This window comes from Malania oleifera, chromosome 3 (genome assembly GCF_029873635.1).
Source record: "Malania oleifera isolate guangnan ecotype guangnan chromosome 3, ASM2987363v1, whole genome shotgun sequence".
In the NCBI taxonomy this organism is placed as follows: Eukaryota; Viridiplantae; Streptophyta; class Magnoliopsida; order Santalales; family Ximeniaceae; genus Malania; species Malania oleifera.
Window position 1 is genome coordinate 87,028,760 of NC_080419.1, and position 72,089 is coordinate 87,100,848.

At 33.8% G+C, this 72,089-nt stretch overlaps 3 protein-coding genes across 4 annotated transcripts; all 3 read left to right on the forward strand.

Annotated features, from left to right (window-relative positions):
- Window positions 1–4,845: 4,845 nt before the first annotated feature.
- Window positions 4,846–18,992, forward strand: LOC131151928 (calcium uptake protein, mitochondrial). Its single transcript, XM_058103431.1, has 7 exons — window positions 4,846–5,464; window positions 12,303–12,370; window positions 14,310–14,533; window positions 14,705–14,788; window positions 14,936–15,149; window positions 17,198–17,494; window positions 18,277–18,992. The coding sequence occupies exons 1-7, from the start codon at window positions 5,110–5,112 to the stop codon at window positions 18,493–18,495; spliced, it is 1,461 nt and encodes a 486-aa protein (XP_057959414.1). The 5' UTR covers window positions 4,846–5,109; the 3' UTR covers window positions 18,496–18,992.
- Window positions 18,993–28,228: 9,236 nt separating this feature from the next.
- Window positions 28,229–44,231, forward strand: LOC131152422 (protein PHOX1-like). Of its 2 annotated transcripts, XR_009135940.1 has the most exons (3): window positions 28,229–30,783; window positions 30,867–31,115; window positions 43,852–44,231. XR_009135940.1 is itself a non-coding variant. In XM_058104298.1 (2 exons), exons 1-2 carry the CDS (start codon window positions 28,812–28,814, stop codon window positions 31,013–31,015), a joined length of 2,121 nt encoding a protein of 706 aa, XP_057960281.1. In that variant the 5' UTR covers window positions 28,229–28,811; the 3' UTR covers window positions 31,016–31,257. The 2 variants fall into 2 exon arrangements, 1 of the variants encoding a protein (XP_057960281.1); XM_058104298.1 differs by lacking the exon at window positions 43,852–44,231 and having other exon boundaries at window positions 30,867–31,257.
- An 8,548-nt stretch (window positions 44,232–52,779) lies between these two features.
- On the forward strand, window positions 52,780–57,975 carry LOC131152423 (uncharacterized). The gene is made up of 3 exons (XM_058104299.1): window positions 52,780–53,177; window positions 57,239–57,297; window positions 57,399–57,975. Exons 1-3 carry the CDS (start codon window positions 53,058–53,060, stop codon window positions 57,766–57,768), a joined length of 549 nt encoding a protein of 182 aa, XP_057960282.1. The 5' UTR covers window positions 52,780–53,057; the 3' UTR covers window positions 57,769–57,975.
- Window positions 57,976–72,089: the final 14,114 nt, after the last annotated feature.

Here is a 72,089-nt window from a genome sequence, read left to right on the forward strand (position 1 = left end):
ATCATTACTTTCCATTCAATATTTCATGTACGAGTACCTGTACTAAACATGATCTGCAAAGATAGGAAAACATTAGGAACAATATATAGATTAATATCATTAAAACACTTTAAACAATGATGGTGTAACCACCAAGGCTAATAAAGATATTATAGAAGAATTCCTTTTAGAGTATTAGAGATTAGAAATATTTTAAAATTCACTTTTTGGTGATATAATAATTGTGAAGAATTCCTTTTAGAGTATTAAAGATTAGAGATATTTTAAAATTCACTTTTGGGTGATATAACAATTGTGTTATTGTACATAAAAAGTAAAAAAAAATTAAATTTTTTAAGAAAAAGTTTTAAAATTTATAAATATTTTTGTTTTTAACTTTACTTTTTCATATAGCTATTTTATTTTTATTTTAATTAAAAATTATGTACAATATGAATGATTTAATTCATGAAAGTTAAGTATGCATATTAAAGTAAATAGAAACAAAAACTAGTTAAAATTGATAATAGAAGTAAAATATTAGTAACGTAAACTGCCGAGCTATCATAATTTGTTTCTTCACAATAAAAAAATGAAAACAAAAATAGTATCAAACAAAACCTTAGTTCTTTTACAGTGGAATCGTGACACTTATGCTTGTGTTGAGTCACATTATTTATATGGTACCATTTTGTTGGATAGGAGCACTTGTTTTATTTTTTTCGAATTTGTATAAAAAGTTGAAAAAAAAATATTTTTATTATTATTTAGATTTTTTGCATAAATCTTGGGCAATTAGAAAAAAAAGTAATATTGTTGTAGTTACTTGAAAATTTAGAAATGAAAAATAAAAATAGCTTTTTTTCCTAACTACAAAGACCCTAATGTTACGTTTGATCATAAAATGCATGCTTATGAGTGTTTGTTTTTCTTTTGCCTTTCAAATTAGAGTGCATCTCTAAAATGGATTGAGGTCCGCGGTGCAGTTATATGATTTCTTAGTAGAATGTGAAGAGGGTGCACTAGTTGACTTGAGAGGTAATTGTCTGATGAAAGTGGTTCTCTCCTGTAAAAACATAAAAAAAAAAAATACTGGAAAACTCTAGTTAGTTGACTTGGGGAGTAGATGTAAACCAAGTTATAAAATCACTATAAATCTAGTGTCACTCTTTGATTTCTTTGTGATATACTTTACTATGTGGAGTTGAAGTGTGAGTGTGTGTGAATGATCTTACATGATTTAGTTGCTGAGCTTAATTATAATAGTTACTATTTGGATAATATTTGTGTGTTTTCTATCAATTGAATCAAATTTATCCAAACAAATATTTAAAAGCACCCAATTCAACCCCATCTCTTGGGTGTTACTGAGACCAACAATCTCTAAGTCGAACTTTACTCAGATTTAAAGGACAAGCTCTCCTAGATTGGGTAGCACAATGAGCTTCGCTTAACAGTTGCTTAGACTGCACCAAACCCCCGATCAAATAGCCAACTCAAATGAACTGAAGTAAGCTCAGCGATCCGTGAACGGCTCAGATGAGTCAATATGTCACTAACGACTCAACAAATGACTATGCGGCTGGGAGGAGCCAAGAACGTTGCGGACGAGACAAAGGTGGCTCGGACAAATTAAATACGGCTCAGATGAAGTAGAAAAGACTTGGACAAGCCGATAAGCTAGTTGGAAGAATCCAAAGCAGCTCGATCAAATACACAACTAGATAAAAAATAAAAAAAACTATGTCTCGACGACATTTAAAGTCTTCAAACTTTGGAAACGAGTTTCAAAAATTCAAAACCAGAAGTGGGGGGGGGGGGGGGGAGGTGGGGAACTAATATAACCCAAAATATCCTTATTTAAAAGGAGCAACAGTTTTGATTCCACCATTAAACCACATTCCATAACTAATAGGTAAATTAAATTACACACATTGATAAGAGGGACGATTGCAAAATAATATTCAAAACCCTCACATAAATGCCCATAAAGCTTATGTAACTCCCATAAGCACAATAATGCGCTCATTAATACCAGATCAATGAAGGGTCAACCTCCACCACTATAAAAAGGGACTTGAAGAAGAGGTAAGACATCTCATTCATATCCATTATTTCTACTATTGCAATTCATAATGTAGTGATCCTAAAAACCAAAAAAAACCAAAAAAACAAACAAATTATAAATTAATTAAATAATTAGATAAATAATAATTATTATTAATTATATAATATTATATTATATTATATATATATATATATACACACACACAACATCCTCAAGGATCTCAATCCTTCTGGATTCTTTGAAAATCCAAAGAGCCCCCCCTTTCTCGCCACTGTCTCTCACCTCTTGCTCTCTCTCTCCTTAATTTTCTCGGCAAAACCTGCACCGATTGAAAAATGGAAAATATCTCTGGGTTCCAATTTCGGTCACCAACATTTTAATCGGGGAGATTTCGTAGTTTGGGCGTCGGGCACCACTCCTGGGATAAGGTAAAGGGAATAGATTATGTCAGCTTTTTTCTAGATTTTGAACCGATTAAACTTGAGTATATGATACGTATATGTCGTATATGATTTTTCTGAATGATTCGGGTGCAAGAAATGGTAGTTTTTGAATATTAAATGTATTTGGGAAAAACTAGGCGAGTAGGTTAAGCATCTTCACCTTTAGAAAATTTCATGTTTTAAATTAAGTAAAATTTCAGAAACGATCAGACCGGATTTTTAGAAAAATATACTTTTCCCAACCATATTATTTAATTATGATTTAGTGAAAAACATGTGGCATGAGATAAATTAACAATAGGTTTTTAAATGGATCTGTGAACTGTTACGGTATTATACTATGAGTATGTGTTGCTATATTGGTTTATGGATATATATATATATCAGGATTACTATGAAATTATGAAACAAAAGGTTCGATATGTGTATGTGAATATGATAGTTTAATTCCATTAATTCTGGAATGACAAGTTTGATATGATTATGTGAATATCACAATTTAATGTTGTTTTATGGTAAATTAGACTTTGCATCGAATTGGGAAATATGAAGTAAGTAAATATAAATCTGTGTAGAAGGCATGTGTGGTGTATAAATCGGAGTAGAAAGCCTGTGTGGCATATAAATCAGAGTAGAAGGTCTGTGTGGCATATAAATCATAGTAGAAAGCATGTGTGACATATAAATCAAAGTAGAAGGCCTATGTGACATATAAATTGGAGTAGAAGGCCTATGTAGCATATAAATCGGGGTAGAAGGCCTGTGTGACATCTGTACTGATGCTGATGGGAAGATATGCTCAGTATAGAAAATTTGTGTGTATATGGAAGTGCTATAAAAGTGAGAATTAACTTATTTGCGATAGGTTGTAAAATCTACGTTAGTAGATTTATTATGAATTGTTTTATATTATCTGAACTGCATTATATTGTTTATACCAATGAAATATTTATTTAGGGACAATATAAGAAATGTATATAAATGATTGTACAATAAAACTCATTTGTCACACACTGATAATAATGTATTTCGTCTCATTGAAAGGTGTCTCACCCCATCGAAATATAAACTTTTATAGGGCCTTCAGGTAGTCGAGCCTAGGAGCTCTAGGGTGGGACTTAGACGATCTCGTCGAGGGTGAGTATGGGTAGGATACTATTTTGTTTATATTAGATGTTTTTGGACATTTTGGGGTGGATGCATGTTTATTTTGGGACTTGTTGATGCCAAGGTTGGGTTAGCTCTCTGGTAGTTATGGTTGTAGAAAAATACTTTGGTTCCGTTGTTTATTAATTACATTATGGATAGTAATATTTTGGATCCCACTAGGTCCTTGATAATTTTACAAATGAGTTTTAAAGGCATGTGTTTGTGAATGATGTGGATATGATATGTGATTTTATGTATTTTATGTATGTGTTTTTGGGGTGTTACACATAACTTCTCAATAGTCCCTTACTTAGGCATTAGAGTGATCTCCTAGATTATATCCTAGGTCCTCCAAGTCATCCTCCCTTTCTCTTTTTCAAGTGGTTGTGATCAAGGAGCGTTTTTGAAAATCGTTCGATTTTCATGCAGCAACAAAAAGCTACTGTTTTGATAATCTGGAGAGAAATTGCATTCTTTTATCAAGTGAATGCATGAGAGAGAGAGTTAGAGAGAGAGAGAGAGAGAGAGAGAGAGAGAGAGGCTATTTTTGGACCAACATGCATAACCTAGGATGGAAGGTAATAACACACAAATAATCATGTGTTGCCTTCTGGAATCCCAACTTACTCGACTAATAATATCATCAACCAAAAGAATGTGGTTGTTGTAATCATGAAAATGAACCTGACACAAATGAACCAATGTGTGATTTATAGTAGGATCGCAAGCTCTTCCATGAAAATTGGTGGCAATGATTAGGCATGCCAAACTCTATTCAAGAATTTTGAGAATTTTTAAACATATAAAAATATAGATTGAATATCTACAAAAGGGATGAAATTACAACTGTTCAGATTGTTATTTCTACATGGTTTCCCACTTGATGAAGAAAATGGTCATGAGGATTGAGCAAATTTTGGTTTTTGGAAAAAAAAGAAGAAGAAGAAGGAAACTATATGCCAATTTATTATTTTATCCTTAGTAATTTATTTAAAATATCATATTTGTAGGCTGTAAAATGAAAAAATAAAGGATTTTTTTTGTAAAAAAAATTAGAAAACCAGACCACATGAAATAATTCCCTTTCTATTCATAGAGATACACTTATAATACTTAGTTTTTAATTTTTAATGATAATTGAATATACACATTTTATGTGAAGAGTGCTCTTTTTAATCTTATATTTCTTCTACATTTGTCCACTGTGATAATTGATCTTAATCAACAGATCTTTATCTTTGATAATGAAATGTAAACACATTAAATAGTTTTCACCTAGAAAAAAGGATAAGCAACGATAGTGCTTTGCTTTTTGTTCCAAAAGCATGTTACGAACTATCAGTCAACCAAATGGAAAATTGTCAATTGATTGTTGTCAATAAAGCTGCAATGTCAAGGAATAGGTGCCTTTAAATCTCGGCAATTCTGTTTTGTTGCAAGGCTCCGCCGCATCACCATACGGCGCTGACTATGATTTCCGCGAGACGCCTGCGACAATCCCCGCCTTCCATCTACATCATCTCCGCCGTCTCCCGGCTCCACACTCGCGCAATCTCCACCGCGCCGGATGGACCACCCTCTAATTCCGGCAACAATCATCATAATTCGGGATCTTTTCTGAGATGGGTCTCGGGGATTGTTGTTGGTTCTGGCTTAGGGTTCGTGTACTGGTCTTCCACTTCCTCTTCTTCAATTTTCGGTTCTTCCAGACAGCCGCTCTTCTCTTTTGGCGATTGGCGGACGGCTACTGCAGATCCTTCGGTGGACCATCAGCCGTCAAATTCTGCCTTAGTCTCACCAAATACGCCCAAGTTTCTTTTTGGAGGTGCTTCATTTGTACATTCTGCTAATTTGTTCGTCCATGATTAGTCACTTTGCTTTTATTATTATTATTATTATTATTATTACTTGATGGTTTGGTACTTTTATTACTACCACCACTTGATGTATATAATAGGGTCTGTGGAACTAATATGTATACACATTTGTGTTTTGCATTCTATTTAAAGTGCAGCCAAGCCCAAGTAGCTCTGATAGATGTTTGGTCGTCGTCGTCAAATGCTAAAAAAGGGGGAAATGATTTAGGGCCGAGGCTGTTCGTAGGGGCAAATGGCTTCTTTTTTTTTCACTAATTTTATTTGATGGCTGCTGATCCAATACGCTTACCCCAAGTGGGAATTTTTCATTAGAGATATTTCATGGTCTTGAATGCCTACTTATAGGCGCGTCATGATGATTTTTGTGTTATATGTTTTATTGTCTAATACATGCTTGTGTATATTGGAGAGGGGTTAGATTCCCGTTCACTGATTTAAGTGTTGAAACACTTGTTGAATTTCAATTGAATGAAGTGTGTAATGATTAGATTCTCGTTCATTGATTTGATTGTTGGGACAGTTGTTGAATTAGAAATGAACGAGGCATGTAACATGACCAGATAAAGCAGAGTGAAGCATGTCAAGCTAAAACAAAGTGAAATGCAAAGTGGGTGGAGTAGGGAATTTGTGCCATTAGAGTCTAAAATAGTAATACCCTTGTTTATATGGCTTAGATCTGCAGTATGTAAAAAATCACTTGATTTCTTCTTGTGGACCAAAGTATATTAAGTAAGATTTCTATAAAAATAAAAATAGTAAGTGTTGTAAAGGATGGAGGAGAGAGAGAAGGAAAGAAGAAGGAAAGAAGAAGAAAAGAAGAGAAAAAAGAGTCGGCAATTTTCCTAGATTGTATAGCTCGCGGTTTGCCCTTTTGTATATTAATAATAAAAAAATGACTCAAGGACAAAATACCCGCACTCCTAAAACCTAATTACTAAAATAATTTATTCTTTTAGAGGTGTATAAATATCACCTAACCCTAACTTCCTACAAACATTAGACAAGGTAGGCTTAAATAATTTTTTTGTGAAAACATTGTCTAACTGATTCGTAGGTTTCACCAAAGGGATTCCATATGACCTTCAATATAACATTCCTCACAAAATGACAATCAACTTCAATATATCTTATTCTTTTATGAAATGCTGGATTGCAAGCAATATAAATTCGAAGTTGATTATCGTAAAACATGGTTTCATTACGAAGAATCCCTTCAATGTACATCCAACATCCCTAGACGACTTCACGTTAGGATAAAGAGTATGTTTAGCTCCCAACTAACTCGTCTCAATTACCAAGTCCAAGTTATATTTTTGCTAAAATAAATTCAACCCTTTCTTACACTATATAGTCACAATACCGAGAAAGTAACGCTGAATGTACAAGTCATTAATTTGAAAATTTTCTTGTCCCACTTTGGTCGTTGATAGTGATGATGATATCATTAGCATAAACTACTAGAAATACTACATGTCCCCCTTTTGTAGACAAAGAACAAATGATCAGAGTAGCAATGGATAAAGCCAAATGCAAAGATCACCACACTATATTTGTTAAAACAAGCTCGAGAAGACTGCTTAAGACCATAAATGGCCTCATGCAACTTATATGCTTTATCATCCTCCTCCTAGGCAACATGCCCAAAAAGTTGCTCCACGTATATCTAGAAGGCATTCTTCAAATCCTATTGGTATAAGAGCCTATTAGAATTAACTGCCAAGATCAATGCATGAACAAAATTTAGTTGAGCAATAGAGAGAGTGTCTCAAAATAATCAATACTATGTTGGGATTTACCCTGTAACAACTAATTGAACCATGAGTCATTTGATAAAGAAGGTGTTTGATGATATAAACCAAAGTTACCTAACCAACTTCTCAGCAAGAGGAAGATCCACCAAGTCCCATGTTCCGCAAGTGGTGGCATCCATTTCTACCCTCCCATTGCATGCTTCCACGTTCCACCTCAGAATAGCAAGTGTTTCAACATGTGAGGAAGGGATAGAAATAGTGGGAATAGACAAGGAGGAAGAATTCATAGGACTAGGAAGGTGAATAATTAAAAATAACGAGCAATAGGATAAGCGACTAAGGACTGTCATGTTTGTGTTTGAGTATTTTTCTGGTTAGCGAAGGACAAATCCAAGTCATATTGTCATGAAACGGTGATGGAGGTAGTTGCGTGGTGGTAGAGGAGCAGAAAATTTCTCGAGAGGGATAAGGGAAGGAACATGAGGATCAACATAAGAGGGGTACCATGAATCATTGATAGGCGTAAAATAGATCCATACAAGGAGGACTTGAAACTAGAGAAATAAGGTGTCCCCTCAAAAGATGACATAGAGGAATATTTCCTGCAAATGTGAGGACTGTAACATCTATTTACTTTTTAATGTTCTTGAGTATTCAACAAAGACACTTTTAAAAGCTCGAGGAGAAAACTTGTCCTACTCAATCCATGGAGCATAAACAAAACATGTACACCCAAAGACACGAGGCACAATAAAGAACATGGATCTTTTTGGTTGCATAATGGAGAAGGGAATTTGTTCCCCTTAGAACGAGGGCATCATGTTGAGTACAAAACATGAGGTAAGAAGAGCATTAGTCCAAAACATTTTAGGAGCATGCATACGAAGGAATAGAGACCTTGCTATGTCAAGCAAATGTCTATTTTCCTCTTTGAGCTATTCAATTGAAGGGGTATGTATGCATGGTGTTTGGAACAATCCCTTTAACCAATCAAAAAGACTGAAGCTCATTTTGAACAAATTCAAGTGCATTATCAATCAAAAAATTTGAATATCAATGTCCAACTAAGTATCTATTTTTGCTAGAATTAAGGGAATACATTCAAAAATTCAAATCTGTCTTTTAATGAATAGATTCAACCATTTAGGTTATACACGGAAAACATTTGACACAAAATATTGATGACCAGTTAAATTCCTAACTCTACATGAATTCAAGAGAAAATAATGATTTACTACATGAATCAATTCTAGACAGAAAAGATGTTCTAACATGCTTTTTTGACGAATATTACGCTCGAAATGAGAAAAACACTTGAAACATAGGGGAAGCTTATTGTTTTGTTGGGATGGAAGACCCAAATGAGCGTGTCATTGATCAAGAGAAACACCATGAATAGAAATTGAGAAAGCAATATGACAAGAAATGGAGAAAGCGGTCATGGTTTTGAATGGTGGTTGCTACCATTACGTAACAATTTTTTGGGTTTCTAATACCATTACACACTACGAAATTGGTGGGAAGAAAAATCATGGCCATAGCAGCCTTATGGACCGCAACTGTCACATAAAGGCCGCTACGGCCATTACGTACCCGCTGCAAGACTATTACGCCAAAAAAATTATTTTATTTTATTTTTTTTCTTCTCACTTTTTGTTTTCCCCCCTCTTTCATAAATCATTCTCAATATACTATGTGGTGATAGGGGGAAAAGATTATAATAAGGATGATAATGATACAAAATTCACTATTGTTTTTTAAAATACTCACAAGAGATGCATTAATTAACAATTTGAAAATACTAACTTGTTAGGAAAATATTTTATTTTGATAATATTAGCAATTTGATATTCATGTTCTATATTTTTCAACTTCAACCTTCTTTCTTTTCTAGTTATTGTATTTTTGTATTATTCATTTGCCTTATGTGTCTAATAGACTATGGAGTGTATGATGTATTTTTTTTATTAATTAAGTTAGTAGACATAAGAATTTAGCATAAGAACAATTAGATGTATAAATAAGCACACATACGTAATTTTTCTGTCAATGGTGGTTTGAAACAAATGTAAACTTCTTACCCTTACCAAACAACTTAGTTGAACTAAAAGATTCAAAATATCCTAAAACTCTTTCTAAGAAAAGGGTTAAAAGTTTAAACATGCAAATACACTAATATGTACAAGGTAGTGCATGCCCAATAAAAATTTAAGACTGTTACACCTACTTCCCGTTATGTAACATCTACTAGTCTTGCTTCCTGTTATACCCATTACCGTTATGTTATGCTATCTGCTACCGCAATTTAAAACCATGAAAGCAGTATGAAAAGTGTCCAAAACAACTCTTAAACCAACTGAAAAATCAGACTTGAGAACTAGTTAGGGAAGGATAAGAGAACAACAACAACAACAACAACAAAATCAAGCCTTAGTCCCACTAAGTGGGGTCGGCTATATGAATCCTTTTCCGCCAATTTATGCGATCATGGACCATTTCTTTTGATAGATTCAAAGATATTAAATCCTTACTCACTATCTCCTCTCAAGTTATTTTAGGTCTACCCCTACCCCTTCTACTGCCCCCTACAGTAACTAAGTCACTCTTCCTCACAGGTGCACTATAAGGCCTACGTTGCAAGTGTCCATACCATCTAAGTCGTCCCTCCCTTATCTTATCTTCTATAGGAGTTACACCTAACTTACCACGAATATGTTCATTCCTTAGTTTATCTTTCAATGTTATACCACTCATCCATCTAAGCATCCTCATCTCGGCAACTTTTACTTTTTGGATATTATGTTTCTTCGTCGCCCAACATTCTGATTCATATAGCATAGCTGGTCTTATAGCTGTTCTATAAAACTTCCCTTTCAATTTTAAGGGTATTCTACGATCACATAGAACACTTGAAGCACTTCTCCATTTTACCTAACCTGTTTTAACTCTATGCATTACATCATCTTCAATTTCTCCTTCAGCTTGCATAATAGATCCAAGGTATCGAAATCTACAAGTGCTATTTATTTCTTCATTATCAAGTTTAACTTTGTCTCCAATATTCCTCCTATCATTACTAAAATTACATTTCATATAATCTGTTTTATTTCTACTTATCTTAAAGCCTCTAGATTCCAAAGCTTCTCTCCATAGTTCTAACTCAGCCTCTACTCCATCCCTAGTTTCGTCAATTAATACAATATCATTTGCAAACAACATACACCATGGAACCTCCTTTTGAATACTCTTAGTCAATTGGTCCATCACTAAAGCAAAAAGATAAGTACTCAAAGTAGATCCTTGATGTACACCTATGGTAATTGGAAATTCTCTAGTTTCTCCATCTATAGTCTTTACACTAGTCATTATTCCATCGTACATATCCTTAATGACATCGGTATACCTACAACATACACCCTTTTTTTTTAAAACCCACCATAGAACTTCCCTAGGTATCCTATCATATGCTTTCTCAAGGTCAATAAATATCATATGCAAGTCCCTCTTCTTTTCCCTAAACTTTTCCATTAATCTTCTTAAAAGATAAATAGCTTCTGTGGTAGATCTCCTAGGCATAAAACCAAATTGATTTTCTGAGATCTTCGTTTCTAACCTTAATCTTTGTTCAACTACTCTTTCCCATAGTTTCATCGTATGACTCATAAGTTTAATTCCACTATAGTTATTACAATTTTGAATATCTCCTTTATTTTTGTATATAGGTATTAAAGTGCTTTTTCTCCATTCATCTGGCATTTTCTTAGTTTTTACAATTGTATTAAATAAATTAGTTAACCATATAATTCCGTTATCACCCAAGCATTTCCAAACTTCAATTGGGATGTTATCTGGTCCCATAGCTTTCCCATTTTTCATCTTTTTTAGTGCAAACTCAACTTCGTTAACTCTAATTTTGTGAATAAATCTTATATTTTTAGTCTTTTCCTCATTTGACAATTCTAAATTTAAGTCTTCTATTTGGTTTTCATTAAACAACTTACTAAAGTAGCTTCCCCATCTTTCTTTAATATCTTTGTCCTTAACCAAGACAATATCATCTTCACTTTTTATACATTTTACATCTCCTAAGTCCTTGTTCTTCCTTTCTCTAGTTTTAGCAAGTTTAAATATATCTCTTTCCACTTCTTTTGTACCTAATCTATCATACAAATTATTAAATGATCTATGTTTAACTTCACTAACGGCCCTTTTTGCATCTTTTCTTGCCTCCTTATATTTTTCAAAGTTATCTCTGTTTCTACATTTTTGCCACGTTTTATACCAAAGTCTTTTTGTCTTTATGATTTTTTGTACATCTTTATCCCACCACCAACTTTCTTTGCTATTTGAGAATTCAGGGGAAGGATAAGAGAAAAAAACAAAAAAAAAAAAAGTGTCTAATAACAACTCAAATAAATCAGATTTAGAGTTGATTAATGCTCTGATACTATGTTGTAAAGTTATGGATGGAGGAGAGAAAAAAAAAAAGAGAAAAAAGGCAGCTGTTTTCCCAGAGCATACGTACAGCTCCAAGTTTGCCCTCTCATATATTAACAATAATGAAAAAATTAAGGACAAAAATACCCTCATTTCCCACAACCTAGTTACTAAAAGAACATATTCTCTTCCAACATTAAGCAAGATTGTATTGCAAATATTATAGTAAGTAAGATTGTGATGTAAATGTTTTAGATATTATATAAAGTAATATTGTTTTGTAGATAATTATATTAAGATTTAGTTATCTATTTTTATTTAAAAATGACAAGTGATAAAATATTTAAACTGAAACTCAATGCAATTTGTTGTTCCACACCTGTGTTGTTGCCATTATGAAAATTTTGTAGAATTAACTCAGTGTTTTATATAGATATATCTGATTGATACCTGATGATTTTCTTCAAAGATTTCTCATCTTGTATAAATTATTTTATCTATTTGTTATTGTTCAGTTCATGTATTTAGCAGTATTTGGTATTAAATTATACCAACTATACTATAGCAACTGTCTTACTTTTTTTATTTGTTACTGCAGATGCATATAGGAGAAAGGTCTTCTTTAAATATGAGAGGCGCATTAGGATGCGAAGTCCACCTGAAAAGGTATCATAGCATGATCACACACTTATGATCCATTGATTTTATAATTTTGTGGAGATTTTGAGGCCTTAATTTACCTGATTGACAATGATGCTGTCCAATTAAACTAGTAATATTCTATGATTTTGGAAGTTATTTAAATAAACCAACAAGACTTCAAACTGTCACTTTATGTGGCTGTTACTTATTCTTGAAATTTGTTGGATCAAATGCTTAATGTTTCTTTTTGGTCTGAATGCTCATATGAACACTTGTACTTTTTATAATTATCAATTCTTTTTAGATTGTTTCAGTCTTTCTTATTACCATGCAGTACGGCTGTTGATGACCTTCCTTCTCGCATATGGTCTTAACCTTTAATTGTTTCGAGTCCAAATGGTCTACATTCATTGATATCAGGCTCAAAGTTGTAATATTGACCAAAAGCACTGCTGAGTGATTATGTTCAGTTAATCCATTCTGTTAAAATTTACAAGCATGGGTGGTGTTTGGTTTCTATGAATGAAATTTTATTACAGAGAGAAGAAAATTATTTGTAGTATGTACAACCTTGTTTTGGTACACCACTCCTCCCTGAGGGGCTAAGTTTCTAACCACCTTCTTTATGGAGCCAGGAGGTGAGGACCATAGGGCTATGAGCATGTCCTCGTGTTAGTATATAAAACTGTGAGTATCCTTAATTTTATGATTCCTCTCATCAGGACAATCTGTGATTGGCAATGGCTATTCTATTTTTACCAGCACACCAGTTTGCACAAAAACCAGCAACCTGGTTTGTCTCCCTAAAGAAGTTTTGACCCAATATTCATATTATAATTATCAGAAAACACTTACACCTTAGCGAACCTTGAACCAGATCAAATGTTCTGAAGCGTGGTATGTTTTTTGTTTCCAGAACCCCAAATCTGGCAATCCAAAGTTTCAATCCAATATTTTCCACATGACATATTTATTACTACTTACTAGTAAAAGCGGAGAATTATTACATTGTAATTTGATTTCAGTCATTAATTTATTTCACAAAAGAAAATCTCATCTAGTTTTAGGAACACCTTAACATCCTTGCCAAAGTACACAAGTGCAATTACACATTTTTCACTGACACACACACACACACACACAGAGAGAGAGACAGATATATATATATATATCTGTATAATTGTACCCCTAATATAATGTTTTTTAGAGCATGTTCCATGCTACAATTCCTTGCCCGTTCCATGAACAGGAAGATCCCATGTTATATGCAAAAGTCATATAAAACAAATCATCAAGCTCTCCACAATCTTTGCATCATGTTTAAATATCAAGGAATTCTAAATAAGTTCCATACGTTTTGTATGAGTAGCAATAGGATGCTCGTTATCCACTGCTTCAAAGCCACATCAATTCCAATCTGTATAGCTTCGAGATGGCAAGATCACAAGATCACGATATAGCTTGCGCCTTGTACACATCTGTTGATAGATAAAGCATGATCATTTCTTAACAACAAATAATCTGCCGGCCATGCTGTTGCTTTTGTTGTGTTACCTTTATCATTGTTCTTGTTATTGCCATCATCATTGTTATAATCAACTCCTTAGTATCTGGAAAATATGAATTCCAAAATCCGTTGCCATACGCTATGAAAAGTGTTTATGTTTGCAGATAGGGGGATATAATTTTTCTTGATGGATGATGATGACTCTTTTCAAGCTTTCTAAAGATATGTATGGCCTACTTCAGGGCTTGGTATTTGATTGTATTTTTCCATGGGTTTTATTTTCTGGTAATTTAGAATGATGTGACCCTAGGGCCTTGCTGTTGTCACATGAATTATTGGCCTCCTTAAATTTAAACTGTACATTGTGTAGTCCAGCAGAGTTTGATTCACTTTGGATTGACTATTCTATCAATATTCACCTTATTGACGTTATCTTACTCCATGTTTTCCTTGAAGGTTTTTGAATACTTTGCATCTACTCAAAACTCGGATGGAGAACTGTTTATGACACCTGCAGATCTGATGCGAGCAGTTGTTCCTGTTTTTCCTCCATCTGAATCCAACCTTGTAAGATATGGTTATCTGAGAGGGGAAAGGAGTCCTGGAGAGTTGCGATGTGCTCCTTCTGAATTCTTTATGCTTTTTGACATGAACAGTGATGGACTCATTTCTTTCAAGGAGTGAGTTTTATGTTGTTATATAAATTCTGAATTTTATTTATTTATTTTTTTAACCTTGTTTTCCAGGGATTCTCTGTTTTAAAATATTAAGCTTGTCTCAGCCAGGCAAATAACTTGTGCATGGTAATGTTTTGCCTCGTGCACAAATTAAATTCTTATTTTTTCTAACAGGTATATTTTTTTCATTACACTGCTCAGTATCCCAGAATCAAGCTTTTCAGTGGCATTTAAAATGTTTGACATTGACAATAGTGGGTAAGGTCTTACGCCTCATTCTCAGCAGTGTCCATGTACTTCGTTTCTATCTCAGTGTCCTGTCTTTTTCTTTCTTTTACGCCATCTCCTTATTTTTTTCTTTTTTTTTTTGCATGCTCATACTCAACTTTTTTTGTCATTTAAAAGAGAGATAGATAGGGATGAATTCAAGAAAGTGATGGCTCTGATGCGTGCTCATAATAGACAAGGGACTGTTCATAGTGACGGACGGCGAGTTGGGCTTAAAGTTACTGGTTCAGTAGAGAATGGAGGCCTGGTGGAGTATTTCTTTGGCAAAGATGGCAGGGAGTGCCTGCAACATGAAAAATTTGTCCAATTTTTGGGAGGTTTGCATGATGAGGTATGCCTCTTGTTTTTTGCATTCCACTCTGTAGAGATTTGCACAAGCAGATGCACAAAAGTAGGAAGAAGTGAAAGCCAAATCTTCAGAACTTTTGAAATGAAAATGTGGATTTTTGGCATCTGTTGTGTCTCTACTTTCCTAGCATTAATTGGTAGTGATGGTGTTGATGATTATGGTTGTAATAAGACCAATATAAGATCGTTCATTGGATTTGATTGACAGTAGGGACTTAAAACCACAGAAGGTTAGTGTGGTTTTAGAAAAAAAGAAAATTGGTATGGAAACAGGAGATGATGGACGTAACATGTATGACTTGTTAATGTATGATTTTTTATTTTTTATTTTTTAATAGAAGAACCTAAAACAGGATGACAGGAAAGAGTCATTTAACTAAAACTACATGAACAATAACAACAATAATAATAAACAATAAACAAAAGTATCAGGCCAAAAAAACTATCTAATCATGTTAGAAGCCTGTGAAACACATTCCCTTTAAAGGACAAGAGGAATAAGCCCTGAAGATGCGGGAAAACTAAGGGTCCGCTTAGTTATGAAAAACTTTTTTGTTTTTCATTTTTTCAGTTTTGCAATAATTATGAAAATTTTAGCTTATTTTTTTGTTTTTCAAGAGCCAAATTTAAAAGGTGGAAAATAAAGAGTTTGTAACTTCATATAAATATGCCACATAAATTTTCATTTTTTATTCTAGATTTCAAAATAATTACAAAAAGACAAAATGTTTTTCAATTTTCCAAAATTTATCTAATGTAATATTAAGGCTCATGAATTTTGGGGTATGAATTTGGATTTATGTGATTTAAAAGATAATCTAGACACATTTAAGTTTAAGATCCAAATTTCATGCTCTTATATGCAAAGAGTTAGGAATCTAGAAAATAAAAAAAGAAAAAATGTTTTCCAAGTTTTCTATATGAATTTGGAAAATTGGGAAACAAGGAGGCATTTTTGTAATTATTTGAAAAATTAGAAATGGAAAATAGAACTATGTTCACAAGCAAATAGTGCCAAAACTGTTTATTGTTCATTTGTTTCATACAAATGTTGTAAAAATGAAAAATTAGCTATTTTTTTGTAATTTTTTAGGAAACTAAAATGGAAAATGAAACTATTTTCCACCACTAAATGGACCCTAAATTTTTCTCAAAGCATCTGTGCAGAAAGAAACTGACCTTCAACACAATGCTCCAAAATAACCAAACTTATTCCACGAGTCCAAGCAGCAGAGCAATACCAAAAAAAAAAGAAAAAAGAAAAAGAAAAAGAAAAAACAAGTTGAGAATCCAATCTGTCACTCTCAAAACACATCATTCAACCATTAGCAGATAGAGCCATGTGAAAACTCTTAGTCTGAAATAGATTGTTGATGTTAACCCTGTTAAGAACTACTAATTGCTAACAAAACAGAAGCCTTGACCTTGGTTCGAACCTTTGCTCTCCAAATGTGGTTTATAATTTATATTTTAAATAGTCCACTGTAATGTTCACAATGAATCTTTAAAAAAAAAAATAATAATCCAGCTTTTTAATGCAATAGTCAATGTAATGCACCTTTGAAAAATAGAAAGATACAACACTCAACACTCAATGCTGCCATGCCATTCTGTAAACTGGGGACACATGACGTGTGCAGCCTTAGTTCCACATTTGGAGAGGCTGTGTCAAATAAAGATACAACACTCAACACTCAAGGCTCCCATTTCATTCTGGAAACTGGGGACACATGATGCATGTTGCCTTAGTTCCACATTTGGAGAAGCTGCATCAGTGACTTGAACATGTGACTGTAGGGTTTGAGTCTAACACCCTGACTGATGGGTCAATTTTCACCCAATGGTTCATTTTTGTTTTTTTTAAAAATTAAAATATAAGGATTTCTTTTATTTTTTGTAAAATTAATCCAATTGTAATTTGAAATGTATTGTGGTCCTTGTACCATTGACTTTTATTTGATATTTTGTAATTATTCAGTTCATGCCGTTCCATAGTATGGTGTTACTTACTTGAATATCTGTTACATGTAGATGTTGATGTTGGAGTTTGCTCATTATGACTACAAAAATCAAGGAACTTTATCAGCCAAGGATTTTGCTCTGTCAATGGTTGCTTCTGCCGATTTGATTCATCTAGACAAATTGCTTGATCGGGTTGATGAATTAGATAATCAACCACATCTTAGTGATATTCGCATTGACTTAAATGAATTTAAGAAGTTTTCAGAGCTACGTAAAAAATTGCATCCATTTTCTCTTGCCCTTTTCAGTTATGGGGAAGTGAACGGCCTGTTGACAAGGAAAGATTTTCAAAGAGCTGCATCACAGGTACAACATACATATGATCACTTATTATCCTAGTTGACAATTTATTTTTCTATTTGGCAAATCAAATTTAATATTTTATGTTGTTGGAAACATTTTGAAATTTTTGAAAATTTACTTATTTAAAAATTAGCTTTGTTTTAAATTTGATTATGATGGGGAGTTGGAAGTCTTTGCATGTGTAGTCTATTTAAAAATATCATAAAAGCTCATTTTAACTATTCACGCATCGATCTCCATCATGTTTAAACTCCTTTATTATTATTGCCGATGTTATTCTTGTTGCTGTTTTTTTTTTTTCGGTTATGAATAATTGATAATTCAATAGTCCGCAGCTGTTGTGAACCTTATGAAAGATTTGCAAATTACTCACAAATTTCAGTAATCATTATCAACTAAATCTATAGGTTGGTATTTTTGTTTTCAACTTTTACATGTATTGTCCACTTCTTGTGGAAAACTCTTGCACTAGAGAATTATATAATCATTACTAAATAATTGTTGGGGCATAATGATATTGTCTATCTTCTATACTTTTGTTTAGACGTTAATGGATTTTTATCTTTAAAAAATAAAAAATATATATTTATATTGTCCTTATTGTTCGAACATATATCATTCAATCACTCTTTAAGTTTTGTTACCAAAATCGTCACCAAAATTTGTCATTATTTTATTGGCCATTCAGCTTCTTATTGATATGTTCTCTTTAGTGTAGTTTGTTGTGTTCAATAGCCAGATATTCTTCATTTTTATCTCCTGATGGAGTGATCTATCCAAATCAGGTCTGTGGTATCTCTCTAACTGACAATGTGATTGAAGTCATTTTCCATGTTTTTGATGCAAATCGTGATGGACACTTAAGCTCAGATGAGTTTGTAAGAGTTATACAAAAAAGGGAAAGGGACGCAGCTCAACCCATGGAGGCAGGCATAATGAACTTGTTATCCTGCTGTTGGAATTGCACAAATAATAATTATTCCCTGGCACGGGTGCTATCCTGATCATGTTTTGGGCACACGGTGCCCAGTGAGTGTGCAAAGATGCAAATGACATCTGTGCAAAAATGCTACCGACATTTCCGAGAATGAGATCCTGCTGTCTTGCTGTAAAATAGACTTAACTTCTCTTTCATGAAGCAGAGTGGCGGTGAAGGCTATGCATAGGCAATTCAACTATTTATGGATGCAGCTACAATGAACCAACCAGAAAGCTTAAGACTCTGCATATACAGCGACATAAGATTATTTCATACCCTCATGTGCAGATAATCCTTTGCCCCCTTGGATCTTTAGATCAATATATGTTGCATCATTTGGAGTTGTCATTTAGCCTGAACAGTTTATACATGATTGGGGTTGGGGGAAGTTCATATTTGTAAAAATTTCCTTTTACTACGGATCAACTTGTCAATTATTAAACATAAGTTCTTATCTCAAAGCACCTCTATAATGTGAGATTATTCTGTGCTCCAGTTTAATACGGAGATGATTTGGCAAAATACCAATGGTGGGGTGTCTAAAAGAAACTACTAAAGCTTCAAACATACTCTTTTATTTCTAACAATTATGAAGTTATAATGTTTGAGCTTTGATTTTGAGTGTTGATGCCTTTGTGGTTTGTTTATTAGCATGTTTCAGATTTTTCAAAGGGTTTTCCCTTCTTTTGGAGGACACATTTTTATTTCCATCATTGTTCAGAACATCCATTTCGTTTTTTCAGCTGTATATTAGACATGCATATCTCTACATAAATCTTGTTCCTCCCAAGGCTCTTACATATGAATTGGGAAGACTCAATGATACAGAGTCGCCCATGCTTAGGTAGTGCAATTTTGAAATAAACAGTGGTTAAGAGGGCGCGAATGGTAAAAAAGTCCTATGAAATGTTGAGAGAAGTCTCATGAAATGGTGACTGATTACAAAAACACACACACACACACACAATACCAAATAAAAAGTGAGTACATATTGTACTTATCACTTAAAATAGATACTTTTATAAAATAAAAAAAATAGTGTTTGACTTGTATTACAATAAACACTTGTAAAAAGAATTTTCTAAAATCATTTTTTGAGAACTATTTAAATGAATTTTGAGAAGTAATCAAAGGGTATGTTCGGTATCATTGTTGTTTTCTATTTTTGTTTTCTATTTCTTCACAAGGACGAAACAAATTATAAAAATGTGTTTGCTTGTGTTGTCAATTTTCTATTTTTATTGTTAGTTTTTTTTACTGTTAGCTAAAATGAAAATGAAAATCAGATTTTATGGGTTTCAGTTGTTTTGACAACTGGTTATAAAAAATTTTAATATCAAGAAATAGTTTTTTTTTGGATTAAATTATTCATTTTATACACTTTAATTGAAACCAAAATTAAATGATCATATAAATTTAAATAAAATTAAAATAAAAATACATATAAGTTTCAAAAAAATAATAATAAAGGTAAGTACAAAATATTTTTACTATTTTTTTATTATCATGTTCAACAAAATTTTTATTCTAAAATAAATTTTGAAAGTAGAACAATTATGTAAAATAATTATAATAAATTTTACTTTTATTATAATAATTTTTTCAATGTGTATGAATTGTAATTTTATTATTTTAATCATATTTTTATAATACTATTTGATTTAAAGATGACAATAATAATTTTTTTTAATTAAGTTTTAAATTTGTATTAGTTTTATAAATGTTAACTAATAGGTTGCTGGATTCTTGTTTTTAGTTTCTGTTTCTTATTTTTTATTTTTTTTATTTTTTGGTTTTCTTTTCTCTAAAATAACTTTTGTGACCACTTATAAGTGACATTGTTCATAGGAAGGGTCAATTTTATAAATATAATAAAATTTAGTGGTTATTCTATAATTTTAAAAAAATACATTAGAAGATAACCATATACTATTTTATTATGTATTATAATATATTAGTTGTTAATAAAACATAATTCAATTCTGGAATGAAGAAGAACCGTCTATTAATTTAAATTAATATTAAAAATTAATAATTTTAATTTAATTAATAGTATTGTTTTAACATAAATTAATATGATAATTATATGTTATAAATATAAATTAGAATAAGATTATTGGTAATCAAAAAAATATTATTATAACCTCCCCTGAGATTTGACAAAAAGACAATGACCTTCTCTAAGATTTCAAAAATTTCAGCAATCTTTTCTGAGATTTTAAAAATTTTAGAGACCTCTTCTAAGGTTTGTTAAAAAAATGCAAACCTTGTTTAATTTTATTCAAAAAGATAAAATTTTTGGGGGTGACGTTTTTGTCTTTTTAGCAAACCTCAAGAATTGTCTGTGGCAATTTTGAAATCTCAAGGGAGGTTTGTAGTATTTTTGAAACCTTAGGAGGTGAATATCTTTTGCCCAAATATTTAAATTATTAATTAAAAAGTAACCATATATTATTTTATTATGCGTTATAACCTATTAATTATTAATGAAATATAATTAAATTCTAGAATGAATAAAAAATCATCTATAAATTTAAATTAATACTAAATAGACTAAAATTTTTAATTTAGCTATTGATATTATTTTTAGCATAAATTAATGTGATAATCATATGTTATAAATATACATTAGTAACAATATAATTGTTAATGATATTATATTAATTTAGTTAATAGAAAATATTTAACTTTTTAATTGAAATATTAATATAATTATAATTTAAATGTCTAATTACAAAGATATCAATATTTTTAATCAAAATATATTTAAAAATAAATGCACATATTATTTTACTATATATTATGACATATTAGCTTTTATAATTCAATTCTAGATTGAATAATAATAATTTATTAGTTTAAATTAAAATTTTGAATTTAATTAGTAATATTATTTTTATCATAATTTAATATGATAGTAGTATGTTATAAGTATACATTAAAAATAAGATTATTGTTAATTAAAAATTATAATATTATATAATAAAAATATTTAAAATATAATTAAAAATAATTAAAATATTAATAGGTTAAAATTATATTTTTTACCTATTTTAATTATAATTATAAATTAATATAATATTTCTTAACCTATGTAAACAGCTTCAAATTACGTCCCTTGGTCATGCAATTAGATGCGCTGAAAGTGTAATATCCAAATTGCTGGCACATCTCAATTGTCCAAGTCCAAGCCAACGAACACTAATGCACGTTCTCGTGATAGAGTCACGCCTGCTACTGCATGTTCTCGTGATGCTTCTTTTTACCGAAGTAACCTCTACTTCATCGAGTTTTTTACGAAAATATTAAGAAAAAAAAATTAAAAAACACAAATATGAAGAAAATTAAAAAAATTTACATATTATAATTGTCTTTTAAATATTGAATGATAATTTTATAATTTTATAAAAAATATTTTTTAAAAAAATAAACAGAGGTCAAATTGAAATTTGATTACAACTTGAATGCGTTCGTGAAACGGGTCGGTGCTGGTGATGATCAAGGTGGGTGTTTTGGAAGGACTGAGAATGAGATTACATTTGGTCTCAGTTGGATGCACTAGCATACAGGTAGCATACACCAGCATCTCAAACCGTACGAATTGTGCTACAAAAACTATAAATATGATTACTATCTTCACGGTGCCGGTACTTTCCAGATCATCACTTGTCCAATGCTTATCATCGCCGATCACTTCCCCTACAAATTCTCGACCGCCGCTTACGGATTTTGAATAAATAGGAAAATTTTATTTTATAAAATTATAAAATTTGACCTGTGTTTATTTATTTATTTTAAATAAATTTAAAACTACCAATAAAAAAATTAAAAGAAAACTTTTTTATACAAAATTTTAAATAAAAAAATAACTAATTTTATATTAAAAAATAATTAAATTAATTAATTATTCTAATTTAATTCATATTTTTGCATGCATGCCAAAAAAAAAAAATTACGCACATTTACTTTAAATCAAACCTATATAGATATATATATATATATATATATATATATATATCGTAAGGGAAATATTAAAATAAAAGAAAAGGTTGCATGCATGCAAAAATATGAATTAAATTCTAAAAAATAATTAATTTAATTATTATTATTATTTTAAATATAAAATTAGTTATTTTTTATTTTAAAATTTGTAAGAAATAAATTTGCAAAAATACTTTTGCATGCTTGCAAAAAAAAAAAAAAGCTTATGCACATTTACTTCAAATCAAGTCTATATATATATATATATATATAGCAGGGAAATATAATAAAAAAAAAAAGTTGCATGCATGCAAAAATATGAATTAAATTCTAATAATTAATTAATTAATTATCATTTTAAATATAAAATTAGTTATTTTTTTATTTAAAAATATTAATAAATAAATTTTCTTTTAATTTTTTATAAGTAGCTTTAAATTTATTTAATAAATAAATAAACATAGGTCAAATTTTATAATTATAAATATTAGAATTTATAAATTAAAATTTTCCTATTTATTCAAAATCCATAAGCGGCGATCAATGATTCTTACAAAAAGTGATTGGCGATAATTTGCATTAGATGAGTGATGATCTGGAAAGTACCGGTGTCGTGAAGATAGTAATCATATTTATATTTGGGGCGCTAGTGCATGCTGCTTGTACGCTAGTGCATCTGACCGGAATCAAATGTAATCTCATTCTCGATCCTCCAAAACTCTCTTCTCGCTCGTCATCAGTAGCAGCCCGTTTCACGAACACATGCAAACTGTAATCAAATTTTAATTTGATCTCCCTTTATTTTTTAAAAAATAATTTTATAAAATTATAAAATTATCATTCAATATTTGAAAGACAATTTATATATTGGCGGAGTTTGATTAAAAAATAATTAATTTTGTATAAAAAATAATAACATAAGTAATTATTATTTCAAATTTTAATTCATATTTTTAAAATATTTAAAATATATGTTAAATGTTTTTTTATTCAATTAGCATTAAGATAGTCATTTTTTGTCTTATATGTTGAATTAAATTAATTTACTTTTTTTAATTCATTTAAAAAATAAATAAAAAGTAGAAAATATTTTTTATATTAAATGACACTTAATTTACAAATTTCGATTTAAATTTTAAAATTTGGAAAATAATATATATTTTATAATTATTTAAATTTAAAATAATATATATATTATTATTTAATTATATTTGGGGGAGGGGGTCTTAAAGAGGGGAGGGGAGGCGTGGCGTGGGGGCAGGCAGGGTCAGCTTTTTGGGGGGAGGGGGGGGGGGGGGGGGGGTTTGCGCGTGAAACGTTTTTGATTTTGTTTTTTTTAATTTTAAAATTCAAATTGACTTTTAGAAAGTTGATTGGATATATTTATGTAAATTTTTCTCATTTTTTTCATATTTATAATTTTTTATTTTTTTTCTTAATATTTCCGTAAAAAACTCCTACTTCATCTCCCACTTGCATTTATGGTCCTCCGCAACATTCCAAACATCTTATAAAGCTCAAGCTCCTTCCGAACATATGGGCGACAACTTATGAAAAGTTTCACATCATTTCACAATCAGTTCAATTTTTAATATGGAACCAAAAAAATACTAATCTCTAAAAAAAATAATAATAACCTCTACTGAAAAGTTCTAGAAAGTTTCAATATGATTTGTTAAAAAGACATAAATTTGTCCTTATATTTTATAAAAAAAGAAAAAAAAATTAAGGAAGGTCTGTGTCTTTTTAACAAATTTCCAGGGAGGTTTTTGATACTTTTGAAACCTCAAGAGAAGCCTGTGACATTTTTGAAACATCAACAGATGTCTTTGTCTTTTGGTCAAACCTTAGGAAAGGCAAGTGTGTTTTTCCCTTTAATATATCTTTAATTTTTTAAATAATAAATGATGGATTTGGAATACTCTTGTCAAACATATTTATTGTTTTCTATGAAAACAATTTGGGAGATTAATGGAGTTAGTAATGGTGGCCCTTGAATCATATCCTTCAATTTGTTCCTAGATCAAATCCGAAATCAATGATTACAATACCCTATCCTTCTTGACTGTTGACTATACAGTGGGATAGTGTCATCTAAGACTCTCATTGGGTTGTGAAGATAAGAGTTATCCTCAATACTGGTGGAATGTGAGTTATTTCCCTTTCCCTTACCATTCGAATTTAGATTCCTTAATGATTACTTTAGTTGGTTCATCAACTATCGAGTCGTGGTATTCGGTAATTGGGTTTGACACTTTAGTTTTTCCTTGGATAAGGATGTGTACAAATTGGGTTGGATTTTGTGTAGTCTTCTTGTTGTGATAATGGATCGAATACTGAAGATGCACAACAGAAATTAAACAACAAGTAAATAAAAATACACAACCAGAACAACAACACAAAGATTTACGTGATTCGGCAAAACCTACATCCACGGAAGCAATGACACACAAATTTTCACTAAGAAAATCACGATGTACACAATACACTTCTCAAATGATCATCCTCACTCTCATATATGCCCAGAATAACATATATAAAAGTTTCTCGGAAGTTTCCTCATGTTTGCCCAACCACCCAATGTTCAAAATTCAAAATTTTGAAAAACTATTTGCAGCCTAGGGGCCCTCTTGTAAGAACCCGAACCGTGATAATGGGATTTATATATGTAAGAGAGGGATATTTTGGTAAAAGAGCAGGTTCGTCGACGAAGCCTTTGTTCTTTTTGTCGACGAAATTTAGAGCCTCGTTGATGTGAAAAAGCCGAGGGGTTCAAGGAAATTTAAAAATCAGGGTTCGTTGACGAAATCGCTGCCTCGTCGACGAAATCCTCCGGGTCAAAGGCTTATAAAAAGATCTTTTGGGGTTTCTTCATTGCTAAGTTTTGGTTTCTCTCTCTCTTTAAAACTCTCCCTCCACTTTCTCTCTCTAGTTTTCTTTTCCGTTCGTTGCCGAATTTATAAATCCAACGATACTGCAGGGATTAGTGAAGGATTCTCTATGTTTCTACTAGATCAAAATCTCGTTTCAAAGGATTTCGGGTCTCAGGCCAAAAATCGAATTAAGACTTGGTTTTCATTTATGATTCAGTATATGTATAGTAGTATGGATTGTAAGTGTGTTTTGTACTGTGGTTTGTAGATTTCGGAGTCTTGGTTTGTAATTTTGAGGATCGTAGAGTTCGTAATTGGATTTCGGGTTAAGGTAAGGGGATTCTTTTTATATCAGTCCATTTTTTAAATCAGGATCAGTAAGCTTGTAGGATACGATCATACGTATGTTTTGACTACTTATTTAGGAAAATCTATCGAGTAAAACTACGAGATTTTCGGGTTACAGTTTTTCAAAAAAATTTGGGGATTTCGGGTATCATCTCTATTTTGTTTGGGAAACTGTTAATTGTGTTAAAACTATATTATTGAGGTGACCATAATCCATATTTGCATAAACTGTATACTTGAAATTATAAATGATGTGAATTGTCGTAAACCAAATAAGTGTGGTATGTATGGATGTATGTATTTGTTCCAGGTATTTGTAAAATGGCCATGTGGCGACTAATTACCGTACACTGAAATGTATATGAACGTGAGTTCCAAAATGATTCCAGGTTTTGTGAAATTGGCTAGGGGCGGCTAATTTTGGGGCCCCATCCGATGTAGAATTTCGATTATAGGGTAGGCTCAATCGTACTTACTACTTAGTTTGACTTAGCTATAATCGGTTGGCTATATGCTAGGTCCAATCTACGAGCCGCACAACCTGTCATGGGGGGGAAACATGTAGTAGTGTGTGATAGCGTGGCGACACTAATTCAGCAATCCAGTTTGTATCTTCTAGGCATATATGAGCATATTTACTATAGAATAGGCTATATTGAGCCAGCAATATATTATTCAAAAATTATGTATTTTCAGATATACAATTCAGTATAGTTTTAAAAAATGTTAGTTAAATGTATTTAAATGTTATCAATAATATGTTTACACAAAATCTCATGCTAACCACACACTGATAATAATATGATCTGTCTTACTAAGAGGTATCTCACCCTATCATTCAAATCATGTTTCAGGTCCTTCAAGGGATCGAATCTAGCGTATCATCGGGCTGGTGTTAGACAGTTGTTAGATATTGTTAGAGCTGGTGAGACATAGATAACAATTTTTATGCTTTTGGGGTTTGTAATATTATGATATGGATTTGGTATATAGTTGGGAACAGTTAGAAACTCTGGTAAATGTTTGATGTATTAGAAAATTTTCCATTGTGTATGTATATGATGATCAGAATGGAACACCCATTTTCCCTCGTTAGGGGTTATATACATTTATGGTATCAGAGAAATGTATATGTTAGGTTTTAATAGCACTCCGGACCCAAGCAGAGGGTCGGGGTGTTACACTCTTAGAAACTTAGTTGATTATATTTAGGGTATTACAAACTATCAAATGTATACATTCATTCATTTCCCTTTTTTATTTTGTTGTTCTCTTGCCCCTTCATATATTTCATATTTCCATTAGTGAGCTTGTCACATGGCTCTCTAGCCATCAAATTAGCATTTATATTAACATAATTAGAATCAAACATCAACACTTTGTACATTGTACTTGTGGTTTTAACACAATGATTTGAAAAGAGTACAATAGGAATCACAAGTGTTTAGCTAGAATTTCAAAGGCATGGTTCTTCAACAATATATTTCAAACTTAAATGAATGAATATAACAAATGTAAGATCAATGCCTAGAAAACATGTGATCTAAAGTCTGATTTCCATCCATCACCAATTTTTGAATGCATTTTATTGAACTCATTGCTTATTCGTAATGCCATATAAGTTCAAACCTTCTCTATATATCATTTATTATATATCATGAATTTTACCTAGTGGGTACTGCTAGATATATATAAGCTCTTATTGTTTGCTTATATATAACTCTGACATCGAACTTAGAATTTTGTAAAAATTTGAACATAATACTATATTACAAATATTGTTAACTACAATATTATCAATATTAACCTTGCAATTAAGCATTGTTACGAGTAATTGCTCAATACAATCTTCTTATACACTATTTACTTTTGATAGAACACTTGGTTATTTTCTTAAAATATAATACAAGGTAATAATTTTAAATATAAATATAAATATTTTAAATGGAAATTTAAAAATCAAAATATGAGAAATTAAAACTTACTTTTTTTTTATAAAAATATCATATGACATTATTATAGAAATAGGGTGGATGAATACAACGTCTCACCATAACAGTCTTCCGTTGTATTTTATCTAAGTTAGAAAATTTTAAATTTAAATTAATTTGATATTTTAAAATATTACATTAATGTGACTCATGAAAGTTATTAATGGTGGCGTTTTTGGTCCCATCATTAAATAAAAAAATTAAAATAAAATTAAGGTTAAAATCTATGGTAAAAGATATTTGTTTCTTATGATATTTAGATATAAATTTTTTTTAGAGATTTTAAAGATTTTAGGGATTGTCCTTAAAATTTTAAAAATTTTATAAATATTCATTAAAGTTAGTTAAAAAGAAACATATTTTATTTATATTTAATGCAACAATAGCAATAAAAATTAAAGTCAAGTCTCGGGTCCCATTGGGTGGGGCCGATATTTTTATTTTTATTCATGTTTAATAAAAATAATAATTTTGAAAAAAAACATAAATATTTTATAAATTAAATGATAAAAAAAGTCAATAAAATATTTGAAATATAGAAAAAGCCTGTGAAATTTTTAAAGCACTTTTACTAAACCTACTCCCTTCCACCCTGAAATTTGAAAGCGCTGACCCAAATCTGATGATTAGGGGGAAGCTTCCTTTCAGGCTTTTCACCAAATTCCAGCTCACCTGTTTAGAGCGTATGCGAACGCCCACGCGCTTCAAAGTGAAATGGGGCAGGACATGGTTGGGTGCTGACGAGTTGCCAGGCAAAAAAATCCCTCGAGTGGGATAGAAAGTGATTCTATTCCAGTTGCCGTCGTCATTTTCCTCATTAAGGTTTTGTGATTAATGGAATTGCTGGGCTTCCGGATTAAGACAGATATATTTTTTGCCAAGTCTTTTCTTATTTCGTGTTTAGGATGTCATTTGGTAATAAGCAATAGAAGTTTGGATTTGCTTTTGAAAAGGTTTTGTGGGTTTTGGTTGTTTTGAACTTGGAGCAGAGACGAATTTGCTGATATTGTTTTTGGTTGCTCTTCCATGCAATCGTATGAATTTTTGAAATGGTATTTGACTAGAGTCTGAATCAGAGCTCTAAAAGCTTTGATTTATTTTGATATTTATTATTATTATTATTATTATTATTATTATTATTATTATCAATGGGAAAGCCTACTGGAAGGAAGAAGAAGCAGGTGGGATCGAAGCCTAGTAATGGCAACGTGAAGCACAGCAAAGCTTCCGATCGAACAGCTAAAGCCTTCGATGAAGACACGGCTGTGTTCGTCGCCATGTCCCAAGAGCTGAAGGAAGAAGGAAACAAACTCTTCCAGAGGCGCGATCACGAAGGCGCCATTTTGAGGTATGAGAAAGCCCTGAAGTTGCTTCCCCGTAGCCACATAGACGTCGCCCACCTGCGCACTAACATGGCGGCGTGCTTTATGCAAATGGGTCTCGGCGAATACCCGCGGGCGATCAATGAGTGCAATTTAGCGCTCGAAGTGGCGCCCAGGTATAGCAAGGCGCTGGTGAGGAGGGCGAGGTGTTATGAGGCTTTGAATAGGCTTAATTTTGCTTTGAGGGATGCTCACAGCGTTTTAAGCGTTGAACCAAACAACATGACGGCGCTGGAGATTGCTGGTAGAGTGAAGAAGACTATGGAGGACAGGGGTGATAAGGTGGACGATAAAGAGATTGTTTTGACTGCGGCATTTGTGGAGTCGCCGCTGAGTAAAGTCGTGAAAGAAAAGGGGAAGAAGAAGAAGAGTGGGAAAGTTGAGGAAAAGAAAGTGGATGATAGGTTGGTGGCGGGGAAGAGTCTTGGTGTTGTGAAGGAAGAGAAGGTAAAGGTTCGTGCAGAGGAGAATGGTAGTGTTGTGAAGGAAAAAGAAGTTGTCACAAAGACAGTGAAGTTGGTTTTGGGGGAGGATATAAGGTGGGCGCAGTTGCCAGTGAATTGTAGTATCAATATAGTAAGGGATGTAGTTTTGGATAGATTTCCAAGCTTGAAGGGCATTCTTATTAAGTATAGGGATCCAGAAGGTGATTTGGTTACAATTACTAGGACTGATGAACTGAGGATGGTTGAATCATTAAGTGGTTCACAGGGTTCTCTCAGATTTTACATTACTGAAGTTAATCCGGATCAAGAACCCGTATATGAGGGAATGAGCAATGGGGTGGTGGGGTGCAAGGATGACAGGAAAGCTACAAATGTTTCTGCAGATGGGAATTTGGGAAATGGTAGGGAAATGGAGAAGAAGTCAAGTTGTATTGATGATTGGATTGTTCAGTTTGCTGGGTTGTTCAAGAACCATGTTGGGTTCAATTCTGATTCATATTTGGACCTTCATGAGCTTGGGATGAAATTATACTCGGAAGCAATGGAGGATACTTTCTCAAGTGAAGAGGCCCAAGAACTCTTTGAAATTGCAGCGGAGAAGTTTCAAGAGATGGCAGCTTTAGCCTTGTTCAATTGGGGAAATGTTCATATGTCTAGGGCGAGAAAGCGAGTATTCTTTTCAGAAGATGGTTCGAGGGAATCTATGCTTGCGCAGATCAAAACTGCCTATGATTGGGCGTATGAAGAGTATAAAAAAGCAGGAATGAGGTATGAAGAAGCTCTGAAAATTAAACCAGACTTTTATGAAGGTTGTCTTGCACTTGGGCAGCAACAGTTTGAGCAGGCAAAACTTTGTTGGTATTATGCCATTGGGAGCAAGGTTAATATGGAGCCAGGGCCTTCTTCCGAGGTCCTGCAGCTTTATAACAAGGCTGAGGACAGCATGGAGAAGGGAATGCAAATGTGGGAGGAGATGGAAGAGCAGCGTCTAAATGGACTAAGCAAATCAGATAAATATAAAGCCCAACTACAACAGATGGGTTTGGATTCTCTTTTTAAAGAAGAATCTGTGGATGAAGCTGCTGAGCAAGCTGCAAACATGAGGTCGCAGATATACCTTTTGTGGGGTACCTTGCTGTATGAGCGTTCTATTGTGGAATTCAAGCTGGGGCTACCAGGCTGGGAAGAATGTTTGGAGGTCGCGGTTGAAAAATTTGAACTTGCTGGAGCCTCTCCAACGGATATTGCTGTCATGATAAAGAACCATTGTTCCAATGAAGCTGCATCAGAAGGTATATACAATTTAATGCTGACAGAAATTGCATTTTTCTTGATGGTTAAATTTAGAAAATTTTAAGCAATTTTCAAAATGCAGGATTAGGATTCAAAATTGATGAGATAGTGCAGGCATGGAATGAGATGTACGATGCTAAAAGATGGCAGATTGGTACTCCATCTTTCAGGCTGGAACCATTATTTCGCCGGCAGGTTCCAAAACTTCATTATATCTTGGAGCAGTTTTGAGTTTTTGTTTGTGATTGTTCATTCTTGGAGACATTAATTGGTGTATTCATGTTATTACTCCATTTTCCCTGAGCTGGGCTGCTGCTGCCAACTAGAACAGGTAATCCACCTATGCTTTTCATTTTTTGCCTGTTGAATTAGTACACAGCCTATTTACCTCATTGATTTATTTAATTATTTCTGATAGTGTATCTTATGGTGAGATGACGTGATATAAAATGGAGTTCAGACAATTTCATGCTATGGACTTTCTTGTGTTAAGTATAAAATTTAAATTTGTTAGATATTTGAAATATACAAGAAGTGATTTTAATTAATATTTGATTGTAGAAATTTAATATAGAATGAAGGGATTTGTGGTTGCTCTATTTGACCAGTTATGATTACATGCATATAATTTGCAGCACAGTCACTTGTCTCCTAACCCACAATATTGGAGGCTTGCATTCAGTTAGGATGAAAGTTAGAGAAGTGTTCTCAAAAGATTGGACTAACCAGGAAGCCTCTGGACCATCTTATTTTTTCTGGAGTAATTAAGTCACATGATGTTTTAACATAAGCATTGAAACACAGGGATCCATAATAAATTTTCTTTGGCCGACCGGAAATGAATCTGGAGCTATCTATTTTCTTAATTCAACAATTATTCACATGCAGATGATAGAATTTATGATGTATTGGTTAGAGGCTGTCTTTTGCACTGAGCCCAAATTCAAGAAATAAGTTGCCTTGGGTGCCTAGTCATTCCAACATATCTTCAATATATTTATTTTTCTGCTTGTTTCTTTTTTGATTATTGGAGAGGGTACTGTCACTTTCAAATATTCTTTCAACGTTCTGCATTTGCATTCAGCTTGCTGTTTAGATAAGTTCTTTATGGTTGACCTTCTCATTGGTTGGAGGGATATTATTTTTAACTGGTGCATGTCTAATTCTAAATTCACTGATCATCTTTTAGTTCTCAATCCATTGCTCTCTCACTTTTACTTTCTTTTCAGCCTTGATTTCTTGGCTAGGTATGAATATTCCCTTTTGTTAAGGAGGTTGTCACATTCTAATATTTGGTACATGAATGGCTGTGGCTCCAACAGATTCTGTAGAGGCACTAGGCCTATAAAAAAAATAGTATTGAAAGTCATTTTTAGCCACAAACATAGAGTTTGCTGGAAATTTCCTTTTTGTTGAGAAAACAACCTTTGACTTCTTGAGTCAGTTGAAAAAAGAAGTGTAGGATGAGAACTGTAGACCAAAAGAGAAAATAAATTGAATTTGTTTAGCAACCAAAAATTCTATAACAGATACAGAGGAAAGTTTTCATTCATCAAGCTCATTTGCATTTGTTGTCATCCGTTTCAGTAGTAGTCATACATGTGTATATACTACGGTCACGAGCATAATCATTAAAGGAATCTCCTTAGCTAAAGTTATCATCTAAGATTTTCAAGTAACATGCCCATTCCAATGCAGCTACGAAACATTCCAATCAAGGACCATTTTCCAACTGGGAAAACTACTGCATAAAGGAAAAGTACCCCCTTGAGGTTTAAGGCCTTTTCCCCGAGGGAGTCACAATGCTTACTTATTTGAAGACCACAACATTTCAATACATAACCAGCAGGTCCAGCACACATAGTCATTGCTGACTAGTTTCAAACAAATGCGCTCATCCTTGAAATTGATCATATTTAACCATTAATCAACTTAAAACAGGGTGCAAAGTCATTTTTCAAATATGAAAGACATCCTGTGGCATTACTATTTCCATTAGCAGACCAAATAAACATAGCAACCAAATTATTCCAATGATTCAAAGATCTGCTATTATGCTAACATTAGGAACGCACTTGTTTTGGAGTATTAAACAGAAAATGGACACAAACTTTGCAATCTTTTGTACAAGGATTCAATTATAGTTTTTTCCAGTGTAACCTAGAATGCGGAATGTTCCAGTTCATGGAACAGGACCGGAATCATGGTATAGAACATGTTCTAAAATGTGGAACATTATCAGTATGCTTTTATACTATATATATGGCACTTTTTTATTTTTTGCTTTTGGGAAGGATGTTGAAGTGTTTCAAAATTTAGAAGAGATAAATAAATTAGGATGGAATTATAACATGATAATTCTCTAGTTTAACTAAAAAAAATATGTTATGTGAAAATATTGAATTAAAAAATAAGATCATTAAATTTAGCGTTCTCGGAACAAAAATGTACCATATTTTGGAATATTTGTACCAATATGTGGTTCTTTAGGGTGTTTGCGTTCTCTGGTAACTATGATTTTTTTCCTAATAAATTCCGTTCTGATCAAACTGCATATATGATACACTGGTAACTAGCTTTTCCAACTTGAGCTGTTGCTATCTCTGATTTTTCTGCATGTTTCCTAATTTTCTGAATTTTTGCTGAGTCTTCCCTCCTTTTTTTTTGCCATCTTCATTATGCCTCTAGAGGCTAGGATTTACAACAATGACCAGTGTTTGTTTGGGAGTAATAGAAAAGCAGCATTGCTAACAAAGATAGAAGCAGGTGCTGTGTGTGTCTCTTTCTCCAGTTTCTCAAGTGCCTAGCTGGCTCTCTGGCTTTTTTGTTTTGATCCCAAATCTCGGTATTATTATATTTCCTACAACCCTTACTTGATCTCATCTAAGCCCCTCTTGCCACCAGGCCCACCACCATTAAATTCAATAATGCTTTGATCTTAATTAGCTTAAAAGGTACATGCCGATTTCTTCTTAAAAAAAATGCATACATATGCTTAGCACAAATTATTCAACATAATAAGAAACAAACAACTATGAAAACTATGCAATTTAATTAGATTTAACATGATTTGAGTGTAGGGTTATCACAAAAGGTTTCCCTATTTGGTTCTTTTATGCATGGGCAAAGATAGGAAAATCTTTTAGATCAAGTTTCCTGCCCATTTGGAAGGGGAGATATTTGAGATTCTTTTGTGGAATTGGTGATTGTGATCGATACGTTTTTCCTTTCTGATTTTTCGGGTATTTGTAAATAATGTTGAAGTATCTGGCCTAGACCTCTATCTTATGTTCTAATTCATGATTGTGCTTGTAATTGAAATTTTTGCATTGCAATAAAAGTTTGTACTATGGTCAAGGATTTGGAAGAGACCATTGTCTTATGTTTTAGTCCTTGATTGAGTGTGTAGTTGAACTTTTAGGATTTTAGCAAAATTGGATCATGCTTGTTGCATAAACTGTTTTCAACATAGGGAAGCCTAGAGCTTATATGAGAAAAGGTACAATTCTTCCCTAATAGTTCCCATCTTGTCTTATGATTATGATGGCAATTGTGTACATGATGCTATGGAGGGAGCATTGTTTCTAGGCACTGGAAGGAGTTACTATAGTGTGCTTGATTTTCTTATGATAGCAAGGTTTTCGTTATGATGTGGATAAATGGACTAGTGATGCGTGGACATGGTTGGCTAGAGCATCTTGAAGCTCTCTGGACGAGAAGATAACAGATGCCTTACACATAAGTGTAAGATTTTTGTTGGAAGACCTGCAATTTGCAGCGATTATCTTTGATGCATGGTGGTTTTTGATAACCAGTTTTTAACCTCCCTTGGTCTGTCTTTTGGTCTTATCTTTTGAGCTACTTCAGCATATGATTTTTGTGATGGAAACCGATGAAAAGGAGTTGCTACTTTAAGAAAAGTTCTTGTAAAGGTTGCTGGAAAAATTCATATAAGGTTTTTAATTTATGGTTTTTTTCATTTTTTTTCTCCATTTAAGTTGCTAAAAATTTTGTAGCATTCTAGAAGGATTTCTTGTGGAATGCTTATGATAATGAGTTGCATTTTATGCTTGGGACAAAGTAATAAAAGGGAAGGATCTTAAGATTTTGATTTTTTTTTCTTAGATCAATAAATAGTTGGATAGATTGATAGAGTATAGGAGCTTTGGACCTGGCACATTTGTTTCAGGAACATCGTGTTGATTCAGGGTGATATTTGTAGTTTGTGGAGAGTTATTATTATAGTAAAGTTTGAAACTGGGGATTTTGAACCTTTTCGTAACACAGGATCATTTTTCTTCTCCAACTACGGAAATTCATCACCAAAAGTGTAGGCTGTGTACAGTGGGCGTTGTCAGCTTATCTGAATTCGGTTAAAGTGTAAGAAAGGTGGAAGGATAGAGGTTTTGATCTTGCCCAACTTGATTGTACACATTGAGGACGGGTTGAAGATTGAATATTGACTTAAAATACAATTACTGCCCTACCCCCTAATATGCATGTGATGAGTCTGCAAGTGGTGAGATGCATGCTCATATCTCTGTTCTGCAACTTAGGTTTTATGAAACAAGTTCTTTGGTCTGTGGGGTGAGTGTTATGTATGCCCTAGGAGGATTTTCAGTTGATTGCTTTTAGAGAGGTGTAAAATTGTGAGTAAACTGTGGTGGTGTGTGGTTTTTGCTGTCTTGCGGGTGCTATGGCTGGAGAGAGATGCTTGCATTTTTCAAGATCAAGTTCCATTTTTAATTTGATCTGGGACTGGATTGTCTTTTTTGTTTCACTGTGGGTTTATTTGTCCACTTGCTCAAGGACTCTGGTTTTTTCTGACAGGCAGCCATACTGGTTGGTTTTGTTAGTTTGACTTTGTTTTCTTTTTTCTGTTTCATTGTTTTTAGCTCTCTCTCTCTCTCTCTCTCTCGTCTTCTGTTTTTTTTGGATTACGCACCGGGTATCCATGATGATGTCTTTGGAATAAATGTTGGTGGTTATACTGGTCATATGGGAGCCTGTGCAAGAATGACTGCATTTATGTTGAAATATTGAGGGGCTGAGTTTTGTATCATTTCTCTTTTTGTTTTGGTACAGTGAAGAAACAAATTATTACGAAGTGTTTGTTTGCGTTGCTAGTTTTCTGTTTATGTTGGTTTACAACTTCTTTCGCAAAAACTGAAAATTTATATAGCTTTCAATTGTTTTGGCAACATATTGTAACAATACTTAAATATTCAAAATTCACTTTTTTGTGGATTATATCATGCATTTTGTGCATAAATTTTAATTAAAATTAAAATGAAATGATCACATGAATTTAAATATTATTAAATAAAAATATCCATAAAATTTTCAAATATTAAAAAAAATAATAAAAGTCATTCAAAAATTTTATATTGCTACTTTTAATTGTCATGTTCAGGATTGTACTTGGAGAACAAAAAAAATGGAGTTCTGAAATATAATAATTGAGTAAAATAAGTATAATAATTTCTGCGTTTATTAAAATACTTTTAATATGTGCTCTTTTGTATTTTCATTATTTTAATCATGTGTTTTAATTGTCATATGGTTCAAGAAAAAACTGAACATTATTGTGTTTTTAATTTTAGTTTTGGAAATATTAGCAAAATTTTTCTATTTTTCAGTTTTTAGTTTCTTTTTCTGGTTTTAATTCTTAGTTGTGGTTTTCATTTCCATGATTTTTGACACTGATAACAAAGGTTCTCTGAGCATTAGCTATTTTCAATTCAATTATGAGAGGGACTTTCTTTTAATAGCAGCGCCTAGACTACCCTTTCTGCGTTTATTATAATACTTTTAATATCTGCTCTTTTGTATTTTCTTTATTTTAATCATGTGTTTTAATTGTCATATGGTTCAAGAAAAAACTGACCATTTGTTCAATTGTGTTTTTAATTTTAGTTTTGGAAATATTAGCAAAAAATTTCTATTTTTCAGTTTTTAGTTTCTTTTTCTGGTTTTAATTCTTAGTTGTGGTTTTCATTTCCATGATTTTTGACACTGATAACAAAGGTTCTCTGAGCATTAGCTATTTTCAATATAATTATGAGAGGGACTTTTTTTTTAATTGCAGTACCTAGACTACCCTTTCTCTTAACCTCTCATGTGTCATCTATGCATTTTAATTGGTACTAATGAAGTGATCGTCTTGTCCTTCATATATGCATTTTAGCTCATATGAATGTGTTCATCCTTGAAGGCTTATATTGCAGATACCATGAAATGGAGTTTTTTGCATGTTACTGTGGAGTCTTTTGTAGTCCCCCCATCACAACCATTTTGGAATGTTCTTTACAAGTCTTTTTACATTTTCCGTGTGTGGGTTAATTATATAAATCCTCATATGCTATTGTGATCGACGCTGGGCAACATTCCTTGAAAGTTGTAGGGCCATCAAATCCTTGTTTACTAACTTGATTTAAGTTTTATTAGGCACAACAGTTTCTCTTCTATTGCTTTTTGTGGTCTCACCATATTTATATCATTTATAGTTGACTCTATTGCATTGTTTCTAGGTTGTGTTCCAAGAACCCAAACCATCTTGCCAATATATCATACCTTACTGGGAAAAAAAAGTGGGGGGGGGGGGGGGGTAGTCATTTGTCTTAAGAGTTAAAACAAAGGGCCTATTTTCTTCATTTTTATCTTTAGATGAAACTTCAGAACATTTTGCCTAGCTCCTTTATCAGCAAGACTGAGGTTATGTTTGATTCATGAATGCCTATTTCTTAGGAATAAGATAGAAGATGATAAGAATGTAATTACAATTGTATGCAAATGTAATAATTTTGAACAAAGTCACTCATGCAGTTGCATTCTTCCATCTTAGATGGAATTAGATAGGAATAGACATTCCCATGGTTGGGAATAGTCATTCCTTGTTGTTGACGTTCGTTCAACTTGAACACGCGCAGCGAAAGCACACAATCAAACACAAAACAATCAACACCCACTAATGTAATCACTTGATGATGAAATATATGCTCAAGAAGCAATCAAATAATAATAAGAAGAATAAAAAACACAACTAGAACACACAAGATTTATGTGGTTTGGCAATAGTCTACGTCCATGGGAGCAGCAACCTCGGTTTCACTATGATCAATGTCAAAGCTACAATCTTCGAAGCTTACTTGAAGCTCTGAATATGAGCCACATCCCCAATAATCTCTACCTTGGCGAATATTCACCAAATTGGAAATCTGAAAGCATAACCACTGCTCCACCCAGGCCTATAGATCGGGACCTACCTCTCCTCTAACACCTGGAGACGTAAACCAAGTCCAAGCCACACTTGAATTTGACCGTGGTAACAGGAACTTCACCTAGCTGAACACCCAGCTCCTTGAATGATCCTTTGAACCAGAATGCTACCTTGACAGCCTCAGCCTCTGCCAAGAACTCCGATCCAGTTGTAACCAGCGCACCTTAAGACTGTACCCCGGACTTCCAACAATTAGGCCTTCCCACAACATATTTCGTTGTAAGCCCCTCCTGTCATCCAAGCCTCTTGCGTAGTTTCCATCTGCAAACCTCACAATTGACGGAACCCTCTATTGCCCACCAAAGTACACAGCTGCACTGGCATAGGAACCCTTTGACACGGCCCAAATATCACTGTTCATTCATGAGTACTGAGTGGTAGACTATTAACTTAGATTCGCCAACGGTGTACCGGTGACAGGTTTAACATCAACCATGCTAAACCTCACCAATACCTGATCCCCAAAACCACCCTGAGATAACCGCAATTTCCATGTAGTTTTGTCCATACAATCGCCCTGAGATAACACTAATCTCCCCGCAGCTACAAAGTCGCCCTGAGATAATCCAAATCTTCCTGTAACTTTGCGAATCTCCAATCCAAGAATACTCTTGACAACACTCAACACCTTCATGTCAATTTCCTTTCTCAACAAAGTTCCCGACTGATTTAGCTGAGTCGGAACTTTTCCAGCAATCAGCATGTCGCTCACATAAAACAACAAAATAACTACCCACCTGCAACCTATCTCCCACTCCCTCTCTGGGAGTACCACCAACCCCCCTGTCTATTTCTTATACAATACCTCCATTTCCTCTTCCATGGCACCTGTCCATCTACCCTTCTCTTGGCCATGCACTGCCTCCTGAAAGGTAGTAAGAGCTTTCATGGTAGTAATGGTTGCATAAGACATCATATCACATCTGGGTGGTGGTCTGATAGCGCCTTTGAGCCCATTGTGATCCTGCTGGTCTCTCGAGCTCGAACTCCCTGCATCATGACCAATGTCATCTCTGCCCTGAGTCGGAATCTCCACCTACATCACAATCTCTTTTTGTTCCAGTTTATCCCATGATACCGTAGGTCTCCTGAGTTAGAACTCCCTGCACTTTTGTCCTAAGTCTCCAACTCTACCTGCACGACATGCTTATTGCTACTACTATAGCATTTTGGCACCCGTTTCTCTTCATCTATCTAAGTACGTTGTCTCATGGTTTTAACACCTAAAAACATGTCTCTACCAATCGCCACCCTGTTTGCCATTGGATCGCCCAGGTTGAACCCATTTTTCTTATATACCAGAAAGATGCACTTTCCGAACATAACACTAAGCTTAGATCCCACCTTGCTAGAAACGTGCAGAGCTGGACCTCCAAAGTCTACCACATAACCAGTCCAAGCCTCTCCTGCAACTCTCCCATCTAGTGGTACCTTTAGCGATCGATTAACCGAGAAACATGCCATACTCACTTCACCAAGAAGTCCCTTGCAAGCTTTGCATACACCATGCCCTGCTCACAAAACTTCTTAAACACCAGCGTACTCAGAACCAACATCTGACTTGAGGAACTCTATTCCAATTTGGTACTCCACCTTAACCACAAGTTACACTTGGAAAACAACTCCAACTTGTACCACATGAGATACCCCTAGACCCTTCGTGATAACCTCACGAAATACCCATGTCTAATCCATGATGCTGCTCTCATTGGTCTCCAAACATCTACACCAATATAGTTAAGAATACCCACTGTTTTGTGTGTGGTTATGTTACACAAAACGATATTACCTGACTCACAACTCTCAGTTGCAACTCCACCTACAACTGTGTTACCCTATGGTGCATAAAGATTCCTTGTTATCCTCTGTCCCTTCATCACCATCAATACACCATCACAGACCATCATCCTCCTGCCTTTGGACTTGTAACTATACTCGTCACAATCCAAAGCACCCAATGATATCACATTCTTCCGTAGATCGAGTACATGTCTTACCCCACACAACGTCCTTACCACGTCATCGTATATCTTGATCCTAATATCCCCTATTCCGCCAATGTTGTAGATCTCGTCATTTCCCATCAGAATGGAACTAGGAATCACCAATCTGTAAGTGATGAACCAGGCTCTGTTGGACATCATGTGAAAGAACACCGTGTCTAGGATCCAAGAATTCGTGAGGCGTTCTGAACTTGATGAAACAAAAAGCATCTCACCATCACTGCTCCTCGAGTCCCCTTCTTCAACTACATTCACAGATATTGACGAACGCCCTTGAGCTTTTTCTTTTCCCTTTTCCCACTCTAGACATTCCGGTTTTATGTGCCCTAGTTTTCCGCACTTAAAACAACGAACATCCTTCTTCCTCCTGGACTGAGTTTTATAACCACTTGATCCACTCCAGGATTTGCCTCTGCCATGATCCTGATTACCCTTTGCCACGAGTCCTTCACCATGTGAACCCTCATTGTTGGTTTTCTTCCTTTGATGGAACCCCAACAATGCACTTGTGATGTCCTCCAACTCTAGGGTTTTTTTTCCCCAAGTTAGCGTTGTAACCAAATTATCGTATGTAGGCGACGTAGGTAGGGAATTCAGCAGCATCAACACTTTGTTCTCCTCCTCGAACTTCACATCAACTCACCCTAGATTACTAATGATCTGATTAAATGTGTTGATGTGGTGAGTCAAGTTTGTACCCTCCGCCATCTTAAGCCAATAAAACTTTTGCTTATGATACAGCTTGTTCGAAATCGACTTGGACATGTATTGGCGCTCCAGTTTCAACAAAACCGCCGCCAGTGAGTCCTCATCCATGATGTGACACGTCATCAGCTAGACATCACTTGATCATGGAAACCGCCTTTGCTTCAAGCTCCTTCCAACTTGCGTTGTTCATGTCGTCCGACTTCTTTCCGTATAATGCTTTCACCATTCCTTGCTGCACTAACAAGTCCTTTACCCTTCGCTATCGAAGCCCAAAATTACCAGTTCCATCGAACTTAATCGAAGAGACCCCAGCCATTGTAGAACCAATAGCTTTGATACCACTTGTTGACATTTGTTCAACTTGAACACAAGCAGCAGAAGCACACAATCAAACACGAAACAATCAACAACCACTAATGCAATCACTTGATGATGAAATATACTCAAGAAGCAATTAAATAATAATAAAAATGATAAAAAACACAATTAGTACGCACAAGATTTACGTGGTTCAGCAGTAGCCTACGTCCACAGGAGCAGCAACCTCGGCTTCACTATGATCAATGTCAAAGCTACAATCTTTGAAGCTTACTTGAAGCTCTGAATATGAGCCACATCCCCAACACTTGTCCATTTATGAATTGATATATATGTATATATATCATTTGCTTTACGATAACAACATGTTTTCTTTTATACATTCTTAAGTACTTATATTTTGACCATTCTATTCCTTGGAATAGACTACAAACTGAATCTAATCTTAGTGGTAGAATGTAGATGTTTGCGCAGATGTGTGTGCTCATATGAGCATTTGGGCCCTAAAGATTTCTAACCCTAATTGCATTTATGATGGATCGCATTTGAAGAGACTTCAGGGTGCAGTAATTATTTTCATGATCAATTGAAATAGATGTTTCATGCCAATTGGCTTCAATCCTTTCCTTAGAATTGTGGTTTTAAATCCTGGATGAGGTCAGACCACTCGTACAGGTGAAAACTTAATAGACCTCTATTAGGTGAGTTTGTCATGCAGGTAAATGGGTGGGATGCAAATATGGGAGGTTGGGTTTCTTTTGAGAGTCCTTGGAGGTCTATTTCACAGATCTATTCTTTGTTCTCTATATGTGATTTGTTGCTGGAAATGGTTCTTGTATCAATTTTTGGGAAGATAATTGGGTGGGAGAGTCAACATTTTCCTTGATTATGCCGCCTTTCCTTGGTGCATAATGCTGTCATTTCTTCTTTCTTAATTTCACATGGGTGGAGTTTCTCTTGGGATTTCCATTTTCTAGGGCTCTTATAGATGGGAAGGTGGTGGGACTTTCTTATTTGTTTTTGTTGTTGGAGGGATATTGTCATTCCATTAGTGGGGATTTTCAGTCCCTGGGTTTAGATCATGGAATTATTCTTGAAAATCATTTTTTGAGCATCAAATTTGTGCCAATATGTCCTTTACTCTTCATCACATTATTTGGAAGGCAAAAGTTCCCTCTAGTATCAAGGCTGTTTGGTTGATTGTTCTTAATAGAATTTACACCAACAGTCTACTGTGGAGTTGGAGCCCTTTTAAGGCATCACATTGGGATGTGTGTCCCTTGTGTTTTAGTGGTTTAAAATCAGTCTCATCTTTTTTGCATTGTTCTTTCTCTTGGAGGGTGTGAAACAAGTTATTTGGTGTGTTTGGAGAAAAGTGGACGTGTCCAATTGGTGAAGGACTTGTTGACTATTTCCTTTACTGGTTTTGGAAGAAGTATAGATGGATGAGCATCATGGGGTATTTGGTTGGAACAGAATGCTCGTGTTCAACAGGAAGAAGATGACATGTTTTTTACTCTGGAATAGGTTGCATCATTTGACATCCCTTTGGTCTGACGCAGCTGGATGTTTTAAAGGATTATGCTTCTTGGATTTGTAGCATGATTGGCAGGCTGTATTATTGTGATTTAATTAATTTTATTTTTGCTTCTTGGACTATAGGGAGGATTTCTATTTCTCCTTTTTGTATTCCTTTTCTTACTGAATTCTTTTTCTACTAAAAAAAGGCTACTAATCTGGAGGAATGAATAAAATAATTTAGGAAATTTATATTACTCACCTAATTAGGGTTTAAAAAATCTCTAATAATATAGATTTGAGAAAAATACCAAACTTTCATAGTTTTCTTTCCCCAAAAGACTCCTTGGAAGACATCTTTGCATGGAACATAAGCTTATTTCATGCATCAAACCTCTTCAAGATCAACCATTGTCTGGTTCTTTTGGGTAAAACGAAGTGCTTCAAGTGTGTTGTGTGATTGTGGGATACCTTTAGATTAAAAAGGAAAGTTCTATAATACAGCTATAAGACCAACTATACAGTATGGATTAGAATTTTAAGCAATTAAGCAACATAACCAAAATGTCGAAGTTGAATGAGAATGCTATGGTGGGTGAGTGGTATAAGTCTAGAGGATTAATTGAGGAATGAACACATTCATGGTAAGTTAGATATAGAAGATAAAAGGAGAGAGGTGTGTTAAGCTGGTTTGGGCAAATAACGTACCAGGAAGGGGTGAGCTGCTTAATATTAGTGGCTGTAGGGGAGAGGAGAAGACACAGTAACTTTGAAATAGTTCCTAGGTATTTGACAACCCTCCATTTGTCAGAGGATATTTCCCTAGGTAATGCAGAATAGCCGAAAAGAATTCATCTAGCCGACCCACCTAGTGGAACTTAAGGCTTGGCGGCGGTGGTTGTAATTATAGAGGCCCATGGATCATAAATAATTGGCTTTGCGTCAATCAGATGCACGTACATATACTTCGTGTATTCTCGAATCAATTTTGGAGATAGTAACTCCTGATCAACTCTGAAACTTAACTCTCTGGTTGACTCTCAAAATGCATATCTTGGTCATTTTTGTACCCAAGACAGCTGTGCAATAGAAATTACAGATATCCTGTTATGATGGCCATTTGAAGTCCTTCAGATATGTTATTTCCTAAGTCACGATGTGTTCCATTTTTATGAATCTCTCAACCTGTGTTGACATTGAAGTGAGCAAAACATAATTTCTCTAACCTTGTGTTTTTTCAGGTTTTTTTTTTCTCCATCAGTCATGTTCTGCTTCAGCTGATTGCTTTTGGGAAGTGAAGATTGAGCTAGTTGTCATGTGTTGGTTTGGGAATGGGAGTGGCCTTTTGATTGGGCCAGGTTATTCATTTTTCTTTTCTTGGTTGGTTTTTCCTTGAAGGCCATCAAGTGGCAGGAGTTTCGTTTTTTTAGAGTCACAGGAGAGTTCATGGTTTGAGAAAGTAAGTTTATGATGGGATTCAGAAAGTCATTAAAAGAATGGCTGGCTAGAGCATTGTATTCTATAATAACCATAGAGGTTTGTTGTTCAATATATGTTCTCAGTTTGCTCATCTGTAAACGATTTTTTGTGTTTTTTATATAGCAGTATACAGCTATCTCTACCTTTTCTTTTCTTTTCTTTTTTTCCTTCCAGTCACTAAATTCAAAATTCCTTTCGAATTGTAAACATGTGTGCATGTATATATTGACTATTATAAATGACAAGGTTTGGGGCTCCCCTTGATTTTTTTTTCACTGGATCCTCCACCCCATCCACTTGCCATGCAAAAAGGGAAAAAAAAAAAAAAAAAAAATCATCATTTCGTATACCATGTCAAGCTTGCTAAGCAGGTGAGCGCATCTCCTGTACCCTCTCTATCTCTTCCCTCTACCCCTGGAGTAGGACAATCTTTCTCATCTTGCCTAATAGCTCCTCTCTGATCCATCACTCCCTCTCTCTGTCTTGCTAACGACCCCATGTCTCTTCCTCTCTCACAATCTTGAACTCTATATTCTCCATCATCATCTCTCTCTCTCTGGTTTTAGAAGAACCAATAACAGGGGTCCAAGCTGGTCCGATCAACCTCAAAAAACTGGAAATGAAGTTAACTCAGGGTCAGCCTGGTATGGTATATTTAAAAGTATATGAAAACAAAACCACTCCTTGCCCCCATTTGCGATTCAGTCCCCCATCCCTAAGCCCCCTATTTTGTCGTGAAATTGGTTGGAGAGGAGAAGAAAAAAAGAGTGAAGAAAAGAGCAACTTCTTTCTAACATGATAAACCACAACTATTATGAACAAACACTAAAAGGATATAATAGTTAATAAATAACTAATTTTAAGAATTAAGAATTAAAAAAATTAAGAGTTAGAACATGCATGTAATAAGTGTCCACAATAAGTTAGCAATTAAAAGAATATAATAGTATAATAGCATAATTAATTTATTATTTTAAAAATAAGAAAACTAAGAAAAATCCTGCATCCTAATATTTAATCAGATTAGTATTGGGACACATATTATGTGTATTCTTTACATTTTCAAATTTATTAGTTTTTATGCGATAATGGGAGTTGAAAAAATAATAAAAAATTATAGTTTTTCTTGCTAAAAATTTAAACTTAAAACTATTTCATTAAGTTATTATGTACCCATTATTTGTAAATTTGTAATTAAATGATGACTTGTAAGATTGAGGGTCTTTTTAAAAGAGGAAGAGAAGAAGTATGCAAATTTATTCTCTTAATTAATGTTATAGATAAATTTGCATTTTTGTTTAATTGGTTTTTAGTAATATTAAAGTTCTATTCTCAGGATGTAATATAATGACAATTTGTAATAAAAATTATATAAGAGCGCAATAATTTTAAAAGAAATAATTGATACAAAAGTTTGTATTGTTGCATTTGTTGGTGTTACCGTATAAATATTGAATGTTTCAAAAAAAAAAATTTAAAAATATCTGTTTAGTAAATATTATATAATAGTCATTGATTTTATTTTTATTAAGTATACGTAAAATTTAATATATTAGTTTTAACGTTTTAAAGTATTAACTATTACTTCAACGGTTTCATATTTATAATGATGAAAGCTATACTTAATTTTACCTATATAAACTGTGATACAATTTCATTTCAATATACGGTTTTCTTCCTCAAAATATTTTCATCTTCTATTCTTTCTTTAGATTTATATTTTATTAGATAACTAAATGACACTACATCTCCTATAGCTCTAATGTTTGTGAGTGCATACAAAATTGAGCTAACTGAGTAATCCTGGAGATGTGCGCAGTGACTATATACATTTAGAAATGTTCTCCGTAAGCGCGAAATCAGTTTTAAAGACAGTGGTTCTTCTACGCCTGAGCTTCTGATAGGTATTTATATTTTTATTTAATATTAATTTTATTTGTAAATTTTTTTCGTTCTATTATATTTCCAATATTCTTAAAGTCAATTGCTATTATATATTTTAGAAGGGAAAAAAATAAATTGTATATATTGAAAACTTTCAGAAAAAAATTTATCTATTTTTCCCCAATTATATGATTATATGATTTTTGAAAGGCACGTAAATTTATTATCTTTAGTTATGAGGTTTAAAGTGTTTTGATATTTTATTCGTATGTGAAATTAATGGTGGTGCATAAATATGCAATTAAATTAATATGCTTAATAATTGTTATTAATGCTTTTTTTTTTTTTTTTTTACAAAGTAAGATATGTGCAAATGAGGCAGAGTCTTTGCACGGAGCAATAGTATGGTGATAGAGTCACCTAAATTTATGAGCCTTAAATGACACATGAAAATTAATTCGAGTATGATAATAATAAACACAAATATGTAATTTTATAGTGCATTGTCCAAGTGAATAACTTAATCATAGTATTGACTTTCATTAGTACATTTGTGGACTTACTTAAACTAACTGAATAATCAAATTGGACTATTATTAGCGTGATAACAAAATGTGGGGTACCTAGTACCAATATGATTCAAATATGAAATTTGATGAACAATTGTTGATTAATGAATTCCTTAACTAAAGGACTAGCTAAAAAGTTAATAGAAAATAAACATCGAGGGGACTATGTCTTAAGCCCTTAATGTAAACTACTAATGATGGTAGCCCAACTTATGTGATTGGAAATTTCATGAATTAGGTTCAATGGGTAATAACAAGTCATTGAGTCGTTTGGTGAACACTATTACTTATTTTTTATCATCCCTATCGAAATAGTACAATTGTAACCATTATAAGTTGATTATAATTTGTTGACCTTTTGAGTCTAATCCGTGTTTTAATTATGACAAACTACAGTATCTCATATGTGTGCTAAGTGTATGAATAGGTTCATTTTTCTAAGCACGAATGACAAATGAGAAACAGAAGCCGAAAAATGCTTAAATGCACACACCATTCAGCGCATTCCATGATATTGCAAAGGAGAAGAGCATGAATATTTTTGTTTCAAGTTGTATTGTATTGCATTCATTTTATTCGGTCTGTAATATTTAATATGGTCTGTAATAATACATCTGCATGCATGATAGGGTTTAAATGCTCAAAAGGCCATAGACTGACCATAGGGAACCAAACTTGACTTCAGTCGACCGATACTTGATTTTTAGGCTTAACTTAAAAGCCTAGACTATAGATCGACTATTAGGTCCTTTAACATCACTTAGAAAATCCTCTTAAACTCACAAGTCATAACTATGTAAATAAGGGTAAACTATACTCAAAATCAAGACCTAAAAATAATGATTGAAAGTCACTCAGTCAACCAAACCCAGCTATATATATTTAGCTTAGTCAACCGAACCCAGCTATATATATTTAGCTTAGTCGACCGAACCATTCAGGGGTCAACAATTTGACCAAGGTTCAGTCGACCAAATAGTTTTGAACGCATCTTTCATAGTCGACTGAACTGGCTTGTGTCTGACACCTAACTATTCAGTCGACCGAACCTCAAGTTCATTTTTGATTGAGTCGACCGAATCATATGAATAGCAGACTGAACTTAAAATATAGTTGATCGAACCTCAAACGCTTTCAAAATCGCATTAATTCAGTCGACTATATCTTTAGTTCAAAAGTGTCTCGGTCGACCAAACTTGGCAATTGGGTCGACCAAAGTTAAAATATAGTTGACCGAAACTCTCGGGTTGCCATAATTTTTAATCGCGATAACTGAGGTTAATTAACGGTAAATTGGATTAAAAGCTTATTAAACAAATTTAATAATTCCCTCTATGTCCCAACGATCATTTTTTTTATAGAGTCTATATATATACCCTTATTTACACAAATTAAGGATTGATTAGTACTTTGATTAAGAAAATTTTTCTCTGAATTTCTTTGAGTTACATTTTCCTATACAAGCCTATATTCCCTACCTTTTACTTATTCCATTGCAAAATCATATTAAGTGAGAGTATTGTGAGATATCCTACACTTCCTATACAAGCTTATACTCTCATTATTGTGATTGTTTGCTGATTTTATTGAGAGTTAAGTACAAAAGTTTTTCCCTATAGATTTAATTCATAAATTCATTTTGTAGGGAAACTTTTATTAGCTTGTGAGTCTTTGCATTTTTTATTGCAAGACTCTTGAGCTTGTCTTGTATTTTCTTTGAAGAAAATATTTTTGACAAACTTGTGTTCTAAATATCTCTTGTGCTTGAGTTTCTGAAAATCTTTTTTAGATATTTGATTATACTTTTGAAATCTTGGAAACCCTATTTGTGGTTGATATATTTATATATATTGTTTTAAAGATATTATCATAACACACTATCACACTTTGATTGCCACACTGACATTAACTTGAGAGTTGTAATACTGTCTTCACTGAGCTTATAAATCTTATCATTTTGAAGTACATTGGTTATATTGGTACAAATCTTCTTATTAGAGAAGCACATATATTGTACACGAAATTTGTATTATTTGTTTGTTGTATTTCCAGGCGTAGCTTGAAAGGGTGATAATCTAACCCAGAAGGATTGTATGTAAAGGTTGAGGTCAGCCGTGGTAATTTGACCTGGTTGTAACTGGTGCCGCTCTACCCATTAAGTGAACATTAGTGAAACCCTCGGGCTTGCGAGTTAAGGCGGGTACGTAGACAGTATTGGTCGAACCTCGATAACATATCTGGTGTTAGTTTTATTTTCTGTAATTTAATTTCTACACCTGTATGTTAATACTTATTGCTTTAAATTGATTAAATATTTGCTTAGTAGAACATTTGTGATATTAATATATACTTAAACTGACCCTAGTGTAACGACTTGCTTATTTTAATATAAAAATGAAACATAATAAATAAAACGGTCAACCCAAATCCGTGGGTAACGGGGACACCTGTCATTCACAGCGGAAACTTACGCAGCAGTAAATATAAAATTACAACCATCTAATCATAAAACATAATACCAAAGTCTACTTACACCAAAATATCATACATATAATTTCAATCTCCCATAACATTCCAAATATAACTAGGATCTCATAACTAAAACAATCCTAATCCTAGTACAAAATCTTACCCTCCTAGTAGGGTAACTTAATAAACTCAATGGCGACCACGACCCGCCGGTCTCTCAGGGTCTCCTGAAAAATTAATTAAGTTTGGGGGTGAGACACTTCTCAGTAAGGGAAAATAAACTAAATACAGTTGTGTGACAACATAAACATTTAATGCAATTATACATATACAGTACATTTCATATATTTAGAAACATTCATCATATTGTACTGAATAATCATATACTTTCATATGTGCTAATAAATCATATCGATCATAAAACATCTGTTATAACTGATAATACTGAAAACATACCCAAGATGAATAACTAACTGATGTCATGTATTACCCCCTATGACGGGTTATGCAACCCGAAGGCGGGACTTGACAATGGCTGGCCGATCATTGCCGAGTCAAAAATGTCTGTAAGTACGATGGACCTACCACATCCTGGTCCGGACTGCCAGGTGGACGGCTACAACTCTACACTGAAAGTTATATCGACTATCCATCTCCCACCCCCTTGTAGGGTGGTTAGCACAAGTCTGAACATAGATATCTGATCTATATAACTACAGTACCGAGCTCCTGAAATTGAATTAAACTAACATCCAGATTCTGATAACATATAATACATGATATTATAACATTTTTTATAATATCATAAATATGGTCTCGCGTCGAAATCATTTCATAAATACGGCCTCGAGCCAAACATTTCATAAATACAGTCTCGTGCCGAAATTATTTTATATATACGACCTCGCACCAAACATTTCATACATATCATGCTGAAAATAATCAATTATCGTGCACTTGTCAAAATCATCATAATATACTGTATCTTTTCATAATTCCTGAAAATATGCTTAATTCGTAAAATTTGTCATATCATTATTTTTCATAAAAAAAACATTCATGCCACACAAAATTGAATAATTCCGTACATTTCATTCTAAAATCTCATTTTCTGTATAATAGCAGTATTTTCCCAATAACATACATTTTCTCAATAATATTCAAATATCATGCATAATCCCTTAAAATTTCTTTGCTGATAATAATAATAATACGTGTGGAAAAATGACTACTTTAGTTTATTCTCTTACCTAACTACTGAGAAAGCTCCTAAAAATTTCGGTCTAACACCTGTAGGGTTTCTTGATCAATGCCCTAAAAACGACAAACCCCAAAATTAAACATCAGTATTTTTTCATAAATATCATTTCTTGCAACTATGGTAAGACCAAATTTGGCATAAAAAGTCTTACCTTGATTCGGGGATGAATTTCAACTTACTCCCATCAACGATCTGCTCCGGTAAATATGGAGAAAAGTTCTCCAAGAGCATCATGGTGGCTTCAGACCGTCGAATTGACGAAAATTTGGACCGAAATTGAAGAGAGAAGGGGAGGAAACCGAAGGGAGAGAAAAAGAGAGTTTATACGCTGAATTTCCATAAAAAATCTGAGTTTTTTACTATTTATAGGACTGGATTCATCAACGAGTCACATCATCCCATCGACGAGTCTTTTAATAATTTCGTCGATGAAACCCACTCCTCGTCGATGAAATTCAAACTGCCCAAAACCTCTCTTGGCATTTCCTTATCGACGAGACATGTCACCTCATCGACGAGCGCAATTACAATTTCGTTCACGTTCGTTGACGTGGCTTACTGCCTCCTTCTCTTCTTGTTTCCATTTTTCACCCTCTTAATCATTATTTAAATACTATTATTCTTTGAGTCATTACACCTAAGTTGTGTATTACTGCCGCTGACTTAGCTAAACTTAGGAATTCACCCCCCTCTTCGAAATAAACCAATCCCAACAACTATTACTTATTTTTTAACATCCCTATAAAAAATAATGTAATTGTAACGATTATAAGTTGAGTTTTTGTCTTAATAAATTCATATTTTTTCTTAGGTAGTGTGTTTAGTTATAGTTACACATTTAATGGATTTACCCATGTGAGTGTGAAAGTGGAACTGTTTCTTATAAAAGTTTATTGAGTTCAAATTTTCTAGAGCACTCATAAATATCCAAATATGGTATATGACCTATTCGTACCAACCTGCAGGATTTGTATCTAAAGATATTATATGAGTCATATGTTTAGTTCAAAATTTTAATATTCACTAAATTCTTGTAACTCATAATATATTTTCTTTAACTGCAATTCAAATCGAAAGGTATTGTCACGCAATGCATTACATCTCATGGTTACCTAACACTGGTTTTCATCTTTTTTCGATTTTTTTTATAATTTGAATCATATGGGGAATTATAGGTATTGTTGTATTAATGTTGGATGTTTCAAATTAAATATATATATATATATATATATATATATATATATATATCTATTTAATACATAATAGTCATCGATTTTTTTTAATTGAGTATACATTAAATTTAATACATTAGTTTTAACATTTTAAAATATTAACTACTACTTTAACGATTTCATTATGATGTTGGAAGCTACACTTAATTTTAGCTATATAAATTGTGACACAACTTCATTTCAATATACACTTTTCTTAATCGAAATAACTTTATCTTCTATTCTTTCTTAAGATTTATATTTTGTATAGTAATCAAATAACACTACATCTTTTAAAACTCTAGTGTTTGTGAGTGCACACAAAATCAAACCAATTGAATAATTTTGGAGATTGTGTGCGCAGTGATCATATGCACTGAGAAATGTTCTCCATATGTGCGAATCGGCTGTAAGGACAATGATCCTTCCACGATTCAGTTTATGATAAGCATTTTATATTTTAATTTAATATTAATTTTTTAGTAAATATTTTTCCTTGTACTATATTTCAAACATCATTCACATGGAATAAAAGAAAATGCTTTGTCATGGTGAAATTTGGAATAACTACTCAGTCGCTGGTAATTTGCATTATTTCATATTTTTTGCTTTATTTATTTTTTTTATTTTTTATTTTTGGGTACGTCCCGGGTGTCCACTATCGTCAACGACGTCCATTTTACGGTCCGTCGCACCGGCCTGTGACTAATCCCACGCCCTGTAGTATGGCCCCACACACCACAGAGGGGTAAATTCAGGCGCCCAGCCGCAGGAATCAAACCCGGGGTGGGATTATCCCTGACCTCGTGAAAGGCAACCCCTGGAGTCCGCCCTGCCAACTGAGCTCAGCCCTGGGGGCATATTTTTTACTTTATTGTCATAGTATATATGTGTTTACTAATTATAATAAAAATAAAAATAATTATACTTCTTTTATTTAATAATTATAATTTTAAACTCGCTTTTTAGTGCCCTAAAAATAATTTACAGTACACAACCATTAAAAATGATAAAAAATTTATTTTTTTGCAAAATTTAAAGAAAATTTATGGATATTACTATTTCCATTAAATTTGAAATTCACATGATTATTTTAATTTAATATTAATTAAATTTTATAGAACACAAATTATATAATCCAAAAAAACTAACTATAAATATTAAAATATTAAAAAATTATCTCAAAAACTAAAAAACATAAATCTAATATTATGTTTTTTTCAAAAACTAATAATAAAAACAAAAACAAAAAAATTAGTTCTAAACGGCACCTAAGTTGTCGTGTTGATGCTGTCTGTCATTGTTTCCCACGACAGAATCCTGTCATCTTAACATTTGCATCCGCATGATTCGAGACCTTCCTAAAATGTCGCCACGCTGCCAATAATGCCCCTGCCCTGTAATTAACAGCGTATCCCCCAGAACCCTAGAGACTGAGTCAACAAAAATTGATAAACCTTCCCCAAAAGTGAAAAATCCTAGGGTTATGGAACCTTCGTACTTCCTTGGTTTGTAGTCTCTCTTTCCTTGTTTCTCTCTGTCCTTTTTTGGTTCTCTCTCCGGAGAATTTGGATATGGAGGGCTTCTGCTCAGAAAAGTGTCTCGCGGAGAGGTTTGTGAGCTCTGTAATGGAAGCTGTAGCTGCTGAGACTGCCATTGTTGCTGCGAGAACTCTGGCTTCTCTTCTCATCACAGTATAATTCTCCTCTTTCTGTCTCTTGCACAGTTTGCGGCTGTTCAATGTATCTTGTTGCTGTGTTTTGATGCTTTCTGAAGGCTAGGGTTTAGCTGTTCCTGTCTCTGTCTGCTTTCGTGTTTGTAGTGCTATAGTGGTTTTTACTGACTTTATTGTCGTAATGGTAATAGTAGATGTTATTGTTGCTGTATGCGAGTATGTTCAACTCTTATTTTTGTAGATTAATTCCATTTTTCTTTTGAGGCAGTGTTTTCCTTTCGCTGATTAGACTGCGACAGGGTATGCGGAATCCATTAATCCAATTTTATACTAGTTTCTTTATAGTGGGTTAGTGGCCGAAGGTAATCATTCCTTGCCAACAAAAAAGCAGAGGAGATGCAATGAAACGTAATTTCAGGTTTTTTTATACTAATTATTTTAATTACCTTTTTTTTTAAATATATATGTATTGGAGAAGTGAGAAGTGAAATTTAATGGAGCCAATAAGCTCACGAGGGCTAGCTGAATTTATTATGTCATATTTCTATGTACCAAGGAGAAGGGAATATGATATATAACAATTATTCATTTGCTTTCTTCTGGTGAATATAAGCCTAGCTTGTCCTTTGATGATTAGTCTTCAGATGAGATTGCTTTTCTGGAACAGGTTCCTCTGGTTTGCTTTGATTTAATTTATGTTATATGTTATTTTTTGCCACATATTACATGGTGATCACTACACGAGTGGATTGAATGCAAATAATTTTTTCCCCCAAGAATATGCATCAATTTTTTTTATAAAGCATTTATTAGATAATTTTTTTAGCATCATTATTTTAATTTGAAGAATGAGAAGATTCAGAAAAAAATAATGCTTAAAATTGAGGACGAAAAAATTTTGAACAATGTGTATATTCTCACATGAATCAAATGGATCTACATTTCATTTGTTTTTGCATTCTAAAACAACAGCTTACGATTAATCCTATGTTCATTGGAACTAACATAATGAAACAGTTGCTAGTTTTGTAGGAAGTGAGTACAGATTGAATCTATTTAGCATCATGAAGGCCATGGGAGGATAGAAATTTGATTGCACGATATAACACGCATATCTTTTGCTAGTGTTTCGGTTAAAGCTTGGGTGACTCTGCGAGTTGTGGGGGATTTCCTACAAGTGAGGTATTGGGGTTTTGGAAAATCCAAAAAGAGTAGGGCTTTATGTAGATGCATGGGATTTGTTACCTTGTGGACCCTCTGGATTGTGAGGAACTTGAGAATCTTCAAGGACTGCACAACTTTTCCTAGTTTGTTATGAAATAGAGTTATGTTTTGTGCCTCTTTTTGGACTCATTCTTTTGGGTTTTTCTCGGGGAATGGCACTGCCCGACCTGCAAACTGGATTGGAGGGCAGGTCGAATTCTCTTGTAAGAGTTCCATGTATTCCTCTTGTTCTTGTAAACCTTTCCCTTCAGTTTAATGATATTTCTCTTAGTGTGTTCTTATAATTGTTTATATCTTTTCTTTTGTTTTTTTGAGGGACATCCTTTTCATCTCTCTTACTATGTTATTCTGTTAATATATTTCCCTTCGCCAAAAAAATTAGGGTCGGAATACAATAGCATTCAGGCCTTAATTCCCATCCTGCCATTGGGTTACTGTAAATGAGGGTGAAACGACAATTCCCCATTTAACTGAACTGTAATGTTATCTCTTGTTCATGGGAATCTTGTTCCATTCCAGCCTATATTTTACAAGACCAATATGACCTCTAATAATTAATACAACTCCAAGTCTATGCTTAGGAAATCCATCTCTTTCTCTCATCTGCTTGCAACTCCCTTGTGATCATTTGTGCACCAATCTCTCTTCTTTAAAATTCTTCATGGGCACCCACAGTTGCTGATGTCCACGGCAACATCATTTCTTTTTATTATTTTTTGGATTCTCTCATTTTTTCTTTTCAACTTGTAAAGGTGATACTAACAATTTTTATGAAGAAGATTAGATGGGGGCATGCGATGTAAGCATAGTTGTTTATGATTCACAATTTGAATATCTCAATTCCTATCGATTCCCCACCAAATAAATTTGAATCTTTCTAGAGAGTCAAAAAACAAACGAATCATTGCTGAATCTATCACCCCCTGAATCTAATGAATATATGAATCAATTTATACACATGATTCTGAACATAACAGATCTAGTCAAGGACTAACTGATGTTAAGATGGGATTGGTTTAAACTTGGAAAGTATCTACACAGCCAAACGTGTAAGGCAGCAGTAACAATGTTCATGAAGGAATTGTAATCAGCAATTGATTGCAAAAAATTGAACGCATTGTGATGGCTAACTTGGCAATGGCAATAGGCATTGAATATAAAATTTATGAAGGAGGAGAGTGATACATTTATCGTCACCGGCCATGTAATGCTTTATTTTTTCAGCACATCTGTAAATATGAAAGTATGGTTGCTGTTCATGGTATTCTCGCGTCCATGGCTGGCATCTCACATTATGTTTTGATTATTTAATTTATTAAAATAAATATTATTTTAAAGAAAGTGAGGCTTTATTAAAGTTCCATTAAGGACATTTCTGGAATTGGGCATTTTTCCATTCTGTTCTTGCAATTGTGTTCTGAGCTACATTCCATTCTTACCTCAATTCTGTTCCTACCTTGATTATATTCCAGCCTTAGTGTTATTCTAGCATTCAAACAGAGTATTGAAGACTTCAACCCAAACATTATCCTCACTAATAGTTAAAGTTTATGTTTTTCTTATTTCTTTCTTTATGGCATTTAACAAAGATTGTTATACTCAAATCAAACGAAAGAACCATTATGTTATGTTGTAAGAGTTTTTTTTTATTAATGTCCTTTTTAGAAGTGATTGTGGTTTCCTTCCCTTATTCTCTCTGAGGCCCTGTTTGGAACTTAAAAAATATTGGGGAAAGGAAAGGAAAATGTGAACGAATTTACTTTTTCTCCTTTGGTTATCAAAGTGACAAAAGTGACATATATGGAAAATCAATGAACAAACATATGATTCCATACATGATTGACAGTTGTTTTTTCTTAATTTTTAATAATATTAGAACAAATTTTCATTTCTAATAGAGAGAAAATACAATGCAAAATGAATTTCCCTCTTAATTTCTTTTCCTTTCCTTCAACAAAAATCTTGATCTAAACAGAACGTAATTTGAATCAGTAAAATTAGTACTGCATAGATTTTTTTTTTTTCTTTTGGATGTCAACACCATTGTGATTACTAAAAGCACCGGAGTTGGGAGAGTGGATACTAAACAATGTGATCTAGAGCAAGGTTACTGGCCCATCCCTATTTTCTATTAGTCAAGGAACTACTTTGATCATTGGAGAGGGTTTCTGTTATGGTCATGCATTAACCATTTAGACTTCCTAGTAGTTGTTGTTGTTGTGTGTGTGTATGTGTGTGCTTTTCTTTTTCTCATCATATATATGTGCTGCGCATGTTTTTTTTTTTTTTTCCCTTTTTTATTTTTTTGGGGGGGGGGGGGGGGGTTGGGCGAGGGAAAGGTTTTGTCCAAAGTAATTTCAAGGCAGGGTAAAGTAAATTTTAATATTTTAGTGGGACTTAGAGCTCGCTTTTTTTTTAACTTGCTTGCAGTTGAATATCAATTCTAGGATATTGAGAAATTGATTTCACTTGTTAAAGGAGGTGCATATGGGTGTTGGGGGGACTGGGGGGAAAGTTTTGTCCGAAGCAATTTCAAGGCAGGGTAAAGTAAATTTAAATATTTTAGCAGGACTTAGAGCTTGCTTGCAGTCGAATATCAATTATAGGATATTGAGAAATTGATTTCACTTGTTAAAGGAGATGCGTATGGGTGTTTTTAGTATATATTGCCCATCCCTCCTCGGAATTTTCCTTAATATGCCTTGCTGCTGCATCCTGTGCAATAGTTTTCCTCTCTCTCTCTCTCTCTCTCTCTCTCTCTCTCTCTCTCTCTCTCTCTCTCTCTCTTACATGCACACACATGCACCAGCACATTTATTAACGTGGTATGTTAATTCATTTTTGGTGTTGTTTCAGGTGCTGTCTTTTCCATATGGCATGGATATGTTCCCCAGAGAGCCTGTCACTTTTGATTGGTCAGTGACATGATTTCTTTTGCTGTATTTGTGTTCTTTTCTTTATTGCTTAGAAATGGTGAAAATTTTTTGGGAGCATTTTTTTTTTTCTCCCTTTTCAGGGTTTCTATACTGGAGCTTCACTCAGTGAAGCAACCTATTCCTGAGAACAAAGATGCCAGTGGAACTGAAGATGATGATGAGGATGAGGATGAGGATGAGGATGAGGATGATGGTGCTGATGATCAAGAGGATGATGGTGCTGAAGATCAAGATGCTGAGCATGGAAAGAATGATGAGGATGAAGGGGATCCTGAGGGTGACCCTGAGGCCAATGATGCTGACGGAAGTGAAGATGAGGATAATGATGAAGAAGATGAGGATGATGATGAAGATGATGGGGAAGAGGAAGAGGAAGAGGAAGAGGAAGATGAAGAGGAAGAAGAGGATGAAGAGGAGATTCGTCAGCCAGCGGCAAAGAAGAGGAAATGAGAGATTGAAACTTTTTTATTTTGTTTTCAATTAGTCTTGCTTTCTTGGGGTTGGGAATTCAGGAAAGTAGGAGCCCTAGTATTGTGAGGGAAAGCATTCAACTTGCCTATCTGCATAGAGAAATTTGAGATACTAGTTGCAAGAGATCCTGTCTGAGATTATTTCTAGTTCTACAGCTCTATAATATTATGTATATTGCCTTTGACAGCGTTTTCCTGGCCTTTCTTTTGGCAGGTCATGGCATATTGCTATGCATCCCACTGTAGGATGGATGTAATTGTTGTGGCCTTATTCTGTACTTGATGTGCAATTTTTATTTCTTTCTCCAAATGACCATACTAAGGATAGCCGCGGCCCAGGATCCAAATGGTTTTGCACCTTTGGCTGCTTAAAAGAAAGAGGATGGGTCAAGTCCCCATGCCCGGGATTTGAGCTCAGCCTTCTTGTGTAGACAGTTGCCTCAAGGATTGGAGAGACAGTGTGCTCTTTAATTACAGTAGAAGGGAAGATACTTAGCGGTAGTTTTCAGTGTGTGTGCAAGTGTTGGAATTTGCACTCTTTTGGAGATTTGTTTTTGTTTGATTGTTTTTGAGTTCTTGTGAATTTTGGCCTCAAAATCCCTTCCACCATATCAACTTCCTCTCAGATCTTTAAAATCTCTTCGATTTTCTCTTGTTCATCTCTCAAAGGGAGCATTTAAAAGTACTTCTCGCGAACCTTTCGAGGTTCAAATATGGTCATTATGCTAAATACTTGGTACGTAGGAATGAAATGGAATTGGATGGAATGGAAACAAATTTATTATTTAATTTTATCATGTTTTTTATTCAAATTTTTGTTACACTATTCTTATTCTTAATTCTATTCTACAAATCATACACAATCTAGGTTTTATTTATCTTTACCTTATATATTTTGGGTTCATCCCGGGTATCCACCTACCGTCAACGACGTCCGTTTTACGGTCCGTCGCACCGGCCAGTGACTAATCCCACGTCCCGTGCAGCCGGCCCCACAGCCCACGGAGAGGGTAAATATTCAGGAGCCTGCCGCAGGAATCGAACCCGGGGTGGCATTATGCCTGACCTCGTGAAAGGCAACCTCGGAGTCCGCCCTTGCCAACTGAGCTCAGCCCTGGGGGCATATATATATCTACTTAAGATTGTGATAGTAGAGAGTGTTGGCTTAAATTTTGAATCCCACGGAGTTGTGGAAATGTTTGAATAATAAGGCTACCTTCATTCCATAAGTTCAAGTTAAATTTAAAGAAAATTTTAGGGAAGGCTTTGTATGTGCAAACATCTATATCTATGAATGTTATACTTTGAGTTTGTGTCTCTTGGTGTGCCATGTAGCATGGCATTAGAATCCTTCTGATTAGATCAGTGCTATGCCAAGTTGGCTCATGTCATCATGGGCTTGCTTCCTTCAGCATTTTCCTTCTAATTATGGATAGCAGAGGGTTAGAGGAGTGACTTTATTGGCTACTGCATGTCTCTTTATTTTCTCTTTTCAGTTTTCACTTGTAACTCTCTAGGTTTTCTTTTCCTCCCTACGACTTACAAAGATACAATAATGTGATGAAATAGAATGGAATGATGACTCCCAACATTTTATTTCCATTCTCATGTTTGATTATATTTTTCAAAGTGAGAATACTCATTCCCTTAGAATGCTCATTCCCACTAAAAGTGAGAATAAGGATTCCATTATTAAAATGGAGGAATGTTGATTCTAACCTAAAGTAGGATACCCTCCACTGCCATCCCAACTCTCCCCGATACTCCCCCATCTTCTCTCATCCCTGACCATCCCCAGCTTCTCTTTGCAGAGACGAACTTCTCGAAATCTGATTAGAAGTGGTGCATTTCAGGCACATTGAGAAATTAGGGCTTTTCTTCGCAAAGATGAGTTTCTAGGATAAACAGTAATCAAAATCAATTTTTTCAATGATTTGGCTCTCCAGTACATAATATATTAGTTGACTTTAATCTTGAATGAGTTTCTGTATAAAGAGTTTATATGTTGATTCACCGGTTTAGCTCAAAAAACCATAAAGTATTGAGTTTCAAGATGGAAGTTGATTTTTGATTTGTTGTGTATTTTGTTTGATGCATGTACTGGTTTTTATTTGTTGATATTTCAATGTGTTGTTGATTTTTTTAGGGGCTTATCAGATTGTTTAATGTTAATTAATCATGCCTCCAAGTGTCAATGTGAGTTGATTTTGAAATGTGTCAAAATTGCTTATAGTATGAGTGATTCATGAATTGAAGGCTCTCAAGTCCTCCAAACGTTGAAGATGATAGAACCTGAGGTTGCCTTCAGCCTTGCACTATAGCTTTTTTCCTACTCCTTTTTTGGGTTTGTGCAGTATATTGTAGCTGTTTTCAAGTATGAACTTGCCTTTTGTTTCCACTTTCCAGAATGCAAGTCATTCATCAACAAGAACACTTATTTTTTTGTTTAAAACATATGTTCTCATTATCACAAATAATTTTGATACTTGTTTGGAGGCCACATAGTTTCAAGCATATCATTAGAACTCCAGGAAGGTATTCTTCATTTTGGAAAGAAAGGCCCTATATTATACCAGCATCTCTTTAGATTCTTCAGTCATTCAGAGGTGGATATACCCATTTTGCTTGGATCTGGCCTGATAGACCTTACAATTTCACCTCATAAAAATTATTTTAGAAGGTTGAAATCTAAATCATCCTTGTATCATATGGTTAAAATTTTCTTAATACACGTGTAATATAAAATCATGATAACACACTTTCTAAGTGGGCTGTCAAGCTTTGTATTTGCTAAAATTTACTTTTTATTCAATATAAAATACAGAATACATGGTTGTATTTATACAACACAAGAAACAAGAAAGAGAAAAAATAACAACTTGACTATCTATGATAACTAAAAAAACAATATTAACTAACTCAGCTGCTCCTCTTCTAACTTAACCTTAGATTTTAGCTCCAGCTGTTCAATCCTTGAAGCAATATTCCAACACCCCCCCTCAAGATGAATATGTATATTTTGAATATTCATCTTGGGAAAACTATGATGAAATGGAAGAGAACTGAAAGGCTTAGTGAAAATGTTTGCCAATTGCAATCGTGAAGGAACATGGAACAATTTTATTATATTTTGTTGTAGTTTTTCTCTAATAAGATGACACAGTCGATCTGTATATGCTTGGTTCTCTCATGTTGAACTGGGTTGGTAGCAATGGATAATGCTGATTTACTATCAATATAAGCCAAAACTGGGTGATGATGGGGAATAGACAAATCATGTAGTGCATAAAGAAGCCATTGAATTTCACAAGTTGTTGAGGCAAGTGCCCTGTATTCAGTTTCAACAGAGGATCTGCTGATAGTTGCTTGCTTTTTGCTCTTCCAGGAAATTAGGGAATCACCCAAGAAGACAGCAAAACCAGTGACACTTCTTCGAGTATCAATACAACCTGCCCAATCACTATCAGAGAAAGCTTTGAGCTGCAATTCTGATGAAGTTGGAAAGAATAATCCTTGACCAGGAGTAGCTTTTAGGTACCTGAGAACTTGAATGGCAGCTTGGAAATGACTTACAGCAGGTTTGGCCAAAAACTAACTGAGAACTTGGATTGAAAATGCAAGATCAGGTCTAGTTAAAGTTAAATACAACAATTTTGCAACCAGTCTTTTATAGGCTAAAAGATCCTCACATAAAGCAGAATCAGAAGTAGTGCGTTTTAAGTTTGAATCCATGGAAAAAGCTGTAGGTTTTGCACCAAGAACTCCAGCTTGTTCAAGCATATCGAGAACAAATTTCCTTTGGCAAAGAGATATACCAGTTTTAGATCTTGCAATCTCCAAGCCAAGAAAATATTTAAGTTCCCCCAAATATTTAATGGTAAATTTGTCATGTAAAAAAGACTTAAGTAGCTGTATTTCAAGTGAACTATCACTAGCCACAAGAATATCATCTACATAGACTAGTAAAACTATGAAAGATGATGTAGATTTCTTGATAAACAAAGAACAATCAGAGCTACCTTGAATAAAACCATAAGCAAGTAATGTTGTGGATAGTTTAGCAAACCATTGCCTATAAGCTTGCTTCAAACCATATAAACTCTTTAAAAGTTTGCAAACTTTATTTTCTCCCTTGACAACCAAACCAGGGGGCAAATCCATATAAACTTCTTCATGCAAATCACCATGTAAGAAAGCATTATTAACATCTAATTGATGAAGATGCCAATGCTTAATAGCAACTATAGCAAGCAACAGCCGAATGGAAGTTATCTTTGCTACAGGAGAAAAAGTGTCAAAAAAATCCAATCCTTCTTGTTGAGTATAGCCTTTAGCTACCAATCTAGCTTTGTGCCTCTCAATAGATCCATTTGCTTTATACTTGATTCGAAAAACCCACTTACAACCAATGGTCTGTTTATCTTTAGGAAGAGTAACAAGTTCCCAAGTTTTATTTAATTCTAAGACATTTATTTCATTTTACATTGCAACTTGCCATTTAGGAATTTGAGCAGCCAATTTGTAAGTTTTGGGTTCTGTGGAGGCTGAAAGAGATACTAAAAAGGCTTTATGAAAAGAAGACAATCGATTTGTAGAAAGAAAATCAGATATGGGATATGAAATACCTTTATTAGGAGAGCAATCAGCAATAGTAGATGAGGGAGTTGCAATTGGAACTTGTGAAGCAGTACCACAATAAAAATCCTGCAAGTAACTTGGCTTTTGTTTAATTCTTGAAGACTTTCTAAGTTGTGGTAAAATAATATTTGGGATATGTTCATTGGTCAAAGAAGGTTGATGGTGTGAAAGATGCTGATCAGTTTTATGGTGTGAAGGATGTTGATCTGAGATGAGGTGTTAAGATGATGATAGATGTTGATTAGAAGAAATATCTGAAGAATTAGAATAGAAATCTGAGGTAGAAGATGTAGGAGGAAATAAAAAAAATATGAGTGTCAGGATTAGATGGAAAAGCCTTGAAAGGAAAAATATTTTCAGAAAAGACTACATTTCTTGAAATGAAAATCTTATTAGTATTAAGATCCATTAATTTGTAGCCTTTGATAGCTGAGGGATAACCCAAGAAAAGACATTTGATAGCTCGTGGATCAAATTTATGTCTATGAGTTGTAAGTGTTGATGCAAAACAAAGACAACCAAACACTTTGAGGTGAGAAAGATTAGGTAGTTTATCAAATAACATTTCGAATGGTGTTTTGTTGTTGAGAAGAGGAGTAGGAATTCTGTTTATGATATCAGCTATTGTTAATACACAGTCACTCCAAAAAATTAAAGGCATGTTTGCTTGAAACAGTAAAATCCTGGCAGTGTTTAATAAATGTTGATGTTTTATTTCCACAACTCCATTTTGTTGAGGAGTTTCTACACAACTTCTTTGATGTATAATGCCATTGTCACTATAAAATTGAGTAAAAAGGAATTCAGGACCATTATCTGATCGTATTGTTTTGATAGGAACACTGAATTGGGTTATTATCATTTTGCAAAAAATTTTAAGGATAAAAGAAACTTCATATTTCATCTTGAGCATGTAAACCCAAGTGCAACGTGTATAGTCATCAATTATAGTAAGAAAATATTTGAAACAAAAATAAGAAACAACATTGAAAGGACCCCATATATCACAATGAATCAAATCAAACTTTTTATTTGAACAGGTTTGAGATATAGGAAATGAAAGCTTTCTTTGTTTTTCTAAATGACATACATCACAAACATTTGTAGATTTGAAAGATATGGATGAGTCCAGTTGTTTAAGAAAGGGTAATCTTGAATTAGAAACATGGCCAAGTTTGTAATGCCAAGTATCTAACTGAGTTTGAGTAATGGCTGAAGCTAAGGAGGAAGAATGAAACATGGTTTGGTTGTGAGAAGCAGCCTTTTAAGTAGCTTGAGATAAGTGGTACATTCCATGTTTTTCAAATGCAATCTCAATCATCTTTTTTGTTGATTGGTCCTGTAAAAGGCAATGGGAGTCAAAGAAAGAAGCACAAATATTAGATTGCTTTGTTAGTTTAGAAACAGACAGTAAATTGAATGAAAAACTAGGAACACATAAAACATCATGTAAAGAAAGTGTGTTTGAAAGACAAATTTTGCTAATGTGTGAAGTTGGAACAGAATTCCCATTTGGTAAATTTATGGAAACATTGATTTGTTTAGGAGGAAAAGAATATAATAGTGGTGAACATGCCATGTGGTCTGTTGCACCTATATCCAGAATCCATGAGGATACATTTTGTAAAGATGAAGAGGCAGAGTAACAAAAATTTGAGAGATTACCAAAAAATTGAGAAGCAACAATGTTGACAGCAGGTGAAGGTGTTTGAGTGGATATTGGAGATGAAGTAGAATTTGCAAGTGCTAACAATTTATTGAATTCCTCATAAGTAAAAGAAAACTTTTGATCTTCGTTACTATGTTGAGTAGAAACCTCAGATGTTGTTACAGTAGCATGAGTAGTGGGTGGTTTCCTCATTCCTTTTGGTCCAGTCCAACCAAGAGGGTAACCATGAAGCTGAAAACATTTTTCTATTGTATGACCATTATATCCACAATGAGTGCAGTATAAAGGTCTTTTTTGTTTGTCCTCGGAAAATTTTGAAGGAACATATGGTTAAGTATTTTGTTTGGCAATCAAAGCATGAGTATTATTATTGACAACATTGTTTAGTTGTCTTTGATTTTCTTCTTGAAGTAGAAAGAAAATACTTTTTCCATGATCGGTAATGGTGAAACCATAAGTAATTGACTTCGAATTGGAGCATAGGAATCATTCAGCGCAATCAAAAACTTTAACACATAATCAGATTGCTGTCTAACCAGCAATAAATCAAACAGGTTGCAGGTACAAGTTGCCATTTTGCCATAGCTACACGTAGGAAATGGTTGGTAGTTAACATACTCATCCCATAATGATTTGAAAGAATTACAATACTCAATAATTGATAAAGAGCCCTGAGTAATGGAAACTTAGCGATTTTTCAAGGTGGAAGACTCTCGGACCATCGCTTCGTAAGTATCTTGTTTTCAGCTCGTTCCAAAGATCAACAACAGATGTAACATAAAGAAGACTATTCCTTATTTCCTTGGAAATGGAATTCATTAACCATGAGAGAACTAGATTATTTGCACGTAGCCATGCAGTATGGAGAGAACATTGATTTATAGGAGGAGCAAGAATTGAACCATCAATGAATGTTGCATTATTTTTTATTGTTAGAGCAATGGTAATTGATCTACTCCATGCGATACAATTATCACCATTAAAGATCTCAAAACAAGTGATGTACCAGGATTATCACTTGGATGCAAGTAATATGGACTGGATGAATCATCCCAAGGGTTGATCACGCAATGAGAAGTATGAGAGCTGGTAGAATTTTCAGCAGAAGTCATTTCTGAAATTATTCCAAGAAATGTAAAGAAAAATAAAATTTGGAGAACAAAAATCGTTCCTTGTAAAACCAGAGACAATGCCAATTCAATATTCACTGTTCAGCTTCTCTAATATAAGAACAATGCCGAGAAATGCAATTTGATATGAGAACAATGCCGAGAAATGTCTTTCATCAGCTTCTCTATTCAGCTGCAGACTTTTTTGAATATTCGTATTGAGCAGAATTTGGAGATAAATGCAAAGGCTATGGAAAGATTGTTAAAGAAAAGAAAACAGAACTCTTGTGGTTTTCTTGAAAAATTGCGGAAGGAAAGTATGCTCTGATACCATGTCAAGCTTTGTATTTGCTGAAATTTACGTTTTATTCAATACAAAATACAGAATACATGGTTGTAATTTTACAACACAAGAAACAAGAAAGAGAAAAAATAACAACTTGGCAATCTATGATAACTAAAAAAACAATGTTAACTAACTCAACTGCTCCTCTTCTAACTTAGCCTTAGATTTTAGCTCCAACTGTTCAATCCTTGAAGCAATATTCCAACATGGGCCGCTACTTGGAATACACAACTAACCCTTGGTAGGGGAAATCACTGCAGCCTGTTAGCTTATTCTGCCTCCACGGTGATAAAGACAGAAACCACCTATTCTTTGAATGTGATTCTACTATATTCATCTACAACCAAAAAAAAAAAATGGAAGATCAAGTGTTAAAATACCTAGACCAGTTTCTATATGAGAAGAGGAACTCAAAAGCAAATCCTAATTGGGTAGCAACCCTCCGGAAGTGGTCACTGTCTGCAAGCTTGAGAGGATAGGAATAACTTGGCCTATATGATTGTTGAGTGGCTTGGAGCGACTGAATGGGGAGAGTCGGAGACTAGCCATACCATTGCTTTTTTTTTTTTTGTCTTGGTATTTGGCTTGGACCTCGTATCTATTAGTTGTAAGCCTGGTGAGCAACTATTTTTTTTTTTTCAATTGTGTAATCACTGGTTTTTAAGTTTTTAACTCATATAATTAAGGACAAGGACAAGCATAATGATGAAATGTGTTAGGGAAACATTAGAATTTAATTATATATGTAAGGAAACCTAAGAGCGATGATGAGATCCAATGGCAGCAGTAGCAGCAATGGTTTTGCTTTTTTCAAATGCAATATTAATGTCTGTAAGACATAAATAAATTGTCTCAAATAAAATTATAATTATATTTATTTAAGTAATATGAAAGGTTTTAAATTATGATTATATTTATTTACATGATATGAAAGATTTTTAAATATAATAATGTTATAATAATTTGGTTTCACCAATATGAAGAGTCTATTTACAATAATGATTTCTAATGACTTTTTGGAATTTGAGGAGTCATAACTATGATAAGTTATGAATGTTAATTAATCACTTGATGAAAGTGATTATTATATAAAGGTGGTTAGGGTTGGTCCTATCTCATCCTAGGAAGCTTGTGCTACTTTTCCATCAAATTAAGAAAAGTACAAGGAAACGTAAGGTTATGAGATAGAAACACAACTCAATGATATTCACTAGGAAGCATGGATCAAGGTATGAGTGTGATGCCTCGATTTTTGTACAATTTTTTTTTCAAAAATAATAATAAATAAATAATTTACAAGTCATCAATAACATCCACAAATCGGCCACGTTAACGACTCTACTAACATTCATACAACTCGACCCAAATTGGGTACTAGATAAAAAGTCATTTTATTTATAAAATCTAACAGCGGAAGACAGTATATTTATATCATTCAGAATACAATACCCAGAGTATCTACACACACACATACACATCATATCACAAACTCAGAAACTACTCAACACTAGGAGAATTACACCTCCCCTAGTCTAGAAACTCACCCTGTATGTTAGGGTCTCAGCACCCAATGGTCACAGAGTTCTATCGCCTGACCTATCTTTGTCCCCTGAAAAATTTAGATAATTTGGGTGAGACACGTTTCAATAAGAAGGAATAAATTATTTACAGTGTGTGGCCATATGAGTTCAATTATAATACAATTTACTTTTCAAATCATCGTTTCATCGGAGAAAATACATTGACATACACATTCTCACTCATATAGATATACAACACAAGCTTTTATAAGCTTTAAAACCATTTCTTAAACTCAATAATTTCAACACATATATATCCGAGAAGTTCCCGAGAATAGGGAAGATTACCCACCCATATAGGTAGCTTCCCTCTGCCCTAACACGTTATGTAGCTAGGTATGACCACCTTTGATACCAATCAGGGCACTCACCTTGCTTAGTAAGCCCTCAGGCGGAGACTTTCACTTCGCCTTAATTATTTATGTCATTAATTCACACAATTCATTTATCATATTTAACATTCTTTATTTCTAATTTTCATTCTTTCTTTCATTTCTCATTTTAGCCAATTCTATCATTCTTTCACTTTTCAAAATCATTTTACTTTTCGGCACATGAGTATCCTTGGTATCAAATACCAACATCGCGTTTGTAACTCATGACCACCTTGAGGATCATTCTATCCATGCCATGCTTCCCTCCATGGTCAAGGTTGTGCGGCCCGAAGGCTGGATCTAACCGTAGTTGGCCGACCCGGTTAGATAAAATATCATATCACATATCGCATCTGTAGTACGACTGGCCGGCCTATAACCCTGATTCGAACTCAGGGAGTCCAACAACCCTACAAAATGGCTCAGTCGACTGTCATGCCACACGCTCCAAGAGTCCGTGTGGTTGCACTAACACCACTAGCAATGGTACCGTGCTCAATATCATAACCATCCATTAGGGTTCACTACCACATACTCATAATCATTATGTGGTATTAGCATTTCATTAATCATATTCTAGTATATCACAATTTAGTTCAATATAAATATTATTATCATTTTCTATACATATTTCATCATCTCGTAATAACATATATCATATCTCACGTATTTTTCACAATTTCCCAAAATACTCATATCAATAATTTGTACAAACTAATTTCTCATGCAAATAATTTCCACTTACAAATAAATGCCACATTTCATTATTTTTCACTAATCGCATTAATCATTCTCATTTCAATATTTTCTTAGAAAATACCCATTATTATATTTCACATTTTTCAACACATGTCATGTGTCACACAGTTTTCATCTAATATTCATAACATATTATTTTCACACTCCAAAATATCACAATTTAAAATCACTCAAATGTCACACAATTTATCTGATATTTATATCATAATAATTTTCAAACAAAATACCATAAGCACATTTTCACATATTAATTTAAATAGTAATTCTAAAAATAATACTATAATTTATTCCCCTTACTTGACTTACTAAGAGTTTCTCTAGAACCCCAAATCCTACGCCTTTGGCACTCGAAATTCAACTCCTGAAATTTACATTTTCCTCAAATTAATTAATCTATTTCTCCAAAATAATGCCCACCTAACCTTTCCTAAGCTCCATATACCTAAAATTAATATTTAAACTAACATTTAATAGTCCCACTTAATTTTTTAAATTTTGCCTGTGGGTCCCAAAATTACACCCACGGTACTCACCGAGGTCCTAAATTTCAGAATTCCTACTTCAACCCTAGATGCTCAACATTTTAGCATTTCTAAATTAATCCTAATTAATTAAAAATAAACCCCTTAATAACCCCCGTACCCCAAATTTGGGGTTTTGCCCACGACAACCCCACAAAAATTTCGTCCCACTAGACTTATAAAGAATCATCCCTAGATTCTCGTGGTGGTCTCCGTTCGTCGATTGGACTTATAATTTGTAAGAAATTAAAGAAAAAGGAAAAATTGGCGTACTCCAGGAGATACGTCTACGCCGCTCCTACCACCGATCCGCTCTGGTAGAAATGACGGCAGCAGATAATGGAGTTCAGCAGTATCTTCCGATCTTCGATTGAGCAAAAGTCCGTCACGAAATCAAGGAGAAAGGGAGAGAGAAATGAAGAGTAACAGTGAACCTTCAGGGGGAGAGGTCTCTGCGACTCTTCCTCCCTACCAAAACTTGAAGCTTCCAAAAAGAAGCTTCGGGCAAAGAAGAAGAAGAAAAAGATAATAATAATAATAATAATAATAATAATAATAATAATAATAATATTTAATTAATATTAATAATAATATATTTTATTAATAAAAATAAAAATAAATTTAATTATTTTTTTCTTTTTATTTTTCCTTTAAATTTAATTAATTAATTATTATTTTTTTGGGAATCACTCTGCTAATCTTCTATAAATTTTTTTGGGATTATTACATTCTCCCCTCCTTATAAAAATTTCGTCTCAAAATTTGCTTATTCATCAGTTTTCCCTCCTTAGAGAGAAACATCCCAATTTTATTAATTACCTTCACTTATGGCAGAGGAATATTGTGGTTACAATGAGGGTTTTAGGAGATTACAACTTTTCCCAAATTCTCCCAAGACCATTCATATTTCAAAATTAAAAATCCTATTTATCTTACGTTACACTATACAAATAAAAATATACAATATTATTCCTTTCACTTGACTAGTTCAACTCTCAGCTCTACTGAATAAGTGTGGATATTTCTGGAACATCCGATAATCTAGCTCCCAAGAAGCCTCCTCAATGGCATGGTTGCACCACAAAACTTTTACCAGTGGAATCTTCTTCGTGCGTAGCTCCTGTTCTTTCTAGTCAAGAATCTGCACTGGCACTTTCTCATAAGCTAAAGTATCACCTAACTCCAGTGCTTCATATCTGATGACATAGGAGGGGTCTGCGACGTATTTCCTTAGCATAGAAATGTGGAATACGTCATGAATCCTAGATAGGACTGGTGGTAATGCCAACTGATAGGCAATTGGACCCACTCTTTCAAGAATCTCGAATGGTCCAATGTACCTAGGGCTCAACTTACCATTCCTCTTGAACCTCATAACACCTTTTAGTGGTGCCATCTTCAGGAATACATGATCTCCGACGTCAAACTCCAGTTCTCGCCAACAAGTATCAGTGTTAGTTTTACCGTGATCCCAAGAGGGGGGCTGAATTGATATTTTTAAACTTTATCTCCTAGGTATTCCTTCTAACAACAGTATGTTCACAACCCTATGGTTAATCTAGTGCAAGTAATATCAAAAATTAAGTAAAGCAGTTTAATATATTACATAAGCACCAGAAAGCAGTAAAGAGAAGCGTGACACATAGATATGTTATCAAGGTTCGTCCAACTGCCTACGTCCTTGCCTTGGGTAACCAGTACAAGGATTATTACAATAACTTGCTCACTTAAATGGGTGGAGCGGCACCTATACAAACCAGGTCAATTAACACAGGGTTGATCTCAACCTTTACACCAATCCTTACTGGGCTAGAATACCGTCCTCTCAGGCCATGCCTGGAATCTCTTAGATATACAATCAAAAGGTACAAAAGGGGTGCTTTCACGTAAAGCAAATTTGTACCACAAATGCGCACAATCACAAACACCACCGATGATTTAAAATGTAAGCTCATTGTGGTCTAAATAATTCAACTCTCAAATATATTTTCTATCAGTGTAGTGAGTACGTGAGAGTATCAATAACAATCTGTGTATTTCAGAATATTTAATCAAACTTGTTCACACAGAATATCAAGCAAGCCTCAATAATGTCAATCAGTAGAATATCTCAATCATGTGAATATGTATATGCTTGTGTTAGAATTTGTGTATTCCCAAGAGGGGGGGTGAATTGGAATTTTAAAATTTATCACCTAGGTTGAACTGGATAAATAGTAGTATATACACAACCTAGGGTATGCCTATTCAATTTCCAAATGCGTAGATAAGTATAATGTGAAATTTAAGTCATACGCATCATTCACCCATAACATACATGTGCGGTAAATATAAAGTGCGAAAATATAAATGAACACAAGATATGTTATCGGGGTTCGGCCAACCGCGCCTACGTCCCCGCCTCAAGCTCGCAAGCTAGAGGATTCCACTAATAGCTCACTTAAGGGTGGAGCGGCACCGTTTACAACCAGGTCAAATTAACACAGGGCTGACCTCAACCTTAACCAGGTCAAATTAACACAGGGCTGACTTCAACCTTAACCAGGTCAAATTAACACAGGGCTGACCTCAACCTACACGCCTTAACAGGACGACGCACCTAGCTTTCCTAACCGGGTCTAAGCCAATCCGGGACTATTCCAGGGCTAGTCTACCTTTTCAGGCCCGTGCCTGGAAATACAACCAAAGTGTATTACAATGAAATGGTACAATGATTATGCTTTCAAGTAAAGCAGATATGTACCCAAATTCGCGCAATAATATACACCACAAATATGAAATAATTTGTAAGCTCAGTGTGGTCTAAGATGTCAACTCTTAAATAGATTTACTATCAGTGTAATGCGTACGTGAGAGTGCAAACCTAAATGATCTTTGTATCACAGGATATTCAATCTAAGTGCTCAAACAAAGATATCATCCAAACTTCATATATTTCAATCAACAAGTTTTCTCAATACACATATGTATATGAAGCTCTAGCAACGTATAAGTTTGGTTTGCAAAAGGATATTCAATCTTTGTATTCAGCAAGAGATATATGAGTTAACGAGTATTGCAACAAAGATTTTATCACACAAGCAAATATCTCATCAAATATTTTCAAGATTAATAACACAGTAGATATTTGAAAATGTTTTGCAACCAAAATACAAATACAATCTTCTTAAGATGTTGCAATGGAGGTGCAAATCTTAGAAGATCTATCAAAGTATTCTTAGGATAGACTTATTAATAAAGTCCCCTAAGAATACTTAGGGTTTAGCTCTCAAAGATAATACAACAATCAAATATGAATGGGAGAG

Coding starts and splice junctions, on each gene's coding strand:
- LOC131151928 (XM_058103431.1), top strand. CDS start 5,110: ATGATTTCCGCGAGACGCCTGCGACAATCCCCGCCTTCCATCTACATC. Junction 14,534..14,704: donor GGACTCATTTCTTTCAAGGA/GTGAGTTTTATG, acceptor TTTTTCTAACAG/GTATATTTTTTTCATTACAC. Junction 14,789..14,935: donor TTTGACATTGACAATAGTGG/GTAAGGTCTTAC, acceptor GTCATTTAAAAG/AGAGATAGATAGGGATGAAT.
- LOC131152422 (XM_058104298.1), top strand. CDS start 28,812: ATGGGAAAGCCTACTGGAAGGAAGAAGAAGCAGGTGGGATCGAAGCCT. Junction 30,784..30,866: donor CAATGAAGCTGCATCAGAAG/GTATATACAATT, acceptor TTCAAAATGCAG/GATTAGGATTCAAAATTGAT.
- LOC131152423 (XM_058104299.1), top strand. CDS start 53,058: ATGGAGGGCTTCTGCTCAGAAAAGTGTCTCGCGGAGAGGTTTGTGAGC. Junction 53,178..57,238: donor TGGCTTCTCTTCTCATCACA/GTATAATTCTCC, acceptor GTGTTGTTTCAG/GTGCTGTCTTTTCCATATGG. Junction 57,298..57,398: donor GAGCCTGTCACTTTTGATTG/GTCAGTGACATG, acceptor CTCCCTTTTCAG/GGTTTCTATACTGGAGCTTC.